Here is a 72,089-nt window from a genome sequence, read left to right on the forward strand (position 1 = left end):
ACAGACTCTAAGGTGTAAAATTTCGATTGCCCATATCTCGGAAACTATAAGAGATAATGCAATTTGGCAATGGGCAACGTAATTAGCATGCCGAATATTACTTGGAATGTGAATTGGAGCGATATCGCTAATTCATAAGACCATTTTACAATTTTGACCCCAGTTAGAAACAGACTCTAAGGTGTAAAATTTCGATTGCCCATATCTCGGAAACTATAAGAGATAATGCAATTTGGCAATCGGCAACGTAATTAGCAAGCCGAATATTACTTGGAATGTGAATTGGAGCGAAATCGCTAATTCATAAGACCATTTTACAATTCTGGCCCAAGTTAGAAGCAGAGCCAATATTGTAAGATGTCGATAGTCTATATCTCGGAATCTATAAGAGATATTGCAATTTGGCAATCGGCAACGTAATTAGCATGCTGAATATTACTTGGAATGTGAATTGGAACGAAATCGCTAATTCATAAGACCATTTTACAATTTTGGCCCAACTTAGAAGCAGAGCCAATATTGTAAGATGTCGATAGTCCATATCTCGGAAACTATAAGAGATAATGCAATTTGGCAATCGGCAACGTAAATAGCATGCTGAATATTACTTGGAATGTGAATTGGAGCGAAATCGCTAATTCATAAGAACATTTTACAATTCTGGACCAAGTTAGGAGCCGAGCCAATATTGTAAGATGTCGATAGTCCATATCTCGGAAACTATAAGAGATAATGCAATTTGGCAATCGGCAACGTAATTAGCATGCCGAATATTACTTGGAATGTGAATTGGAGCGAAATCGCTAATTCATAAGACCATTTTACAATTTTGACCCCTGTTAGAAACAGACTCTAAGGTGTAAAATTTCGATTGCCCATATCTCCGAAACTATAAGAGATAATGCAATTTGGCAATCGGCAATGTAATTAGCAAGCCAAATATTACTTGGTATGTGAATTGGAGCGAAATCGCTAATTCATAAGACCGTTTTACAATTTTGACCCCAGTTAGAAACAGACCCTAAGGTGTAAAATTTCGATTGACCGTATCTCGGAAACTGTAAGAGATAATGCTATTTGGCAATCGGCAACGTAATTAGCATGCTGAATATTACTTGGAATGTGAATTGGAGCGAAATCGCTAATTCATAAGACCATTTTACAATTTTGGGCCAAGTTAGAAGCAGAGCCAATATTGTAAGATGTCGATAGTCTATATCTCGGAATCTATAAGAGATATTGCAATTTGGCAATCGGCAACGTAATTAGCATGCTGAATATTACATGGAATGTGAATTGGAACGAAATCGCTAATTCATAAGACCATTTTACAATTTTGGCCCAACTTAGAAGCAGAGCCAATATTGTAAGATGTCGATAGTCCATATCTCGGAAACTATAAGAGATAATGCAATTTGGCAATCGGCAACGTAAATAGCATGCTGAATATTACTTGGAATGTAAATTGGAGCGAAATCGCTAATTCATAAGACCATTTTACAATTTTGGCCCAAGTTAGAAGCAGAGCCAAAATTGTAAAATTTCGATAGTCCATATCTCGGAAACTATAAAAGACAATGCAATTTGGTAATCGACAGAGTAATTAGCATGCCGAATATTACTTGGAATGTGAATTGGAACGAAATCGCTAATTCATAAGACCATTTTACAATTTTGACCCATGTTAGAAGCAGAGATAAAATTGCAAAATTTCGATAGTGCATATCTCGGAAACTATAAGAGATAATACAATTTGGCAATCGACAACGTTATTAGCATTCCAAATATTACTTGGAGTGTGAATTGGAACAAAATTGCTAATTCATAAGACCATTTTACAATTTTGGCCCAAGTTATAAATAGAGCCAAAATTATAAAATTTCGATAGCCCATATCTAGGAAACTATAAGAGATAATGCAATTTGGTAATCGACATCGTAATTAGCATGCCGAATATTACTTGGAATGTGATTTAGAACGAAATCGCTAATTCATAAGACCATTTTACAATTTTGACCCAAGTTATAAATAGAGCTAAAATTATAAAATTTCGATTGTCTATATCTCGGAAACTATAAGAGATAATTCAATTTGGTAATCGACAACGTAATTAGCATGCCGAATATTACTTGGAATGTGAATTGGAACGAAATCGCTAATTCATAAGACCATTTTACAATTTTGGCCCAAGTTATAAATAGAGCCAAATTTATAAAATTTCGATTGCCCATATCTAGGAAACTATAAGAGATAATGCAATTTGACAATCGGCAACGTAATTAGCATGCCGAATATTACTTGGAATGTGAATTGGAACGAAATCGCTAATTCATAAGACCATTTTACAATTTTGGCCCAAGTTATAAATAGAGCCAAAATTATAAAATTTCGATTGCCCATATATAGGAAACTATAAGAGATAATGCAATTTGCTAATCGACATCATAATTAGCATGCCGAATATTACTTGGAATGTGATTTAGAACGAAATCGCTAATTCATAAGACCATTTTACAATTTTGACCCAAGTTATAAATAGAGCCAAATTTATAAAATTTCGATTGTCCATATCTCGGAAACTATAAGAGATAATGCAATTTGGCAATCGGCAACGTAATTAGCATGCCGAATATTACTTGGAATATGAATTGGAACGAAATCGCTAATTCATAAGACCATTTTACAATTTTGGCCCAAGTTAGAAACAGAGCCTAAGGTGTAAAATTTCGATTGTCCATATCTAGGAAATTATAAGAGATAATGCAATTTGGCAATCGGCAATGTAATTAGCATGCCGAATATTACTTGGAATGTGAATTGGAACGAAATCGCTAATTCATAAGACCATTTTACAATTTTGACTCAAGTTAGAAGCAGAGCCAAAATTGTAAAATGTCGATAGCCCATATCTCGGAAACTATAAGAGATAAAGCAATTTGGCAATCGGCAACGTAATTAGCATGCCGAATATTACTTGGAAAGTGAATTGGAACGAAATCGCTAATTCATAAGACCATTTTACAATTTTGGCCTAAGTTAGAAACAGAGACTGAGGTGTAAAATTTCGATTACCCATATCTCGGAAACTATAAGAGATAAAGCAATTTGGCAATCGGCAACGTAATTAGCATGCCGAATATTACTTGGAATGTGAATTGGAACGAAATCGCTAATTCATAAGACCATTTTACAAATTTGGCTCAAGTTAGAAGCAGAGCCAATATTGTAAAATTTCGATAGTCCATATCTCGGAAACTATAAGAGATAAAGCAATTTGGCAATCGGTAACGAAATTAGCATGCCGAATATTACTTGGAATATGAATTGGAACGAAATCGCTAATTCATAAGACCATTTTACAATTTTGGCCCAAGTTAGAAACAGAGTCTAAGGTGTAAAATTTCGATTGCCCATATCTCGGAAACTATAAGAGATAATGCAATTTGGCAATCGGCAACGTAATTAGCATGCCGAATATTACTTGGAATGTGAATTAGAACGAAATCGCTAATTCATAAGACCATTTTACAATTTTGACCCAAGTTAGAAACAGAGACAAAATTGTAAAATTTCGAAAGTCCATATCTCGGAAACTATAAGAGATAATGTAATTAGCATGCCGAATATTACTTGGAATGTGAATTGGAACGAAATCGATAATTCATAAGACCATTTTACAATTTTGACCCATGTTAGAAACAGAGCTAAGGTGTAAATTATCGATAGTCCATATCTCGGAAACTATAAGAGATAATGCAATTTGGTAATTGACATCGTAATTAGCATGCCGAATATTACTTGGAATGTGAATTGGAACGAAATCGCTAATTCATAAGACCATTTTACAATTTTGATCCAAGTTATAAGCAGAGCCAAAATTATAAAATTTCGAAAGTTCATATCTTGGAAACTATAAGAGATAATGCAATTTGGTAATCGACAGCGTAATTAGCATGCCGAATATTACTTGGAATATGAATTGGAACGAAATCGCTAATTCATAAGACCATTTTACAATTTTGACCCATGTTAGAAGCAGAGATAAAATTGTAAAATTTCGATAGTCTGTATCTCGGACACTATACGAGATAATACAATTTGGCAATCGACAACTTTATTAGCATGCCGAATATTACTTGGAGTGTGAATTGGAATGAAATTGCTAATTCATAAGACCATTTTACAATTTTGGCCCAACTTAGAAACAGAGCCTAAGGTGTAAAATTTCGATTGCCCATATCTAGGAAACTATAAGAGATAATGCAATTTGCTAATCGACAGCGTAATTAGCATGCCGAATATTACTTGGAATGTGATTTAGAACGAAGTCGCTAATTCATAAGACCATTTTACAATTTTGACCCAAGTTATAACTAGAGCCAAAATTATAAAATTTCGAAAGTTCATATCTCGGAAACTATAAGAGATAATGCAATTTGGCAATCGGCAACGTAATTAGCAAGCCGAATATTACTTGGATTGTGAATTGGAGCGAAATCGCTAATTTATAAGACCATTTTACAATTTTGACCCAAGTTAGAAACAGACTCTAAGGTGTAAAATTTCGATTGCCCATATCTCGGAAACTATAAGAGATAATGCAATTTGGCAATGGGCAACGTAATTAGCATGCCGAATATTACTTGGAATGTGAATTGGAGCGAAATCGCTAATTCATAAGACCATTTTACAATTTTGACCCAAGTTAGAAGCAGACTCTAAGTTGTAAAATTTCGATTGTCCATATCTCGGAAACTATAAGAGATAATGCAATTTGGCAATCGGCAACGTAATTAGCAAGCCGAATATTACTTGGAATGTGAATTGGAGCGAAATCGCTAATTCATAAGACCATTTTACAATTCTGGCCCAAGTTAGAAGCAGAGTCAATATTGTAAAATTTCTATTGCCCATATCTCGGAAACTATAAGAGATAATGCAATTTGGCAATCGGCAACGTAATTAGCATGCCGAATATTACTTGGAATGTGAATTGGAGCGAAATCGCTAATTCATAAGACCATTTTACAATTTTGGCCCAAGTTAGAAACAGACTCTAAGGTGTAAAATTTCGATTGCCCATATCTCGGAAACTATAAGAGATAATGCAATTTGGCAATGGGCAACGTAATTAGCATGCCGAATATTACTTGGAATGTGAATTGGAGCGAAATCGCTAATTCATAAGACCATTTTACAATTTTGACCCCAGTTAGAAACAGACTCTAAGGTGTAAAATTTCGATTGCCCATATCTCGGAAACTATAAGAGATAATGCAATTTGGCAATCGGCAACGTAATTAGCAAGCCGAATATTACTTGGAATGTGAATTGGAGCGAAATCGCTAACACATAAGACCATTTTACAATTTTGGCCCAAGTTAGAAACAGAACCTAAGGTGTAAAATTTCGGTAATCCATATCTCGGAAATTATAAGAGATAATGCAATTTGGTAATCGACAGCGTAATTAGCATGCCGAATATCACTTATAATGTGAATTAGAACGAAATCGATAATTCATTAGACCATTTTACAATTTTGGCCCAGGTTAGAAACAGAGTCTAAGGTGTAAAATTACGATTGCCCATATCTAGGAAACTATAAGAGATAATGCAATTTGGTAATCGGCAACGTAATTAGCATGGCGATTATTACTTGGAATGTGATTTAGAACGAATTCGCTAATTCATAAGACCATTTTACAATTTTGACCCAAGTTATAAACAGAGCCAAAATTATAAAATTTCGAAAGTTCATATCTCGGAAACTATAAGAGATATTACAATTTGGCAATCGACGATGTAATTAGCATGCCGTGTATTACTTGGAATGTGAATTGGAACGAAACCGGTAATTCATAAGACCATTTTACAATTTTGACCCATGTCAGAAGCAGAGATAAGATTGTAAAATTTCGATAATCCATATCTCGAAAACTATAAGAGATAATGCAATTTGGTAATTGACAGCGTAATTAGCATGCCGAATATTACTTGGAATGTGAATTGGAACGAAATCGCTAATTCATAAGACCATTTTACAATTTCGATCCAAGTTGTAAATAGAGCCAAAATTATAAAATTTCGAAAGTTCATATCTTGGAAACTATAGGAGATAATGCAATTTGGCAATCGACAACGTAATTAGCATGCCGAATATTACTTGGAATGTGAATTGGAGCGAAATCGCTAATTTATAAGACCATTTTACAATTTTGACCCCAGTTAGAAACAGACTCTAAGGTGTAAAATTTCGATTGCCCATATCTCGGAAACTATAAGAGATAATGCAATTTGGCAATGGGCAACGTAATTAGCATGCCGAATATTACTTGGAATGTGAATTGGAGCGATATCGCTAATTCATAAGACCATTTTACAATTTTGACCCCAGTTAGAAACAGACTCTAAGGTGTAAAATTTCGATTGCCCATATCTCGGAAACTATAAGAGATAATGCAATTTGGCAATCGGCAACGTAATTAGCAAGCCGAATATTACTTGGAATGTGAATTGGAGCGAAATCGCTAATTCATAAGACCATTTTACAATTCTGGCCCAAGTTAGAAGCAGAGCCAATATTGTAAGATGTCGATAGTCTATATCTCGGAATCTATAAGAGATATTGCAATTTGGCAATCGGCAACGTAATTAGCATGCTGAATATTACTTGGAATGTGAATTGGAACGAAATCGCTAATTCATAAGACCATTTTACAATTTTGGCCCAACTTAGAAGCAGAGCCAATATTGTAAGATGTCGATAGTCCATATCTCGGAAACTATAAGAGATAATGCAATTTGGCAATCGGCAACGTAAATAGCATGCTGAATATTACTTGGAATGTGAATTGGAGCGAAATCGCTAATTCATAAGAACATTTTACAATTCTGGACCAAGTTAGGAGCCGAGCCAATATTGTAAGATGTCGATAGTCCATATCTCGGAAACTATAAGAGATAATGCAATTTGGCAATCGGCAACGTAATTAGCATGCCGAATATTACTTGGAATGTGAATTGGAGCGAAATCGCTAATTCATAAGACCATTTTACAATTTTGACCCCTGTTAGAAACAGACTCTAAGGTGTAAAATTTCGATTGCCCATATCTCGGAAACTATAAGAGATAATGCAATTTGGCAATCGGCAATGTAATTAGCAAGCCAAATATTACTTGGTATGTGAATTGGAGCGAAATCGCTAATTCATAAGACCGTTTTACAATTTTGACCCCAGTTAGAAACAGACCCTAAGGTGTAAAATTTCGATTGACCGTATCTCGGAAACTGTAAGAGATAATGCTATTTGGCAATCGGCAACGTAATTAGCATGCTGAATATTACTTGGAATGTGAATTGGAGCGAAATCGCTAATTCATAAGACCATTTTACAATTTTGGGCCAAGTTAGAAGCAGAGCCAATATTGTAAGATGTCGATAGTCTATATCTCGGAATCTATAAGAGATATTGCAATTTGGCAATCGGCAACGTAATTAGCATGCTGAATATTACTTGGAATGTGAATTGGAACGAAATCGCTAATTCATAAGACCATTTTACAATTTTGGCCCAACTTAGAAGCAGAGCCAATATTGTAAGATGTCGATAGTCCATATCTCGGAAACTATAAGAGATAATGCAATTTGGCAATCGGCAACGTAAATAGCATGCTGAATATTACTTGGAATGTGAATTGGAGCGAAATCGCTAATTCATAAGAACATTTTACAATTTTGGCCCAAGTTAGAATCAGAGCCAAAATTGTAAAATTTCGATAGTCCATATCTCGGAAACTATAAGGGATAATGCAATTTGGTAATCGACAACGTAATTAGCATGCCAAATATTACTTGGAGTGTGAATTGGAACGAAATCGCTAATTCATAAGACCATTTTACAATTTTGACCCATGTTAGAAGCAGAGATAAAATTGTAAAATTTCGATTGTCTATATCCCGGAAACTATAAGAGATAATACAATTTGGCAATCGACAACGTTATTAGCATTCCAAATATTACTTGGAGTGTGAATTGGAACAAAATTGCTAATTCATAAGACCATTTTACAATTTTGGCCCAAGTTATAAATAGAGCCAAAATTATAAAATTTCGATTGTCCATATCTTGGAAACTATAAGAGATAATTCAATTTGCTAATCGACATTGTAATTAGCATGCCGAATATTACTTGGAATGTGATTTAGAACGAAATCGCTAATTCATAAGACCATTTTACAATTTTGGCCCAAGTTATAAATAGAGCCAAAATTATAAAATTTCGATTGCCCATATCTAGGAAACTATAAGAGATAATTCAATTTGCTAATCGACATTGTAATTAGCATGCCGAATATTACTTGGAATGTGATTTAGAACGAAATCGCTAATTCATAAGACCATTTTACAATTTTGGCCCAAGTTATAAATAGAGCCAAATTTATAAAATTTCGATTGCCCATATCTAGGAAACTATAAGAGATAATGAAATTTTACAATCGGCAACGTAATTAGCATGCCGAATATCACTTGGAATATGAATTGGGACGAAATCGCTAATTCATAAGACCATTTTACAATTTTGGCCCAAGTTATAAATAGAGCCAAAATTATAAAGTTTCGATTGCCCATATATAGGAAACTATAAGAGATAATGCAATTTGCTAATCGACATCATAATTAGCATGCCGAATATTACTTGGAATGTGATTTAGAACGAAATCGCTAATTCATAAGACCATTTTACAATTTTGACCCAAGTTATAAATAGAGCCAAAATTATAAAATTTCGAAAGTTCATATCTCGGAAACTATAAGAGATAATGCAATTTGGTAATCGACAGCGTAATTAGCATGCCGAATATCACTTGGAATATGAATTGGAACGAAATCGCTAATTCATAAGACCATTTTACAATTTTGGCCTAAGTTAGAAACAGAGCCTAAGGTGTAAAATTTCTGTAATCCATATCTTGGAAATTATAAGAGATAATGCAATTTGGCAATCGGCAATGTAATTAGCATTCCGAATATTACTCGGAATGTGAATTGGAACGAAATCGCTAATTCATAAGACCATTTTAGAATTTTGACTCAAGTTAGAAGCTGAGCCAAAATTGTAAAATGTCAATAGTCCATATCTCCGAAATTACAAGAGATAATGCAATTTGGCAATCGGCGATGTAATTAGCATGCCGAATATTATTTGGAATGTGAATTGGAACGAATTCGCTAATTCATAAGATCATTTTACAAATTTGGCCTAAGTTAGAAACAGAGTCTAAGGTGTAAAATTTCGATTACCCATATCCCGGAAACTAATAGTGATAATGCAATTTAACAATCGGCAATGTAATTAACATGCCGAATATTACTTGGAGTGTGAATTGGAACTAAATCGGTAATTCATGAGACCATTTTACAAATTTGGCTCAAGTTAGAAGCAGAGCCAATATTGTAAAATTTCGATAGTCCATATCTCGGAAACAATAAGAGATAATGCAATTTGGTAATCGACAGCGTAATTAGCATGCCGAATATCACTTATAATGTGAATTAGAACGAAATTGATAATTCATAAGACCATTTTACAATTTTGGCCCAGGTTAGAAACAGAGTCTAAGGTGTAAAATTACGATTGCCCATATCTAGGAAACTATAAGAGATAATGCAATTTGGTAATCGGCATCGTAATTAGCATGGCGATTATTACTTGGAATGTGATTTAGAACGAATTCGCTAATTCATAAGACCATTTTACAATTTTGACCCAAGTTATAAACAGAGAAAAAATTATAAAATTTCGAAAGTTCATATCTCGGAAACTATAAGAGATATTACAATTTGGCAATCGACAATGTAATTAGCATGCCGTGTATTACTTGGAATGTGAATTGGAACGAAACCGGTAATTCATAAGACCATTTTACAATTTTGACCCATGTCAGAAGCAGAGATAAGATTGTAAAATTTCGATAGTCCATATCTCGAAAACTATAAGAGATAATGTTAGCATGCCGAATATTACTTGGAATATGAATTGGAACGAAATCGCTAATTCATAAGACCATTTTACAATTTCGATCCAAGTTGTAAGTAGAGCCAAAATTATAAAATTTCGAAAGTTCATATCTTGGAAACTATAAGAGATAATGCAATTTGGTAATCGACAGCGTAATTAGCATGCCGAATATTACTTGGAATGTGAATTGGAACGAAATCGCTAATTCATAAGACCATTTTACAATTTTGACCCATGTTAGAACCAGAGATAAAATTGTAAAATTTCGATAGTCTGTATCTCGGACACTATACGAGATAATACAATTTGGCAATCGACAACTTTATTAGCATGCCGAATATTACTTGGAGTGTGAATTGGAATAAAATTGCTAATTCATAAGACCATTTTACAATTTTGGCCCAACTTAGAAACAGAGCCTAAGGTGTAAAATTTCGATTGCCCATATCTAGGAAACTATAAGAGATAATGCAATTTGCTAATCGACATCGTAATTAGCATGCCGAATATTACTTGGAATGTGATTTAGAACGAAGTCGCTAATTCATAAGACCATTTTACAATTTTGACCCAAGTTATAAATAGAGCCAAAATTATAAAATTTCGAAAGTTCATATCTCGGAAACTATAAGAGATAATGCAATTTGGCAATCGGCAACGTAATTAGCATGCCGAATATTACTTGGAATGTGAATTGGAGCGAAATCGCTAATTTATAAGACCATTTTACAATTTTGACCCCAGTTAGAAACAGACTCTAAGGTGTAAAATTTCGATTGCCCATATCTCGGAAACTATAAGAGATAATGCAATTTGGCAATGGGCAACGTAATTAGCATGCCGAATATTACTTGGAATGTGAATTGGAGCGATATCGCTAATTCATAAGACAATTTTACAATTTTGACCCCAGTTAGAAACAGACTCTAAGGTGTAAAATTTCGATTGCCCATATCTCGGAAACTATAAGAGATAATGCAATTTGGCAATCGGCAACGTAATTAGCAAGCCGAATATTACTTGGAATGTGAATTGGAGCGAAATCGCTAATTCATAAGACCATTTTACAATTCTGGCCCAAGTTAGAAGCAGAGCCAATATTGTAAGATGTCGATAGTCCATATCTCGGAAACTATAAGAGATAATGCAATTTGGCAATCGGCAACGTAATTAGCATGCCGAATATTACTTGGAATGTGAATTGGAGCGAAATCGCTAATTCATAAGACCATTTTACAATTTTGACCCCTGTTAGAAACAGACTCTAAGGTGTAAAATTTCGATTGCCCATATCTCCGAAACTATAAGAGATAATGCAATTTGGCAATCGGCAACGTAATTAGCAAGCCGAATATTACTTGGAATGTGAATTGGAGCGAAATCGCTAATTCATAAGACCATTTTACAATTCTGGCCCAAGTTAGAAGCAGAGCCAATATTGTAAGATGTCGATAGTCCATATCTCGGAAACTATAAGAGATAATGCAATTTGGCAATCGGCAACGTAATTAGCAAGCCGAATATTACTTGGTATGTGAATTGGAGCGAAATCGCTAATTCATAAGACCGTTTTACAATTTTGACCCCAGTTAGAAACAGACTCTAAGGTGTAAAATTTCGATTGACCGTTTCTCGGAAACTGTAAGAGATAATGCTATTTGGCAATCGGCAACGTAATTAGCATGCTGAATATTACTTGGAATGTGAATTGGAGCGAAATCGCTAATTCATAAGACCATTTTACAATTTTGGGCCAAGTTAGAAGCAGAGCCAATATTGTAAGATGTCGATAGTCTATATCTCGGAATCTATAAGAGATATTGCAATTTGGCAATCGGCAACGTAATTAGCATGCTGAATATTACTTGTAATGTGAATTGGAACGAAATCGCTAATTCATAAGACCATTTTACAATTTTGGCCCAACTTAGAAGCAGAGCCAATATTGTAAGATGTCGATACTCCATATCTCGGAAACTATAAGAGATAATGCAATTTGGCAATCGGCAACGTAAATAGCATGCTGAATATTACTTGGAATGTGAATTGGAGCGAAATCGCTAATTCATAAGAACATTTTACAATTCTGGCCCAAGTTAGAAGCCGAGCCAATATTGTAAGATGTCGATAGTCCATATCTCGGAAACTATAAGAGATAATGCAATTTGGCAATCGACAGCGTAATTAGCATGCCGAATATTACTTGGAATGTGAATTGGAACGAAATCGCTAATTCATAAGACCATTTTACAATTTTGACCCATGTTAGAACCAGAGATAAAATTGTAAAATTTCGATAGTCTGTATCTCGGACACTATACGAGATAATACAATTTGGCAATCGACAACTTTATTAGCATGCCGAATATTACTTGGAGTGTGAATTGGAATAAAATTGCTAATTCATAAGACCATTTTACAATTTTGGCCCAACGTAGAAACAGAGCCTAAGGTGTAAAATTTCGATTGCCCATATCTAGGAAACTATAAGAGATAATGCAATTTGCTAATCGACATCGTAATTAGCATGCCGAATATTACTTGGAATGTGATTTAGAACGAAGTCGCTAATTCATAAGACCATTTTACAATTTTGACCCAAGTTATAAATAGAGCCAAAATTATAAAATTTCGAAAGTTCATATCTCGGAAACTATAAGAGATAATGCAATTTGGCAATCGGCAACGTAATTAGCATGCCGAATATTACTTGGAATGTGAATTGGAGCGAAATCGCTAATTCATAAGAACATTTTACAATTCTGACCCCAGTTAGAAACAGACTCTAAGGTGTAAAATTTCGATTGCCCATATCTCGGAAACTATAAGAGATAATGCAATTTGGCAATCGGCAACGTAATTAGCAAGCCGAATATTACTTGGAATGTGAATTGGAGCGAAATCGCTAATTCATAAGACCATTTTACAATTCTGGTCCAAGTTAGAAGCAGAGCCAATATTGTAAGATGTCGATAGTCCATATCTCGAAAACTATAGGAGATAATGCAATTTGGCAATCGGCAACGTAATTAGCATGCCGAATATTACTTGGAATGTGAATTGGAGCGAAATCGCTAATTTATAAGACCATTTTACAATTTTGACCCCAGTTAGAAACAGACTCTAAGGTGTAAAATTTCGATTGCCCATATCTCGGAAACTATAAGAGATAATGCAATTTGGCAATGGGCAACGTAATTAGCATGCCGAATATTACTTGGAATGTGAATTGGAGCGATATCGCTAATTCATAAGACAATTTTACAATTTTGACCCCAGTTAGAAACAGACTCTAAGGTGTAAAATTTCGATTGCCCATATCTCGGAAACTATAAGAGATAATGCAATTTGGCAATGGGCAACGTAATTAGCAAGCCGAATATTACTTGGAATGTGAATTGGAGCGAAATCGCTAATTCATAAGACCATTTTACAATTCTGGCCCAAGTTAGAAGCAGAGCCAATATTGTAAGATGTCGATAGTCCATATCTCGGAAACTATAAGAGATAATGCAATTTGGCAATCGGCAACGTAATTAGCATGCCGAATATTACTTGGAATGTGAATTGGAGCGAAATCGCTAATTCATAAGACCATTTTACAATTTTGACCCCTGTTAGAAACAGACTCTAAGGTGTAAAATTTCGATTGCCCATATCTCCGAAACTATAAGAGATAATGCAATTTGGCAATCGGCAACGTAATTAGCAAGCCGAATATTACTTGGAATGTGAATTGGAGCGAAATCGCTAATTCATAAGACCATTTTACAATTCTGGCCCAAGTTAGAAGCAGAGCCAATATTGTAAGATGTCGATAGTCCATATCTCGGAAACTATAAGAGATAATGCAATTTGGCAATCGGCAACGTAATTAGCAAGCCGAATATTACTTGGTATGTGAATTGGAGCGAAATCGCTAATTCATAAGACCGTTTTACAATTTTGACCCCAGTTAGAAACAGACTCTAAGGTGTAAAATTTCGATTGACCGTTTCTCGGAAACTGTAAGAGATAATGCTATTTGGTAATCGGCAACGTAATTAGCATGCTGAATATTACTTGGAATGTGAATTGGAGCGAAATCGCTAATTCATAAGACCATTTTACAATTTTGGGCCAAGTTAGAAGCAGAACCAATATTGTAAGATGTCGATAGTCTATATCTCGGAATCTATAAGAGATATTGCAATTTGGCAATCGGCAACGTAATTAGCATGCTGAATATTACTTGGAATGTGAATTGGAACGAATTCGCTAATTCATAAGACCATTTTACAATTTTGACCCAAGTTATAAACAGAGAAAAAATTATAAAATTTCGAAAGTTCATATCTCGGAAACTATAAGAGATATTACAATTTGGCAATCGACAATGTAATTAGCATGCCGTGTATTACTTGGAATGTGAATTGGAACGAAACCGGTAATTCATAAGACCATTTTACAATTTTGACCCATGTCAGAAGCAGAGATAAGATTGTAAAATTTCGATAGTCCATATCTCGAAAACTATAAGAGATAATGCAATTTGGTAATTGACAGCGTAATTAGCATGCCGAATATTACTTGGAATGTGAATTGGAACGAAATCGCTAATTCATAAGACCATTTTACAATTTCGATCCAAGTTGTAAATAGAGATAAAATTATAAAATTTCGAAAGTTCATATCTTGGAAACTATAAGAGATAATGCAATTTGGTAATCGACAGCGTAATTAGCATGCCGAATATTACTTGGAATGTGAATTGGAACGAAATCGCTAATTCATAAGGCCATTTTACAATTTTGACCCATGTTAGGACCAGAGATAAAATTGTAAAATTTCGATAGTCTGTATCTCGGACACTATACGAGATAATACAATTTGGCAATCGACAACTTTATTAGCATGCCGAATATTACTTGGAGTGTGAATTGGAATAAAATTGCTAATTCATAAGACCATTTTACAATTTTGGCCCAACTTAGAAACAGAGCCTAAGGTGTAAAATTTCGATTGCCCATATCTAGGAAACTATAAGAGATAATGCAATTTGCTAATCGACATCGTAATTAGCATGCCGAATATTACTTGGAATGTGATTTAGAACGAAGTCGCTAATTCATAAGACCATTTTACAATTTTGACTGAAGTTATAAATAGAGCCAAAATTATAAAATTTCGAAAGTTCATATCTCGGAAACTATAAGAGATAATGCAATTTGGCAATCGGCAACGTAATTAGCATGCCGAATATTACTTGGAATGTGAATTGGAGCGAAATCGCTAATTCATAAGAACATTTTACAATTCTGACCCCAGTTAGAAACAGACTCTAAGGTGTAAAATTTCGATTGCCCATATCTCGGAAACTATAAGAGATAATGCAATTTGGCAATCGGCAACGTAACTAGCAAGCCGAATATTACTTGGAATGTGAATTGGAGCGAAATCGCTAATTCATAAGACCATTTTACAATTCTGGTCCAAGTTAGAAGCAGAGCCAATATTGTAAGATGTCGATAGTCCATATCTCGAAAACTATAGGAGATAATGCAATTTGGCAATCGGCAACGTAATTAGCATGCCGAATATTACTTGGAATGTGAATTGGAGCGAAATCGCTAATTTATAAGACCATTTTACAATTTTGACCCCAGTTAGAAACAGACTCTAAGGCGTAAAATTTCGATTGCCCATATCTCGGAAACTATAAGAGATAATGCAATTTGGCAATGGGCAACGTAATTAGAATGCCGAATATTACTTGGAATGTGAATTGGAGCGATATCGCTAATTCATAAGACCATTTTACAATTTTGACCCCAGTTAGAAACAGACTCTAAGGTGTAAAATTTCGATTGCCCATATCTCGGAAACTATAGGAGATAATGCAATTTGGCAATCGGCAACGTAATTAGCAAGCCGAATATTACTTGAAATGTGAATTGGAGCGAAATCGCTAATTCATAAGACCATTTTACAATTCTGGCCCAAGTTAGAAGCAGAGCCAATATTGTAAGATGTCGATAGTCCATATCTCGGAAACTATAAGAGATAATGCAATTTGGCAATCGGCAACGTAATTAGCATGCCGAATATTACTTGGAATGTGAATTGGAGCGAAATCGCTAATTTATAAGACCATTTTACAATTTTGACCCCAGTTAGAAACAGACTCTAAGGCGTAAAATTTCGATTGCCCATTTCTCGGAAACTATAAGAGATAATGCAATTTGGCAATGGGCAACGTAATTAGAATGCCGAATATTACTTGGAATGTGAATTGGAGCGATATCGCTAATTCATAAGACCATTTTACAATTTTGACCCCAGTTAGAAACAGACTCTAAGGTGTAAAATTTCGATTGCCCATATCTCGGAAACTATAGGAGATAATGCAATTTGGCAATCGGCAACGTAATTAGCAAGCCGAATATTACTTGGAATGTGAATTGGAGCGAAATCGCTAATTCATAAGACCATTTTACAATTCTGGTCCAAGTTAGAAGCAGAGCCAATATTGCAAGATGTCGATAGTCCATATCTCGAAAACTATAGGAGATAATGCAATTTGGCAATCGGCAACGTAATTAGCATGCCGAATATTACTTGGAATGTGAATTGGAGCGAAATCGCTAATTTATAAGACCATTTTACAATTTTGACCCCAGTTAGAAACAGACTCTAAGGCGTAAAATTTCGATTGCCCATATCTCGGAAACTATAAGAGATAATGCAATTTGGCAATGGGCAACGTAATTAGAATGCCGAATATTACTTGGAATGTGAATTGGAGCGATATCGCTAATTCATAAGACCATTTTACAATTTTGACCCCAGTTAGAAACAGACTCTAAGGTGTAAAATTTCGATTGGCCATATCTCGGAAACTATAGGAGATAATGCAATTTGGCAATCGGCAACGTAATTAGCAAGCCGAATATTACTTGGAATGTGAATTGGAGCGAAATCGCTAATTCATAAGAACATTTTACAATTCTGGCCCAAGTTAGAAGCAGAGCCAATATTGTAAGATGTCGATAGTCCATATCTCGGAAACTATAAGAGATAATGCAATTTGGCAATCGGCAACGTAATTAGCATGCCGAATATTACTTGGAATGTGAATTGGAGCGAAATCGCTAATTCATAAGAACATTTTACAATTCTGACCCCAGTTAGAAACAGACTCTAAGGTGTAAAATTTCGATTGCCCATATCTCGGAAACTATAAGAGATAATGCAATTTGGCAATCGGCAACGTAATTAGCAAGCCGAATATTACTTGGAATGTGAATTGGAGCGAAATCGCTAATTCATAAGACCATTTTACAATTCTGGTCCAAGTTAGAAGCAGAGCCAATATTGTAAGATGTCGATAGTCCATATCTCGAAAACTATAGGAGATAATGCAATTTGGCAATCGGCAACTTAATTAGCATGCCGAATATTACTTGGAATGTGAATTGGAGCGATATCGCTAATTCATAAGACCATTTTACAATTTTGACCCCAGTTAGAAACAGACTCTAAGGTGTAAAATTTCGATTGCCCATATCTCGGAAACTATAGGAGATAATGCAATTTGGCAATCGGCAACGTAATTAGCATGCTGAATATTACTTGGAATGTGAATTGGAACGAATTCGCTAATTCATAAGACCATTTTACAATTTTGACCCAAGTTATAAACAGAGAAAAAATTATAAAATTTCGAAAGTTCATATCTCGGAAACTATAAGAGATATTACAATTTGGCAATCGACAATGTAATTAGCATGCCGTGTATTACTTGGAATGTGAATTGGAACGAAACCGGTAATTCATAAGACCATTTTACAATTTTGACCCATGTCAGAAGCAGAGATAAGATTGTAAAATTTCGATAGTCCATATCTCGAAAACTATAAGAGATAATGCAATTTGGTAATTGACAGCGTAATTAGCATGCCGAATATTACTTGGAATGTGAATTGGAACGAAATCGCTAATTCATAAGACCATTTTACAATTTCGATCCAAGTTGTAAATAGAGATAAAATTATAAAATTTCGAAAGTTCATATCTTGGAAACTATAAGAGATAATGCAATTTGGTAATCGACAGCGTAATTAGCATGCCGAATATTACTTGGAATGTGAATTGGAACGAAATCGCTAATTCATAAGGCCATTTTACAATTTTGACCCATGTTAGGACCAGAGATAAAATTGTAAAATTTCGATAGTCTGTATCTCGGACACTATACGAGATAATACAATTTGGCAATCGACAACTTTATTAGCATGCCGAATATTACTTGGAGTGTGAATTGGAATAAAATTGCTAATTCATAAGACCATTTTACAATTTTGGCCCAACTTAGAAACAGAGCCTAAGGTGTAAAATTTCGATTGCCCATATCTAGGAAACTATAAGAGATAATGCAATTTGCTAATCGACATCGTAATTAGCATGCCGAATATTACTTGGAATGTGATTTAGAACGAAGTCGCTAATTCATAAGACCATCTTACAATTTTGACCCAAGTTATAAAGAGAGCCAAAATTATAAAATTTCGAAAGTTCATATCTCGGAAACTATAAGAGATAATGCAATTTGGCAATCGGCAACGTAATTAGCATGCCGAATATTACTTGGATTGTGAATTGGAGCGAAATCGCTAATTTATAAGACCATTTTACAATTTTGACCCCAGTTAGAAACAGACTCTAAGGTGTAAAATTTCGATTGCCCATATCTCGGAAACTATAAGAGATAATGCAATTTGGCAATGGGCAACGTAATTAGCATGCCGAATATTACTTGGAATGTGAATTGGAGCGATATCGCTAATTCATAAGACCATTTTACAATTTTGACCCCAGTTAGAAACAGACTCTAAGGTGTAAAATTTCGATTGCCCATATCTCGGAAACTATAAGAGATAATGCAATTTGGCAATCGGCAACGTAATTAGCAAGCCGAATATTACTTGGAATGTGAATTGGAGCGAAATCGCTAATTCATAAGACCATTTTACAATTCTGGCCCAAGTTAGAAGCAGAGCCAATATTGTAAGATGTCGATAGTCCATATCTCGGAAACTATAAGAGATAATGCAATTTGGCAATCGGCAACGTAATTAGCATGCCGAATATTACTTGGAATGTGAATTGGAGCGAAATCGCTAATTCATAAGACCATTTTACAATTTTGACCCCTGTTAGAAACAGACTCTAAGGTGTAAAATTTCGATTGCCCATATCTCCGAAACTATAAGAGATAATGCAATTTGGCAATCGGCAACGTAATTAGCAAGCCGAATATTACTTGTAATGTGAATTGGAGCGAAATCGCTAATTCATAAGACAATTTTACAATTCTGGCCCAAGTTAGAAGCAGAGCCAATATTGTAAGATGTCGATAGTCCATATCTCGGAAACTATAAGAGATAATGCAATTTGGCAATCGGCAACGTAATTAGCAAGCCGAATATTACTTGGTATGTGAATTGGAGCGAAATCGCTAATTCATAAGACCGTTTTACAATTTTGATCCCAGTTAGAAACAGACTCTAAGGTGTAAAATTTCGATTGACCGTTTCTCGGAAACTGTAAGAGATAATGCTATTTGGCAATCGGCAACGTAATTAGCATGCTGAATATTACTTGGAATGTGAATTGGAGCGAAATCGCTAATTCATAAGACCATTTTACAATTTTGGGCCAAGTTAGAAGCAGAGCCAATATTGTAAGATGTCGATAGTCTATATCTCGGAATCTATAAGAGATATTGCAATTTGGCAATCGGCAACGTAATTAGCATGCTGAATATTACTTGGAATGTGAATTGGAACGAAATCGCTAATTCATAAGACCATTTTACAATTTTGGCCCAACTTAGAAGCAGAGCCAATATTGTAAGATGTCGAGAGTCCATATCTCGGAAACTATAAGAGATAATGCAATTTGGCAATCGGCAACGTAAATAGCATGCTGAATATTACTTGGAATGTGAATTGGAGCGAAATCGCTAATTCATAAGAACATTTTACAATTCTGGCCCAAGTTAGAAGCCGAGCCAATATTGTAAGATGTCGATAGTCCATATCTCGGAAACTATAAGAGATAATGCAATTTGGCAATCGACAGCGTAATTAGCATGCCGAATATTACTTGGAATGTGAATTGGAACGAAATCGCTAATTCATAAGACCATTTTACAATTTTGACCCATGTTAGAACCAGAGATAAAATTGTAAAATTTCGATAGTCTGTATCTCGGACACTATACGAGATAATACAATTTGGCAATCGACAACTTTATTAGCATGCCGAATATTACTTGGAGTGTGAATTGGAATAAAATTGCTAATTCATAAGACCATTTTACAATTTTGGCCCAACTTAGAAACAGAGCCTAAGGTGTAAAATTTCGATTGCCCATATCTAGGAAACTATAAGAGATAATGCAATTTGCTAATCGACATCGTAATTAGCATGCCGAATATTACTTGGAATGTGATTTAGAACGAAGTCGCTAATTCATAAGACCATTTTACAATTTTGACTGAAGTTATAAATAGAGCCAAAATTATAAAATTTCGAAAGTTCATATCTCGGAAACTATAAGAGATAATGCAATTTGGCAATCGGCAACGTAATTAGCATGCCGAATATTACTTGGAATGTGAATTGGAGCGAAATCGCTAATTCATAAGAACATTTTACAATTCTGACCCCAGTTAGAAACAGACTCTAAGGTGTAAAATTTCGATTGCCCATATCTCGGAAACTATAAGAGATAATGCAATTTGGCAATCGGCAACGTAATTAGCAAGCCGAATATTACTTGGAATGTGAATTGGAGCGAAATCGCTAATTCATAAGACCATTTTACAATTCTGGTCCAAGTTAGAAGCAGAGCCAATATTGTAAGATGTCGATAGTCCATATCTCGAAAACTATAGGAGATAATGCAATTTGGCAATCGGCAACGTAATTAGCATGCCGAATATTACTTGGAATGTGAATTGGAGCGAAATCGCTAATTTATAAGACCATTTTACAATTTTGACCCCAGTTAGAAACAGACTCTAAGGCGTAAAATTTCGATTGCCCATATCTCGGAAACTATAAGAGATAATGCAATTTGGCAATGGGCAACGTAATTAGAATGCCGAATATTACTTGGAATGTGAATTGGAGCGATATCGCTAATTCATAAGACCATTTTACAATTTTGACCCCAGTTAGAAACAGACTCTAAGGTGTAAAATTTCGATTGCCCATATCTCGGAAACTATAGGAGATAATGCAATTTGGCAATCGGCAACGTAATTAGCAAGCCGAATATTACTTGGAATGTGAATTGGAGCGAAATCGCTAATTCATAAGACCATTTTACAATTCTGGCCCAAGTTAGAAGCAGAGCCAATATTGTAAGATGTCGATAGTCCATATCTCGGAAACTATAAGAGATAATGCAATTTGGCAATCGGCAACGTAATTAGCATGCCGAATATTACTTGGAATGTGAATTGGAGCGAAATCGCTAATTCATAAGACCATTTTACAATTTTGACCCCTGTTAGAAACAGACTCTAAGGTGTAAAATTTCGATTGCCCATATCTCCGAAACTATAAGAGATAATGCAATTTGGCAATCGGCAACGTAATTAGCAAGCCGAATATTACTTGGAATGTGAATTGGAGCGAAATCGCTAATTCATAAGACCATTTTACAATTCTGGCCCAAGCTAGAAGCAGAGCCAATATTGTAAGATGTCGATAGTCCATATCTCGGAAACTATAAGAGATAATGCAATTTGGCAATCGGCAACGTAATTAGCAAGCCGAATATTACTTGGTATGTGAATTGGAGCGAAATCGCTAATTCATAAGACCGTTTTACAATTTTGACCCCAGTTAGAAACAGACTCTAAGGTGTAAAATTTCGATTGACCGTTTCTCGGAAACTGTAAGAGATAATGCTATTTGGTAATCGGCAACGTAATTAGCATGCTGAATATTACTTGGAATGTGAATTGGAGCGAAATCGCTAATTCATAAGACCATTTTACAATTTTGGGCCAAGTTAGAAGCAGAGCCAATATTGTAAGATGTCGATAGTCTATATCTCGGAATCTATAAGAGATATTGCAATTTGGCAATCGGCAACGTAATTAGCATGCTGAATATTACTTGGAATGTGAATTGGAACGAAATCGCTAATTCATAAGACCATTTTACAATTTTGGCCCAACTTAGAAGCAAAGCCAATATTGTAAGATGTCGATAGTCCATATCTCGGAAACTATAAGAGATAATGCAATTTGGCAATCGGCAACGTAATTAGCATGCCGAATACTACTTGGAATGTGAATTGGAACGAAATCGCTAACACATAAGACCATTTTACAATTTTGGCCCAAGTTAGAAACAGAACCTAAGGTGTAAAATTTCGGTAATCCATATCTTGGAAATTATAAGAGATAATGCAATTTGGTAATGGACAACGTAATTAGCATGCCGAATATTACTTGGAGTGTGAATTGGAAGGAAATCGCTAATTCATAAGACCATTTTAGAATTTTGACCCAAGTTAGAAGCTGAGCCAAAATTGTAAAATGTCAATAGTATATATCTCCGAAATTACAAGAGATAATGCAATTTGGCAATCGGCAATGTAATTAGCATGCCGAATATTATTTGGAATGTGAATTGGAACGAATTCGCTAATTCATAAGACCATTTTACAATTTTGACCCAAGTTATAAACAGAGCCAAAATTATAAAATTTCGAAAGTTCATATCTCGGAAACTATAAGAGATATTACAATTTGGCAATCGACAATGTAATTAGCATGCCGTGTATTACTTGGAATGTGAATTGGAACGAAACCGGTAATTCATAAGACCATTTTACAATTTTGACCCATGTCAGAAGCAGAGATAAGATTGTAAAATTTCGATAGTCCATATCTCGAAAACTATAAGAGATAATGCAATTTGGTAATTGACAGCGTAATTAGCATGCCGAATATTACTTGGAATGTGAATTGGAACGAAATCGCTAATTCATAAGACCGTTTTACAATTTTGACCCATGTTAGAACCAGAGATAAAATTGTAAAATTTCGATAGTCTGTATCTCGGACACTATAAGAGATAATACAATTTGGCAATCGAGAACGTTATTAGCATGCCGAATATTACTTGGAGTGTGAATTGGAATAAAATTTCGATTGCCCATGTCTAGGAAACTATAAGAGATAATGCAATTTGGTAATCGACAGCGTAATTAGCATGCCGAATATCACTTATAATGTGATTTAGAACGAAGTCGCTAATTCATAAGACCATTTTACAATTTTGACCCAAGTTATAAATAGAGCCAAAATTATAAAATTTCGAAAGTTCATATCTCGGAATCTATAAGAGATAATGCAATTTGGTAATCGACAGCGTAATTAGCATGCCGAATATCACTTTTAATATGAAGTGGAACGAAATTGCTAATTCATAAGACCATTTTACAATTTTGGCCCAAGTTATAAATAGAGCCCAAATTATAAAATTTCGATTGCCCATGTCTAGGAAACTATAAGAGATAATGCAATTTGCTAATCGACATCATAATTAGCATGCCGAATATTACTTGGAATGTATTTAGAACGAAATTGCTAATTCATAAGACCATTTTACAATTTTGGCCCATGTCAGAAGCAGAGATAAGATTGTAAAATTTCGATAGTCCATATCTCGAAAACTATAAGAGATAATGCAATTTGGTAATGGACAGCGTAATTAGCATGCCGAATATCACTTGGAATGTGAATTAGAACGAAATCGGTAATTTATAAGATCAATTTACAATTTTGACCCAAGTTAGAATCAGAGCCAAAATTGTAAAATTTCGATAGTCCATATCTCGGAAACTATAAGAGATAATGCAATTTGGTAATCGACAACGTAATTAGCATGCCGAATATTACTTTTAGTGTGAATTGGAACGAAATCGCTAATTCATAAGACCATTTTACAATTTTGACCCATGTTAGAAGCAGAGATAAAATTGTAAAATTTCGATTGTCTATATCCCGGAAACTATAAGAGATAATACACTTTGGCAATCGACAACCTTATTAGCATTCCAAATATTACTTGGAGTGTGAATTGGAACAAAATTGCTAATTCATAAGACCATTTTACAATTTTGGCCCAAGTTATAAATAGAGCCAAAATTATAAAATTTCGATTGCCCATATCTAGGAAACTATAAGAGATAATTCAATTTGCTAATCGACATTGTAATTAGCATGCCGAATATTACTTGGAATGTGATTTAGAACGAAATCGCTAATTCATAAGACCATTTTACAATTTTGGCCCAAGTTATAAATAGAGCCAAAATTATAAAATTTCGATTGCCCATATCTAGGAAACTATAAGAGATAATTCAATTTGCTAATCGACATTGTAATTAGCATGCCGAATATTACTTGGAATGTGATTTAGAACGAAATCGCTAATTCATAAGACCATTTTACAATTTTGGCCCAAGTTATAAATAGAGCCAAATTTATAAAATTTCGATTGCCCATATCTAGGAAACTATAAGAGATAATGCAATTTGGTAATCGACAGCGTAATTAGCATGCCGAATATCACTTGGAATATGAATTGGAACGAAATCGCTAATTCATAAGACCATTTTACAATTTTGGCCCAAGTTATAAATAGAGCCAAAATTATAAAATTTCGATTGCCCATATCTAGGAAACTATAAGAGATAATGCAATTTGCTAATCGACATCATAATTAGCATGCCGAATATTATTTGGAATGTATTTAGAACGAAATCGCTAATTCATAAGACCATTTTACAATTTTGACCCAAGTTATAAATAGAGCCGAAATTATAAAACTTCGAAAGTTCATATCTCGGAAACTATAAGAGATAATGCAATTTGGTAATCGACAACATAATTAGCGTGCCGAATATTACTTGGAGTGTGAATTGGAACGAAATCGCTAATTCATAAGACCATTTTACAATTTTGACCCATGTTAGAAGCAGAGATAAAATTGTGAAATTTCGATAGTCTATATCTCAGAAACTATAAGAGATAATACAATTTGGCAATCGACAACGTTATTAAAATTCCAAATATTACTTGGAGTGTGAATTGGAACAAAATTGCTAATTCATAAGACCATTTTACAATTTTGGCCCAAGTTATAAATAGAGCCAAAATTATAAAATTTCAATTGCCCATATCTAGGAAACTATAAGAGATAATGCAATTTGCTAATCGACATCGTAATTAGCATGACGAATATTACTTGGAATGTGATTTAGAACGAAATCGCTAATTCATAAGACCATTTTACAATTTTGACCCAAGTTATAAATAGAGCCAAAATTATAAAATTTCGAAAGTTCATATCTCGGAAACTATAAGAGATAATGCAATCTGGTAATCGACAGCGTAATTAGCATGCCGAATATCACTTGGAATGTGAATTGGAACGAAATCGCTAATTCCTAAGACCATTTTACAATTTTGACCCATGTCAGAAGCAGAGATAAAATTGTAAATTTTCGATAGCCCATATCTAGGAAACTATAAGAGATAATGCAATTTGGCAATCGACAATATAATTAGCATGACGAGTATTACTTGGAATGTGAATTGGAACGAAACCGGTAAATCATAAGACCATTTTACAATTTTGACCCAAGTTATAAATAGAGCCAAAATTATAAAATTTCGAAAGTTCATATTTCGGAAACTATAAGAGACAATGCAATTTGGTAATCGACAGCTTAATTAGCATGCCGAATATCACTTGGAATGTGAATTGGAACGAAATCGCTAATTCATAAGACCATTTTTGGCCCAAGTTATAAATAGAGCCAAAATTATAAAATTTCGATATTCCATATCTCGGAAACTATAAGAGATAATGCAATTTGGCAATCGGCAATGTAATTAGCATGCCGAATATTACTTGGAGTGTGAATTGGAACGAAATCGCTAATTCATAAGACCATTTTACAATTTTGGCCCAGGTTAGAAACAGAGTCTAAGGTTTGAAATTTCGATTGCCCATATCTCGGAAAGTATAAGAGATAATGCAATTTGGCAATCGGCAATGTAATTAGCATGCCGAATATTACTTGGAATGTGAATTGGAACGAAATCGCTAGTTCATAAGACCATTTTACAATTTCGGGTCAAGTTAGAAGCAGAGCCAATATTGTAAGATGTCGATAGTCCATATCTCGGAAACCATAAGAGATAATGCAATTTGGCAATCGGTAACGTAATTAGCATGCCGAATATTACTTGGAATGTGAATTGGTGCGAAATCGCTAATTCTTAAGACTATTTTACAATTTTGACCCCAGTTAGAAACAGACTCTAAGGTGTAAAATTTCGATTGCCCATATCTCGGAAACTATAAGAGATAATGCAACTTGGCAATCGGCAACGTAATTAGCATGCCGAATATTACTTGGAATGTGAATTGGAGCGAAATCGCTAATTCATAAGACCATTTTACAATTCTGGCCCAAGTTAGAATCAGAGCCAATATTGTAAGATGTCGATAGTCCATATCTCGGAAACTATAAGAGATAATGCAATTTGGCAATCGGCAACGTAATTAGCAAGCCGAATATTACTTGGAATGTGAATTGGAGCGAAATCGCTAATTTATAAGACCATTTTACAATTTTGACCCCAGTTAGAAACAGACTCTAAGGTGTAAAATTTCGATTGCCCATATCTCGGAAACTATAAGAGATAATGCAATTTGGCAATCGGCAACGTAATTAGCAAGCCGAATATTACTTGGAATGTGAATTGGAGCGAAATCGCTAATTCATAAGACCATTTTACAATTCTGGTCCAAGTTAGAAGCAGAGCCAATATTGTAAGATGTCGATAGTCCATATCTCGAAAACTATAGGAGATAATGCAATTTGGCAATCGGCAACGTAATTAGCATGCCGAATATTACTTGGAATGTGAATTGGAGCGAAATCGCTAATTTATAAGACCATTTTACAATTTTGCCCCAGTTAGAAACAGACTCTAAGGTGTAAAATTTCGATTGCCCATATCTCGGAAACTATAAGAGATAATGCAATTTGGCAATCGGCAACGTAATTAGCAAGCCGAATATTACTTGGTATGTGAATTGGAGCGAAATCGCTAATTCTTAAGACCGTTTTACAATTTTGACCCCAGTTAGAAACAGACTCTAAGGTGTAAAATTTCGATTGACCGTATCTCGGAAACTGTAAGAGATAATGCTATTTGGCAATCGGCAACGTAATTAGCATGCTGAATATTACTTGAAATGTGAATTGGAGCGAAATCGCTAATTCATAAGACCATTTTACAATTTTGGGCCAAGTTAGAAGCAGAGCCAATATTGTAAGATGTCGATAGTCTATATCTCGGAATCTATAAGAGATATTGCAATTTGGCAATCGGCAACGTAATTAGCATGCTGAATATTACTTGGAATGTGAATTGGAACGAAATCGCTAATTCATAAGACCATTTTACAATTTTGGCCTAAGTTAGAAACAGAGTCTAAGGTGTAAAATTTCTGTAATCCATATCTTGGAAATTATAAGAGATAATGCAATTTGGCAATCGGCAATGTAATTAGCATTCCGAATATTACTCGGAATGTGAATTGGAACGAAATCGCTAATTCATAAGACCATTTTAGAATTTTGACCCAAGTTAGAAGCTGAGCCAAAATTGTAAAATGTCAATAGTCCATATCTCCGAAATTACAAGAGATAATGCAATTTGGCAATCGGCAATGTAATTAGCATGCCGAATATTATTTGGAATGTGAATTGGAACGAATTCGCTAATTCATAAGACCATTTTACAAATTTGGCCTTAGTTAGAAACAGAGTCTAAGGTGTAAAATTTCGATTACCCATATCCCGGAAACTAATAGTGATAATGCAATTTGGCAATCGGCAATGTAATTAACATGCCGACTATTACTTGGAGTGTGAATTGGAACTAAATCGGTAATTCATGAGACCATTTTACAAATTTGGCTCAAGTTAGAAGCAGAGCCAATATTGTAAAATTTCGATAGTCCATATATCGGAAACAATAAGAGATAATGCAATTTGGTAATCGACAGCGTAATTAGCATGCCGAATATCACTTATAATGTGAATTAGAACGAAATCGATAATTCATAAGACCATTTTACAATTTTGGCCCAGGTTAGAAACAGAGTCTAAGGTGTAAAATTACGATTGCCCATATCTAGGAAACTATAAGAGATAATGCAATTTGGTAATCGGCATCGTAATTAGCATGGCGATTATTTCTTGGAATGTGATTTAGAACGAATTCGCTAATTCATAAGACCATTTTACAATTTTGACCCAAGTTATAAACAGAGCCAAAATTATAAAATTTCGAAAGTTCATATCTCGGAAACTATAAGAGATATTACAATTTGGCAATCGACGATGTAATTAGCATGCCGTGTATTACTTGGAATGTGAATTGGAACGAAACCGGTAATTCATAAGACCATTTTACAATTTTGACCCATGTCAGAAGCAGAGATAAGATTGTAAAATTTCGATAGTCCATATCTCGAAAACTATAAGAGATAATGCAATTTGGTAATTGACAGCGTAATTAGCATGCCGAATATTACTTGGAATGTGAATTGGAACGAAATCGCTAATTCATAAGACCATTTTACAATTTCGATCCAAGTTGTAAATAGAGCCAAAATTATAAAATTTCGAAAGTTCATATCTTGGAAACTATAGGAGATAATGCAATTTGGCAATCGACAACGTAATTAGCATGCCGAATATTACTTGGAATGTGAATTGGGGCGAAATCGCTAATTTATAAGACCATTTTACAATTTTGACCCCAGTTAGAAACAGACTCTAAGGTGTAAAATTTCGATTGCCCATATCTCGGAAACTATAAGAGATAATGCAATTTGGCAATGGGCAACGTAATTAGCATGCCGAATATTACTTGGAATGTGAATTGGAGCGATATCGCTAATTCATAAGACCATTTTACAATTTTGACCCCAGTTAGAAACAGACTCTAAGGTGTAAAATTTCGATTGCCCATATCTCGGAAACTATAAGAGATAATGCAATTTGGCAATCGGCAACGTAATTAGCAAGCCGAATATTACTTGGAATGTGAATTGGAGCGAAATCGCTAATTCATAAGACCATTTTACAATTCTGGCCCAAGTTAGAAGCAGAGCCAATATTGTAAGATGTCGATAGTCTATATCTCGGAATCTATAAGAGATATTGCAATTTGGCAATCGGCAACGTAATTAGCATGCTGAATATTACTTGGAATGTGAATTGGAACGAAATCGCTAATTCATAAGACCATTTTACAATTTTGGCCCAACTTAGAAGCAGAGCCAATATTGTAAGATGTCGATAGTCCATATCTCGGAAACTATAAGAGATAATGCAATTTGGCAATCGGCAACGTAAATAGCATGCTGAATATTACTTGGAATGTGAATTGGAGCGAAATCGCTAATTCATAAGAACATTTTACAATTCTGGCCCAAGTTAGGAGCCGAGCCAATATTGTAAGATGTCGATAGTCCATATCTCGGAAACTATAAGAGATAATGCAATTTGGCAATCGGCAACGTAATTAGCATGCCGAATATTACTTGGAATGTGAATTGGAGCGAAATCGCTAATTCATAAGACCATTTTACAATTTTGACCCGTGTTAGAAACAGACTCTAAGGTGTAAAATTTCGATTGCCCATATCTCCGAAACTATAAGAGATAATGCAATTTGGCAATCGGCAATGTAATTAGCAAGCCGAATATTACTTGGTATGTGAATTGGAGCGAAATCGCTAATTCATAAGACCGTTTTACAATTTTGACCCCAGTTAGAAACAGACTCTAAGGTGTAAAATTTCGATTGACCGTATCTCGGAAACCGTAAGAGATAATGCTATTTGGCAATCGGCAACGTAATTAGCATGCTGAATATTACTTGGAATGTGAATTGGAGCGAAATCGCTAATTCATAAGACCATTTTACAATTTTGGGCCAAGTTAGAAGCAGAGCCAATATTGTAAGATGTCGATAGTCTATATCTCGGAATCTATAAGAGATATTGCAATTTGGCAATCGGCAACGTAATTAGCATGCTGAATATTACTTGGAATGTGAATTGGAACGAAATCGCTAATTCATAAGACCATTTTACAATTTTGGCCCAACTTAGAAGCAGAGCCAATATTGTAAGATGTCGATAGTCCATATCTCGGAAACTATAAGAGATAATGCAATTTGGCAATCGGCAACGTAATTAGCATGCCGAATACTACTTGGAATGTGAGTTGGAACGAAATCGCTAACACATAAGACCATTTTATAATTTTGGCCCAAGTTAGAAACAGAACCTAAGGTGTAAAATTTCGGTAATCCATATCTTGGAAATTATAAGAGATAATGCAATTTGGTAATGGACAACGTAATTAGCATGCCGAATATTAATTGGAGTGTGAATTGGAAGGAAATCGCTAATTCATAAGACCATTTTACAATTTTGGCCTAAGTTAGAAACAGAGCCTAAGGTGTAAAATTTCTGTAATCCATATCTTGGAAATTATAAGAGATAATGCAATTTGGCAATCGGCAATGTAATTAGCATTCCGAATATTACTCGGAATGTGAATTGGAACGAAATCGCTAATTCATAAGACCATTTTAGAATTTTGACCCAAGTTAGAAGCTGAGCCAAAATTGTAAAATGTCAATAGTCCATATCTCCGAAATTACAAGAGATAATGCAATTTGGCAATCGGCAATGTAATTAGCATGCCGAATATTATTTTGAATGTGAATTGGAACGAATTCGCTAATTCATAAGACCATTTTACAAATTTGGCCTAAGTTATAAACAGAGCCAAAATTATAAAATTTCGAAAGTTCATATCTCGGAAACTATAAGAGATATTACAATTTGGCAATCGACGATGTAATTAGCATGCCGTGTATTACTTGGAATGTGAATTGGAACGAAACCGGTAATTCATAAGACCATTTTACAATTTTGACCCATGTCAGAAGCAGAGATAAGATTGTAAAATTTCGATAGTCCATATCTCGAAAACTATAAGAGATAATGCAATTTGGTAATTGACAGCGTAATTAGCATGCCGAATATTACTTGGAATGTGAATTGGAACGAAATCGCTAATTCATAAGACCATTTTACAATTTCGATCCAAGTTGTAAATAGAGCCAAAATTATAAAATTTCGAAAGTTCATATCTTGGAAACTATAGGAGATAATGCAATTTGGCAATCGACAACGTAATTAGCATGCCGAATATTACTTGGAATGTGAATTGGGGCGAAATCGCTAATTTATAAGACCATTTTACAATTTTGACCCCAGTTAGAAACAGACTCTAAGGTGTAAAATTTCGATTGCCCATATCTCGGAAACTATAAGAGATAATGCAATTTGGCAATGGGCAACGTAATTAGCATGCCGAATATTACTTGGAATGTGAATTGGAGCGATATCGCTAATTCATAAGACCATTTTACAATTTTGACCCCAGTTAGAAACAGACTCTAAGGTGTAAAATTTCGATTGCCCATATCTCGGAAACTATAAGAGATAATGCAATTTGGCAATCGGCAACGTAATTAGCAAGCCGAATATTACTTGGAATGTGAATTGGAGCGAAATCGCTAATTCATAAGACCATTTTACAATTCTGGCCCAAGTTAGAAGCAGAGCCAATATTGTAAGATGTCGATAGTCTATATCTCGGAATCTATAAGAGATATTGCAATTTGGCAATCGGCAACGTAATTAGCATGCTGAATATTACTTGGAATGTGAATTGGAACGAAATCGCTAATTCATAAGACCATTTTACAATTTTGGCCCAACTTAGAAGCAGAGCCAATATTGTAAGATGTCGATAGTCCATATCTCGGAAACTATAAGAGATAATGCAATTTGGCAATCGGCAACGTAAATAGCATGCTGAATATTACTTGGAATGTGAATTGGAGCGAAATCGCTAATTCATAAGAAAATTTTACAATTCTGGCCCAAGTTAGGAGCCGAGCCAATATTGTAAGATGTCGATAGTCCATATCTCGGAAACTATAAGAGATAATGCAATTTGGCAATCGGCAACGTAATTAGCATGCCGAATATTACTTGGAATGTGAATTGGAGCGAAATCGCTAATTCATAAGACCATTTTACAATTTTGACCCGTGTTAGAAACAGACTCTAAGGTGTAAAATTTCGATTGCCCATATCTCCGAAACTATAAGAGATAATGCAATTTGGCAATCGGCAATGTAATTAGCAAGCCGAATATTACTTGGTATGTGAATTGGAGCGAAATCGCTAATTCATAAGACCGTTTTACAATTTTGACCCCAGTTAGAAACAGACTCTAAGGTGTAAAATTTCGATTGACCGTATCTCGGAAACCGTAAGAGATAATGCTATTTGGCAATCGGCAACGTAATTAGCATGCTGAATATTACTTGGAATGTGAATTGGAGCGAAATCGCTAATTCATAAGACCATTTTACAATTTTGGGCCAAGTTAGAAGCAGAGCCAATATTGTAAGATGTCGATAGTCTATATCTCGGAATCTATAAGAGATATTGCAATTTGGCAATCGGCAACGTAATTAGCATGCTGAATATTACTTGGAATGTGAATTGGAACGAAATCGCTAATTCATAAGACCATTTTACAATTTTGGCCCAACTTAGAAGCAGAGCCAATATTGTAAGATGTCGATAGTCCATATCTCGGAAACTATAAGAGATAATGCAATTTGGCAATCGGCAACGTAATTAGCATGCCGAATACTACTTGGAATGTGAGTTGGAACGAAATCGCTAACACATAAGACCATTTTATAATTTTGGCCCAAGTTAGAAACAGAACCTAAGGTGTAAAATTTCGGTAATCCATATCTTGGAAATTATAAGAGATAATGCAATTTGGTAATGGACAACGTAATTAGCATGCCGAATATTAATTGGAGTGTGAATTGGAAGGAAATCGCTAATTCATAAGACCATTTTACAATTTTGGCCTAAGTTAGAAACAGAGCCTAAGGTGTAAAATTTCTGTAATCCATATCTTGGAAATTATAAGAGATAATGCAATTTGGCAATCGGCAATGTAATTAGCATTCCGAATATTACTCGGAATGTGAATTGGAACGAAATCGCTAATTCATAAGACCATTTTAGAATTTTGACCCAAGTTAGAAGCTGAGCCAAAATTGTAAAATGTCAATAGTCCATATCTCCGAAATTACAAGAGATAATGCAATTTGGCAATCGGCAATGTAATTAGCATGCCGAATATTATTTTGAATGTGAATTGGAACGAATTCGCTAATTCATAAGACCATTTTACAAATTTGGCCTAAGTTAGAAACAGAGTCTAAGGTGTAAAATTTCGATTACCCATATCCCGGAAACTATTAGTGATAATGCAATTTGGCAATCGGCAATGTAATTAACATGCCGACTATTACTTGGAGTGTGAATTGGAACTAAATTGGTAATTCATGAGACCATTTTACAAATTTGGCTCAAGTTAGAAGCAGAGCCAATATTGTAAAATTTCGATAGTCCATATCTCGGAAACAATAAGAGATAATGCAATTTGGTAATCGACAGCGTAATTAGCATGCCGAATATCACTTATAATGTGAATTAGAACGAAATCGATAATTCATAAGACCATTTTACAATTTTGGCTCAGGTTAGAAACAGAGTCTAAGGTGTAAAATTACGATTGCCCATATCTAGGAAACTATAAGAGATAATGCAATTTGGTAATCGGCATCGTAATTAGCATGGCGATTATTACTTGGAATGTGATTTAGAACGAATTCGCTTATTCATAAGACCATTTTACAATTTTGACCCAAGTTATAAACAGAGCCAAAATTATAAAATTTCGAAAGTTCATATCTCGGAAACTATAAGAGATATTACAATTTGGCAATCGACAATGTAATTAGCATGCCGTGTATTACTTGGAATGTGAATTGGAACGAAACCGGTAATTCATAAGACCATTTTACAATTTTGACCCATGTCAGAAGCAGAGATAAGATTGTAAAATTTCGATAGTCCATATCTCGAAAACTATAAGAGATAATGCAATTTGGTAATTGACAGCGTAATTAGCATGCTGAATATTACTTGGAATGTGAATTGGAACGAAATCGCTAATTCATAAGACCATTTTACAATTTCGATCCAAGTTGTAAATAGAGCCAAAATTATAAAATTTCGAAAGTTCATATCTTGGAAACTATAAGAGATAATGCAATTTGGTAATCGACAGCGTAATTAGCATGCCGAATATTACTTGGAATGTGAATTGGAACGAAATCGCTAATTCATAAGACCATTTTACAATTTTGACCCATGTTAGAACCAGAGATAAAATTGTAAAATTTCAATAGTCTGTATCTCGGACACTATAAGAGATAATACAATTTGGCAATCGACAACGTTATTAGCATGCCGAATATTACTTGGAGTGTGAATTGGAATAAAATTGCTAATTCATAAGACCATTTTACAATTTTGGCCCAACTCAGAAACAGAGCCTAAGGTGTAAAATTTCGATTGCCCATATCTAGGAAACTATAAGAGATAATGCAATTTGCTAATCGACATCATAATTAGCATGCCGAATATTACTTGGAATGTGATTTAAAACGAAGTCGCTAATTCATAAGACCATTTTACAATTTTGACCCAAGTTATAAATAGAGCCAAAATTATAAAATTTCGAAAGTTCATATCTCGGAAACTATAAGAGATAATGCAATTTGGTAATCGACAGCGTAATTAGCATGCCGAATATCACTTGGAATATGAAGTGGAACGAAATTGCTAATTCATAAGACCATTTTACAATTTTGGCCCAAGTTATAAATAGAGCCCAAATTATAAAATTTCGATTGCCCATGTCTAGGAAACTATAAGAGATAATGCAATTTGCTAATCGACATCATAATTAGCATGCCGAATATTACTTGGAATGTATTTAGAACGAAATCGTTAATTCATAAAACCATTTTACAAATTTGGCCTAAGTTAGAAACAGAGTCTAAGGTGTAAAATTTCGATAATCCATATCCCGGAAACTATTAGTGATAATGCAATTTGGCAATCGACAATGTAATTAACATGCCGACTATTACTTGGAGTGTGAATTGGAACTAAATTGGTAATTCATGAGACCATTTTACAAATTTGGCCCAAGTTAGAAGCAGAGCCAATATTGTAAAATTTCGATAGTCCATATCTCGGAAACTATAAGAGATAATGCAATTTGGTAATCGACAGCGTAATTAGCATGCCGAATATCACTTAGAATGTGAATTAGAACGAAATCGATAATTCATAAGACCATTTTACAATTTTGACTCAGGTTAGAAACAGAGTCTAAGGTGTAAAATTACGATTGCCCATATCTAGGAAACTATAAGAGATAATGCAATTTGGTAATCGACATCGTAATTAGCATGGCGATTATTACTTGGAATGTGAATTAGAACGAAATCGGTAATTTATAAGATCAATTTACAATTTTGACCCAAGTTATAAACAGAGCCAAAATTATAAAATTTCGAAAGTTCATATCTCGGAAACTATAAGAGATATTACAATTTGGCAATCGACAATGTAATTAGCATGCCGTGTATTACTTGGAATGTGAATTGGAACGAAATCGCTAATTCATAAGACCATTTTACAATTTTGACCCATGTCAGAAGCAGAGATAAGATTGTAAAATTTCGATAGTCCATATCTCGAAAACTATAAGAGATAATGCAATTTGGTAATTGACAGCGTAATTAGCATGCTGAATATTACTTGGAATGTGATTTAAAACGAAGTCGCTAATTCATAAGACCATTTTACAATTTTGGCCCAAGTTATAAATAGAGCCAAAATTATAAAATTTCGAAAGTTCATATCTTGGAAACTATAAGAGATAATGCAATTTGGTAATCGACAGCGTAATTAGCATGCCGAATATTACTTGGAATGTGAATTGGAACGAAATCGCTAATTCATAAGACCATTTTACAATTTTGACCCATGTTAGAACCAGAGATAAAATTGTAAAATTTCAATAGTCTGTATCTCGGACACTATAAGAGATAATACAATTTGGCAATCGACAACGTTATTAGCATGCCGAATATTACTTGGAGTGTGAATTGGAATAAAATTGCTAATTCATAAGACCATTTTACAATTTTGGCCCAAGTCAGAAACAGAGCCTAAGGTGTAAAATTTCGATTGCCCATATCTAGGAAACTATAAGAGATAATGCAATTTGCTAATCGACATCATAATTAGCATGCCGAATATTACTTGGAATGTGATTTAAAACGAAGTCGCTAATTCATAAGACCATTTTACAATTTTGACCCAAGTTATAAATAGAGCCAAAATTATAAAATTTCGAAAGTTCATATCTCGGAAACTATAAGAGATAATGCAATTTGGTAATCGACAGCGTAATTAGCATGCCGAATATCACTTGGAATATGAAGTGGAACGAAATTGCTAATTCATAAGACCATTTTACAATTTTGGCCCAAGTTATAAATAGAGCCCAAATTATAAAATTTCGATTGCCCATGTCTAGGAAACTATAAGAGATAATGCAATTTGCTAATCGACATCATAATTAGCATGCCGAATATTACTTGGAATGTATTTAGAACGAAATCGTTAATTCATAAGACCATTTTACAATTTTGGCCCATGTCAGAAGCAGAGATAAGATTGTAAAATTTCGATAGTCCATATCTCGAAAACTATAAGAGATAATGCAATTTGGTAATGGACAGCGTAATTAGCATGCCGAATATCACTTGGAATGTGAATTAGAACGAAATCGGTAATTTATAAGATCAATTTACAATTTTGACCCAAGTTAGAATCAGAGCCAAAATTGTAAAATTTCGATAGTCCATATCTCGGAAACTATAAGAGATAATGCAATTTGGTAATCGACAACGTAATTAGCATGCCGAATATTACTTGGGGTGTGAATTGGAACGAAATCGCTAATTCATAAGACCATTTTACAATTTTGACCCATGTTAGAAGCAGAGATAAAATTGTAAAATTTCGATTGTTTATATCCCGGAAACTATAAGAGATAATACAATTTGGCAATCGACAACGTTATTAGCATTCCAAATATTACTTGGAGTGTGAATTGGAACAAAATTGCTAATTCATAAGACCATTTTACAATTTTGGCCCAAGTTATAAATAGAGCCAAAATTCTAAAATTTCAAAAGTTCATATCTCGCAAACTATAAGAGATAGTGCTATTCGGCAATCGACAACGCAATTAGCTTGCCCAATATTACCTATAATGTGAATTCGAATGAATTCCGAAATTCATAAGACCATTATGCAAATTTGACATAAATTAAAAACAGGGCATAAAGTGTAAAATTTCGATTCCCCTTATCCCGGAATCTATAAAAGATAATGCAGTTTAACAATCGACAACGTAATAGCTTGCCGAATATTATTTGGAATGTGAATTGGAACGAAATCCGTAATTCATAAGACCATTTTACAATTTTAGCCCAAGTCAGAAATAGAGCCAAAATTGTAAAATTTCGATAGTCCATATATCGGAAATTAGAAGAGATAATGCAATTTGGCAACCGACAATTTATTTAGCATGCCGAATATTTCTTATAATGTGAATTGGAACGAAATCGCTAACTCATAAGACCATTTTACAATTTTGGCCCAAGTTAGAAACAGAGCCTAAGGTGTAAAATTTCGGTAATCCATATCTTGGAAATTATAAGAGATAATGCAATTTGGTAATGGACAACGTAATTAGCATGCCGAATATTACTTGGAGTGTGAATTGGAAGGAAATCGCTAATTCATAAGACCATTTTACCATTTTGGCCTAAGTTAGAAACAGAGCCTAAGGTGTAAAATTTCTGTAATCCATATCTTGGAAATTATAAGAGATAATGCAATTTGGCAATCGGCAATGTAATTAGCATTCCGAATATTACTCGGAATGTGAATTGGAACGAAATCGCTAATTCATAAGACCATTTTAGAATTTTGACCCAAGTTAGAAGCTGAGCCAAAATTGTAAAATGTCAATAGTCCATATCTCCGAAATTACAAGAGATAATGCAATTTGGCAATCGGCAATGTAATTAGCATGCCGAATATTATTTTGAATGTGAATTGGAACGAATTCGCTAATTCATAAGACCATTTTACAAATTTGGCCTAAGTTAGAAACAGAGTCTAAGGTGTAAAATTTCGATTACCCATATCCCGGAAACTAATAGTGATAATGCAATTTGGCAATCGGCAATGTAATTAACATGCCGACTATTACTTGGAGTGTGAATTGGAACTAAATCGGTAATTCATGAGACCATTTTACAAATTTGGCTCAAGTTAGAAGCAGAGCCAATATTGTAAAATTTCGATAGTCCATATCTCGGAAACAATAAGAGATAATGCAATTTGGTAATCGACAGCGTAATTAGCATGCCGAATATCACTTATAATGTGAATTAGAACGAAATCGATAATTCATAAGACCATTTTACAATTTTGGCCCAGGTTAGAAACAGAGTCTAAGTTGTAAAATTACGATTGCCCATATCTAGGATACTATAAGAGATAATGCAATTTGGTAATCGGCATCGTAATTAGCATGGCGATTATTACTTGGAATGTGATTTAGAACGAATTCGCTAATTCATAAGACCATTTTACAATTTTGACCCAAGTTATAAACAGAGCCAAAATTATAAAATTTCGAAAGTTCATATCTCGGAAACTATAAGAGATATTACAATTTGGCAATCGACAATGTAATTAGCATGCCGTGTATTACTTGGAATGTGAATTGGAACGAAACCGGTAATTCATAAGACCATTTTACAATTTTGACCCATGTCAGAAGCAGAGATAAGATTGTAAAATTTCGGTAGTCCCTATCTCGAAAACTATAAGAGATAATGCAATTTGGTAATTGACAGCGTAATTAGCATGCCGAATATTACTTGGAATGTGAATTGGAACGAAATCGCTAATTCATAAGACCGTTTTACAATTTTGACCCATGTTAGAACCAGAGATAAAATTGTAAAATTTCGATAGTCTGTATCTCGGACACTATAAGAGATAATACAATTTGGCAATCGACAACGTTATTAGCATGCCGAATATTATTTGGAGTGTGAATTGGAATAAAATTGCTAATTCATAAGACCATTTTACAATTTTGGCCCAACTTAGAAACAGAGCCTAAGGTGTAAAATTTCGATTGCCCATATCTAGGAAACTATAAGAGATAATGCAATTTGCTAATCGACATCGTAATTAGCATGCCGAATATTACTTGGAATGTGATTTAGAACGAAGTCGCTAATTCATAAGACCATTTTACAATTTTGACCCAAGTTATAAAGAGAGCCAAAATTATAAAATTTCGAAAGTTCATATCTCGGAAACTATAAGAGATAATGCAATTTGGTAATCGACAGCGTAATTAGCATGCCGAATATCACTTGGAATATGAAGTGGAACGAAATTGCTAATTCATAAGACCATTTTACAATTTTGGCCCAAGTTATAAATAGAGCCCAAATTATAAAATTTCGATTGCCCATGTCTAGGAAACTATAAGAGATAATGCAATTTGCTAATCGACATCATAATTAGCATGCCGAATATTACTTGGAATGTATTTAGAACGAAATCGCTAATTCATAAGACCATTTTACAAATTTGGCCCATGTCAGAAGCAGAGATAAGATTGTAAAATTTCGATAGTCCATATCTCGAAAACTATAAGAGATAATGCAATTTGGTAATGGACAGCGTAATTAGCATGCCGAATATCACTTGGAATGTGAATTAGAACGAAATCGGTAATTTATAAGATCAATTTACAATTTTGACCCAAGTTAGAATCAGAGCCAAAATTGTAAAATTTCGATAGTCCATATCTCGGAAACTATAAGAGATAATGCAATTTGGTAATCGACAACGTAATTAGTATGCCGAATATTACTTGGAGTGTGAATTGGAACGAAATCGCTAATTCATAAGACCATTTTACAATTTTGACCCATGTTAGAAGCAGAGATAAAATTGTAAAATTTCGATTGTCTATATCCCGGAAACTATAAGAGATAATACACTTTGGCAATCGACAAACTTATTAGCATTCCAAATATTACTTGGAGTGTGAATTGGAACAAAATTGCTAATTCATAAGACCATTTTACAATTTTGGCCCATGTTATAAATAGAGCCAAAATTATAAAATATCGATTGCCCATATCTAGGAAATTATAAGAGATAATTCAATTTGCTAATCGACATTGTAATTAGCATGCCGAATATTACTTGGAATGTGATTTAGAACGAAATCGCTAATTCATAAGACCATTTTACAATTTTGGCCCAAGTTATAAATAGAGCCAAAATTATAAAATTTCGATTGCCCATATCTAGGAAACTATAAGAGATAATTCAATTTGCTAATCGACATTGTAATTAGCATGCCGAATATTACTTGGAATGTGATTTAGAACGAAATCGCTAATTCATAAGACCATTTTACAATTTTGGCCCAAGTTATAAATAGAGCCAAATTTATAAAATTTCGATTGCCCATATCTAGGAAACTATAAGAGATAATGCAATTTGGTAATCGACAGCGTAATTAGCATGCCGAATATCACTTGGAATATGAATTGGGACGAAATCGCTAATTCATAAGACCATTTTACAATTTTGGCCCAAGTTATAAATAGAGCCAAAATTATAAAATTTCGATTGCCCATATCTAGGAAACTATAAGAGATAATGCAATTTGCTAATCGACATCATAATTAGCATGCCGAATATTACCTGGAATGTATTTAGAACGAAATCGCTAATTCATAAGACCATTTTACAATTTTGACCCAAGTTATAAATAGAGCCAAAATTATAAAATTTCGAAAGTTCATATCTCGGAAACTATAAGAGATAATGCAATTTGGTAATCGACAGCGTAATTAGCATGCCGAATATCACTTGGAATATGATTTGGAACGAAATCGCTAATTCATAAGACCATTTTACAATTTTGACCCAAGTTATAAATAGAGCCGAAATTATAAAACTTCGAAAGTTCATATCTCGGAAACTATAAGAGATAATGCAATTTGGTAATCGACAACGTAATTAGCATGCCGAATATTACTGGGAGTGTGAATTGGAACAAAATCGCTAATTCATAAGACCATTTTACAATTTTGACCCATGTTAGAAGCAGAGATAAAATTGTGAAATTTCGATAGTCTATATCTCGGAAACTATAAGAGATAATACAATTTGGCAATCGACAACGTTATTAAAATTCCAAATATTACTTGGAGTGTGAATTGGAACAAAATTGCTAATTCATAAGACCATTTTACAATTTTGGCCCAAGTTATAAATAGAGCCAAAATTCTAAAATTTCAAAAGTTCATATCTCGCAAACTATAAGAGATAGTGCTATTCGGCAATCGACAACGCAATTAGCTTGCCCAATATTACCTATAATGTGAATTCGAATGAATTCCGAAATTCATAAGACCATTATGCAAATTTGACATAAATTAAAAACAGGGCATAAAGTGTAAAATTTCGATTCCCCTTATCCCGGAATCTATAAAAGATAATGCAGTTTAACAATCGACAACGTAATAGCTTGCCGAATATTATTTGGAATGTGAATTGGAACGAAATCCGTAATTCATAAGACCATTTTACAATTTTAGCCCAAGTCAGAAATAGAGCCAAAATTGTAAAATTTCGATAGTCCATATATCGGAAATTAGAAGAGATAATGCAATTTGGCAACCGACAATTTATTTAGCATGCCGAATATTTCTTATAATGTGAATTGGAACGAAATCGCTAACTCATAAGACCATTTTACAATTTTGGCCCAAGTTAGAAACAGAGCCTAAGGTGTAAAATTTCGGTAATCCATATCTTGGAAATTATAAGAGATAATGCAATTTGGTAATGGACAACGTAATTAGCATGCCGAATATTACTTGGAGTGTGAATTGGAAGGAAATCGCTAATTCATAAGACCATTTTACCATTTTGGCCTAAGTTAGAAACAGAGCCTAAGGTGTAAAATTTCTGTAATCCATATCTTGGAAATTATAAGAGATAATGCAATTTGGCAATCGGCAATGTAATTAGCATTCCGAATATTACTCGGAATGTGAATTGGAACGAAATCGCTAATTCATAAGACCATTTTAGAATTTTGACCCAAGTTAGAAGCTGAGCCAAAATTGTAAAATGTCAATAGTCCATATCTCCGAAATTACAAGAGATAATGCAATTTGGCAATCGGCAATGTAATTAGCATGCCGAATATTATTTGGAATGTGAATTGGAACGAATTCGCTAATTCATAAGACCATTTTACAAATTTGGCCTAAGTTAGAAACAGAGTCTAAGGTGTAAAATTTCGATTACCCATATCCCGGAAACTAATAGTGATAATGCAATTTGGCAATCGGCAATGTAATTAACATGCCGACTATTACTTGGAGTGTGAATTGGAACTAAATCGGTAATTCATGAGACCATTTTACAAATTTGGCTCAAGTTAGAAGCAGAGCCAATATTGTAAAATTTCGATAGTCCATATCTCGGAAACAATAAGAGATAATGCAATTTGGTAATCGACAGCGTAATTAGCATGCCGAATATCACTTATAATGTGAATTAGAACGAAATCGATAATTCATAAGACCATTTTACAATTTTGGCCCAGGTTAGAAACAGAGTCTAAGTTGTAAAATTACGATTGCCCATATCTAGGATACTATAAGAGATAATGCAATTTGTTAATCGGCATCGTAATTAGCATGGCGATTATTACTTGGAATGTGATTTAGAACGAATTCGCTAATTCATAAGACCATTTTACAATTTTGGCCCATGTTATAAATAGAGCCAAAATTATAAAATATCGATTGCCCATATCTAGGAAACTATAAGAGATAATTCAATTTGCTAATCGACATTGTAATTAGCATGCCGAATATTACTTGGAATGTGATTTAGAACGAAATCGCTAATTCATAAGACCATTTTACAATTTTGGCCCAAGTTATAAATAGAGCCAAAATTATAAAATTTCGATTGCCCATATCTAGGAAACTATAAGAGATAATTCAATTTGCTAATCGACATTGTAATTAGCATGCCGAATATTACTTGGAATGTGATTTAGAACGAAATCGCTAATTCATAAGACCATTTTACAATTTTGGCCCAAGTTATAAATAGAGCCAAATTTATAAAATTTCGATTGCCCATATCTAGGAAACTATAAGAGATAATGCAATTTGGTAATCGACAGCGTAATTAGCATGCCGAATATCACTTGGAATATGAATTGGGACGAAATCGCTAATTCATAAGACCATTTTACAATTTTGGCCCAAGTTATAAATAGAGCCAAAATTATAAAATTTCGATTGCCCATATCTAGGAAACTATAAGAGATAATGCAATTTGCTAATCGACATCATAATTAGCATGCCGAATATTACCTGGAATGTGATTTAGAACGAAATCGCTAATTCATAAGACCATTTTACAATTTTGACCCAAGTTATAAATAGAGCCAAAATTATAAAATTTCGAAAGTTCATATCTCGGAAACTATAAGAGATAATGCAATTTGGTAATCGACAGCGTAATTAGCATGCCGAATATCACTTGGAATATGATTTGGAACGAAATCGCTAATTCATAAGGCCATTTTACAATTTTGACCCAAGTTATAAATAGAGCCGAAATTATAAAACTTCGAAAGTTCATATCTCGGAAACTATAAGAGATAATGCAATTTGGTAATCGACAACGTAATTAGCATGCCGAATATTACTGGGAGTGTGAATTGGAACGAAATCGCTAATTCATAAGACCATTTTACAATTTTGACCCATGTTAGAAGCAGAGATAAAATTGTGAAATTTCGATAGTCTATATCTCGGAAACTATAAGAGATAATACAATTTGGCAATCGACAACGTTATTAAAATTCCAAATATTACTTGGAGTGTGAATTGGAACAAAATTGCTAATTCATAAGACCATTTTACAATTTTGGCCCAAGTTATAAATAGAGCCAAAATTATAAAATTTCGATTGCCCATATCTAGGAAACTATAAGAGATAATGCAATTTGCTAATCGACATCGTAATTAGCATGACGAATATTACTTGGAATGTGATTTAGAACGAAATCGCTAATTCATAAGACCATTTTACAATTTTGACCCATGTCAGAAGCAGAGATAAAATTGTAAATTTTCGATAGCCCATATCTTGGAAACTATAAGAGATAATGCAATTTGCTAATCGACATTGTAATTAGCATGCCGAATATTACTTGGAATGTGATTTAGAACGAAATCGCTAATTCATAAGACCATTTTACAATTTTGGCCCAAGTTATAAATAGAGCCAAAATTATAAAATTTCGATTGCCCATATCTAGGAAACTATAAGAGATAATTCAATTTGCTAATCGACATTGTAATTAGCATGCCGAATATTACTTGGAATGTGATTTAGAACGAAATCGCTAATTCATAAGACCATTTTACAATTTTGGCCCAAGTTATAAATAGAGCCAAATTTATAAAATTTCGATTGCCCATATCTAGGAAACTATAAGAGATAATGCAATTTGGTAATCGACAGCGTAATTAGCATGCCGAATATCACTTGGAATATGAATTGGGACGAAATCGCTAATTCATAAGACCATTTTACAATTTTGGCCCAAGTTATAAATAGAGCCAAAATTATAAAATTTCGATTGCCCATATCTAGGAAACTATAAGAGATAATGCAATTTGCTAATCGACATCATAATTAGCATGCCGAATATTACCTGGAATGTATTTAGAACGAAATCGCTAATTCATAAGACCATTTTACAATTTTGACCCAAGTTATAAATAGAGCCAAAATTATAAAATTTCGAAAGTTCATATCTTGGAAACTATAAGAGATAATGCAATTTGGTAATCGACAGCGTAATTAGCATGCCGAATATCACTTGGAATATGATTTGGAACGAAATCGCTAATTCATAAGGCCATTTTACAATTTTGACCCAAGTTATAAATAGAGCCGAAATTATAAAACTTCGAAAGTTCATATCTCGGAAACTATAAGAGATAATGCAATTTGGTAATCGACAACGTAATTAGCATGCCGAATATTACTGGGAGTGTGAATTGGAACGAAATCGCTAATTCATAAGACCATTTTACAATTTTGACCCATGTTAGAAGCAGAGATAAAATTGTGAAATTTCGATAGTCTATATCTCGGAAACTATAAGAGATAATACAATTTGGCAATCGACAACGTTATTAAAATTCCAAATATTACTTGGAGTGTGAATTGGAACAAAATTGCTAATTCATAAGACCATTTTACAATTTTGGCCCAAGTTATAAATAGAGCCAAAATTATAAAATTTCGATTGCCCATATCTAGGAAACTATAAGAGATAATGCAATTTGCTAATCGACATCGTAATTAGCATGACGAATATTACTTGGAATGTGATTTAGAACGAAATCGCTAATTCATAAGACCATTTTACAATTTTGACCCATGTCAGAAGCAGAGATAAAATTGTAAATTTTCGATAGCCCATATCTTGGAAACTATAAGAGATAATGCAATTTGGCAATCGACAATATAATTGGCATGACGAGTATTACTTGGAATGTGAATTGGAACGAAACCGGTAAATCATAAGACCATTTTACAATTTTGACCCAAGTTATAAATAGAGCCAAAATTATAAAATTTCGAAAGTTCATATCTCGGAAACTATAAGAGATAACGCAATTTGGTAATCGACAGCTTAATTAGCATGCCGAATATCACTTGGAATGTGAATTGGAACGAAATCGCTAATTCATAAGACCATTTTTGGCCCAAGTTATAAATAGAGCCAAAATTATAAAATTTCGATATTCCATATCTCGGAAACTATAAGAGATAATGCAATATGGCAATCGGCAATGTAATTAGCATGCCGAATATTACTTGGAGTGTGAATTGGAACGAAATCGCTAATTCATAAGACCATTTTACAATTTTGGCCCAGGTTAGAAACAGAGTCTAAGGTTTGAAATTTCGATTGCCCATATCTCGGAAAGTATAAGAGATAATGCAATTTGGCAATCGGCAACGTAATTAGCATGCCGAATATTACTTGGAATGTGAATTGGAGCGAAATCGCTAATTCATAAGACCATTTTACAATTCTGGCCCAAGTTAGAATCAGAGCCAATATTGTAAGATGTCGATAGTCCATATCTCGGAAACTATAAGAGATAATGCAATTTGGCAATCGGCAACGTAATTAGCATGCCGAATATTACTTGGAATGTGAATTGGAGCGAAATCGCTAATTCATAAGAACATTTTACAATTCTGACCCCAGTTAGAAACAGACTCTAAGGTGTAAAATTTCGATTGCCCATATCTCGGAAACTATAAGAGATAATGCAATTTGGCAATCGGCAACGTAATTAGCAAGCTGAATATTACTTGGAATGTGAATTGGAGCGAAATCGCTAATTCATAAGACCATTTTACAATTCTGGCCCAAGTTAGAATCAGAGCCAATATTGTAAGATGTCGATAGTCCATATCTCGGAAACTATAAGAGATAATGCAATTTGGCAATCGGCAACGTAATTAGCATGCCGAATATTACTTGGAATGTGAATTGGAGCGAAATCGCTAATTCATAAGAACATTTTACAATTCTGACCCCAGTTAGAAACAGACTCTAAGGTGTAAAATTTCGATTGCCCATATCTCGGAAACTATAAGAGATAATGCAATTTGGCAATCGGCAACGTAATTAGCAAGCTGAATATTACTTGGAATGTGAATTGGAGCGAAATCGCTAATTCATAAGACCATTTTACAATTCTGGTCCAAGTTAGAAGCAGAGCCAATATTGTAAGATGTCGATAGTCCATATCTCGAAAACTATAGGAGATAATGCAATTTGGCAATCGGCAACGTAATTAGCATGCCGAATATTACTTGGAATGTGAATTGGAGCGAAATCGCTAATTTATAAGACCATTTTACAATTTTGACCCCAGTTAGAAGCAGACTCTAAGGTGTAAAATTTCGATTGCCCATATCTCGGAAACTATAAGAGATAATGCAATTTGGCAATGGGCAACGTAATTAGCATGCCGAATATTACTTGGAATGTGAATTGGAGCGATATCGCTAATTCATAAGACCATTTTACAATTTTGACACCAGTTAGAAACAGACTCTAAGGTGTAAAATTTCGATTGCCCATATCTCGGAAACTATAAGAGATAATGCAATTTGGCAATCGGCAACGTAATTAGCAAGCCGAATATTACTTGGAATGTGAATTGGAGCGAAATCGCTAATTCATAAGACCATTTTACAATTCTGGCCCAAGTTAGAAGCAGAGCCAATATTGTAAGATGTCGATAGTCCATATCTCGGAAACTATAAGAGATAATGCAATTTGGCAATCGGCAACGTAATTAGCATGCCGAATATTACTTGGAATGTGAATTGGAGCGAAATCGCTAATTCATAAGACCATTTTACAATTTTGGCCCCTGTTAGAAACAGACCCTAAGGTGTAAAATTTCGATTGCCCATATCACCGAAACTATAAGAGATAAAGCAATTTGGCAATCGGCAACGTAATTAGCAAGCCGAATATTGCTTGGTATGTGAATTGGAGCGAAATCGCTAATTCATAAGACCGTTGTACAATTTTGACCCCAGTTAGAAACAGACTCTAAGGTGTAAAATTTCGATTGACCGTATCTCGGAAACTGTAAGAGATAATGCTATTTGGCAATCGGCAACGTAATTAGCATGCTGAATATTACTTGGAATGTGAATTGGAGCGAAATCGCTAATTCATAAGACCATTTTACAATTTTGGCCCAAGTTATAAATAGAGCCAAATTTATAAAATTTCGATTGCCCATATCTAGGAAACTATAAGAGATAATGCAATTTGCTAATCGACATCGTAATTAGCATGCCGAATATTACTTGGAATGTGATTTAGAACGAAGTCGCTAATTCATAAGACCATTTAACAATTTTGACCCAAGTTATAAATAGAGCCAAATTTATAAAATTTCGAAAGTTTATATCTCGGAAACTATAAGAGATAATGCAATTTGGTAATCGACAGCGTAATTAGCATGCCGAATATCACTTGGAATATGAATTGGAACGAAATCGCTAATTCATAAGACCATTTTACAATTTTGGCCCAAGTTATAAATAGAGCCAAAATTATAAAATTTCGAAAGTTCATATCTCGGAAACTATAAGAGATAATGCAATCTGGTAATCGACAGCGTAATTAGCATGCCGAATATCACTTGGAATGTGAATTGGAACGAAATCGCTAATTCATAAGACCATTTTACAATTTTGACCCATGTCAGAAGCAGAGATAAATTGTAAAATTTCGATAGCCCATATCTAGGAAACTATAAGAGATAATGCAATTTGGCAATCGACAATATAATTAGCATGCCGAGTATTACTTGGAATGTGAATTGGAACGAAACCGGTAATTCATAAGACCATTTTACAATTTTGGCCCAAGTTATAAATAGAGCCAAAATTCAAAAATTTCAAAAGTTCATATCTCGGAAACTATAAGAGATAGTGCTATTCGGCAATCGACAACGCAATTAGCTTGCCCAATATTACCTATAATGTGAATTCGAATGAATTCCGAAATTCATAAGACCATTATGCAAATTTGACATAAATTAAAAACAGGGCATAAAGTGTAAAATTTCGATTCCCCTTATCCCGGAATCTATAAAAGATAATGCAGTTTAACAATCGACAACGTAATAGCTTGCCGAATATTATTTGGAATGTGAATTGGAACGAAATCCGTAATTCATAAGACCATTTTACAATTTTAGCCCAAGTCAGAAATAGAGCCAAAATTGTAAAATTTCGATAGTCCATATATCGGAAATTAGAAGAGATAATGCAATTTGGCAACCGACAATTTATTTAGCATGCCGAATATTTCTTATAATGTGAATTGGAACGAAATCGCTAACTCATAAGACCATTTTACAATTTTGGCCCAAGTTAGAAACAGAGCCTAAGGTGTAAAATTTCGGTAATCCATATCTTGGAAAATATAGGAGATAATGCAATTTGGTAATGGACAACGTAATTAGCATGCCGAATATTACTTGGAGTGTGAATTGGAAGGAAATCGCTAATTCATAAGACCATTTTACAATTTTGGCCTAAGTTAGAAACAGAGCCTAAGGTGTAAAATTTCTGTAATCCATATCTTGGAAATTATAAGAGATAATGCAATTTGGCAATCGGCAATGTAATTAGCATTCCGAATATTACTCGGAATGTGAATTGGAACGAAATCGCTAATTCATAAGACCATTTTAGAATTTTGACCCAAGTTAGAAGCTGAGCCAAAATTGTAAAATGTCAATAGTCCATATCTCCGAAATTACAAGAGATAATGCAATTTGGCAATCGGCAATGTAATTAGCATGCCGAATATTATTTGGAATGTGAATTGGAACGAATTCGCTAATTCATAAGACCATTTTACAAATTTGGCCTAAGTTAGAAACAGAGTCTAAGGTGTAAAATTTCGATTACCCATATCCCGGAAGCTAATAGTGATAATGCAATTTGGCAATCGGCAATGTAATTAACATGCCGACTATTACTTGGAGTGTGAATTGGAACTAAATCGGTAATTCATGAGACCATTTTACAAATTTGGCTCAAGTTAGAAGCAGAGCCAATATTGTAAAATTTCGATAGTCCATATCTCGGAAACAATAAGAGATAATGCAATTTGGTAATCGACAGCGTAATTAGCATGCCGAATATCACTTATAATGTGAATTAGAACGAAATCGATAATTCATAAGACCATTTTACAATTTTGGCCCAGGTTAGAAACAGAGTCTAAGTTGTAAAATTACGATTGCCCATATCTAGGATACTATAAGAGATAATGCAATTTGGTAATCGGCATCGTAATTAGCATGGCGATTATTACTTGGAATGTGATTTAGAACGAATTCGCTAATTCATAAGACCATTTTACAATTTTGACCCAAGTTATAAACAGAGCCAAAATTATAAAATTTCGAAAGTTCATATCTCGGAAACTATAAGAGATATTACAATTTGGCAATCGACAATGTAATTAGCATGCCGTGTATTACTTGGAATGTGAATTGGAACGAAACCGGTAATTCATAAGACCATTTTACAATTTTGACCCATGTCAGAAGCAGAGATAAGATTGTAAAATTTCGATAGTCCCTATCTCGAAAACTATAAGAGATAATGCAATTTGGTAATTGACAGCGTAATTAGCATGCCGAATATTACTTGGAATGTGAATTGGAACGAAATCGCTAATTCATAAGACCGTTTTACAATTTTGACCCATGTTAGAACCAGAGATAAAATTGTAAAATTTCGATAGTCTGTATCTCGGACACTATAAGAGATAATACAATTTGGCAATCGACAACGTTATTAGCATGCCGAATATTACTTGGAGTGTGAATTGGAATAAAATTGCTAATTCATAAGACCATTTTACAATTTTGGCCCAACTTAGAAACAGAGCCTAAGGTGTAAAATTTCGATTGCCCATATCTAGGAAACTATAAGAGATAATGCAATTTGCTAATCGACATCGTAATTAGCATGCCGAATATTACTTGGAATGTGATTTAGAACGAAGTCGCTAATTCATAAGACCATTTTACAATTTTGACCCAAGTTATAAAGAGAGCCAAAATTATAAAATTTCGAAAGTTCATATCTCGGAAACTATAAGAGATAATGCAATTTGGTAATCGAGAGCGTAATTAGCATGCCGAATATCACTTGGAATATGAAGTGGAACGAAATTGCTAATTCATAAGACCATTTTACAATTTTGGCCCAAGTTATAAATAGAGCCCAAATTATAAAATTTCGATTGCCCATGTCTAGGAAACTATAAGAGATAATGCAATTTGCTAATCGACATCATAATTAGCATGCCGAATATTACTTGGAATGTATTTAGAACGAAATCGCTAATTCATAAGACCATTTTACAATTTTGGCCCATGTCAGAAGCAGAGATAAGATTGTAAAATTTCGATAGTCCATATCTCGAAAACTATAAGAGATAATGCAATTTGGTAATGGACAGCGTAATTAGCATGCCGAATATCACTTGGAATGTGAATTAGAACGAAATCGGTAATTTATAAGATCAATTTACAATTTTGACCCAAGTTAGAATCAGAGCCAAAATTGTAAAATTTCGATAGTCCATATCTCGGAAACTATAAGAGATAATGCAATTTGGTAATCGACAACGTAATTAGTATGCCGAATATTACTTGGAGTGTGAATTGGAACGAAATCGCTAATTCATAAGACCATTTTACAATTTTGACCCATGTTAGAAGCAGAGATAAAATTGTAAAATTTCGATTGTCTATATCCCGGAAACTATAAGAGATAATACACTTTGGCAATCGACAAACTTATTAGCATTCCAAATATTACTTGGAGTGTGAATTGGAACAAAATTGCTAATTCATAAGACCATTTTACAATTTTGGCCCATGTTATAAATAGAGCCAAAATTATAAAATATCGATTGCCCATATCTAGGAAACTATAAGAGATAATTCAATTTGCTAATCGACATTGTAATTAGCATGCCGAATATTACTTGGAATGTGATTTAGAACGAAATCGCTAATTCATAAGACCATTTTACAATTTTGGCCCAAGTTATAAATAGAGCCAAAATTATAAAATTTCGATTGCCCATATCTAGGAAACTATAAGAGATAATTCAATTTGCTAATCGACATTGTAATTAGCATGCCGAATATTACTTGGAATGTGATTTAGAACGAAATCGCTAATTCATAAGACCATTTTACAATTTTGGCCCAAGTTATAAATAGAGCCAAATTTATAAAATTTCGATTGCCCATATCTAGGAAACTATAAGAGATAATGCAATTTGGTAATCGACAGCGTAATTAGCATGCCGAATATCACTTGGAATATGAATTGGGACGAAATCGCTAATTCATAAGACCATTTTACAATTTTGGCCCAAGTTATAAATAGAGCCAAAATTATAAAATTTCGATTGCCCATATCTAGGAAACTATAAGAGATAATGCAATTTGCTAATCGACATCATAATTAGCATGCCGAATATTACTTGGAATGTATTTAGAACGAAATCGCTAATTCATAAGACCATTTTACAATTTTGACCCAAGTTATAAATAGAGCCAAAATTATAAAATTTCGAAAGTTCATATCTCGGAAACTATAAGAGATAATGCAATTTGGTAATCGACAGCGTAATTAGCATGCCGAATATCACTTGGAATATGATTTGGAACGAAATCGCTAATTCATAAGACCATTTTACAATTTTGGCCCAAGTTATAAATAGAGCCAAAATTATAAAATTTCGATTGCCCATATCTAGGAAACTATAAGAGATAATGCAATTTGCTAATCGACATCATAATTAGCATGCCGAATATTACTTGGAATGTATTTAGAACGAAATCGCTAATTCATAATACCATTTTACAATTTTGACCCAAGTTATAAATAGAGCCGAAATTATAAAACTTCGAAAGTTCATATCTCGGAAACTATAAGAGATAATGCAATTTGGTAATCGACAACGTAATTAGCATGCCGAAGATTACTGGGAGTGTGAATTGGAACGAAATCGCTAATTCATAAGACCATTTTACAATTTTGGCCCAAGTTATAAATAGAGCCAAAATTATAAAATTTCGAAAGTTCATATCTCGGAAACTATAAGAGATAATGCAATCTGGTAATCGACAGCGTAATTAGCATGCCGAATATCACTTGGAATGTGAATTGGAACGAAATCGCTAATTCATAAGACCATTTTACAATTTTGACCCATGTCAGAAGCAGAGATAAATTGTAAAATTTCGATAGCCCATATCTAGGAAACTATAAGAGATAATGCAATTTGGCAATCGACAATATAATTAGCATGCCGAGTATTACTTGGAATGTGAATTGGAACGAAACCGGTAATTCATAAGACCATTTTACAATTTTGGCCCAAGTTATAAATAGAGCCAAAATTCAAAAATTTCAAAAGTTCATATCTCGGAAACTATAAGAGATAGTGCTATTCGGCAATCGACAACGCAATTAGCTTGCCCAATATTACCTATAATGTGAATTCGAATGAATTCCGAAATTCATAAGACCATTATGCAAATTTGACATAAATTAAAAACAGGGCATAAAGTGTAAAATTTCGATTCCCCTTATCCCGGAATCTATAAAAGATAATGCAGTTTAACAATCGACAACGTAATAGCTTGCCGAATATTATTTGGAATGTGAATTGGAACGAAATCCGTAATTCATAAGACCATTTTACAATTTTAGCCCAAGTCAGAAATAGAGCCAAAATTGTAAAATTTCGATAGTCCATATATCGGAAATTAGAAGAGATAATGCAATTTGGCAACCGACAATTTATTTAGCATGCCGAATATTTCTTATAATGTGAATTGGAACGAAATCGCTAACTCATAAGACCATTTTACAATTTTGGCCCAAGTTAGAAACAGAGCCTAAGGTGTAAAATTTCGGTAATCCATATCTTGGAAATTATAAGAGATAATGCAATTTGGTAATGGACAACGTAATTAGCATGCCGAATATTAATTGGAGTGTGAATTGGAAGGAAATCGCTAATTCATAAGACCATTTTACAATTTTGGCCTAAGTTAGAAACAGAGCCTAAGGTGTAAAATTTCTGTAATCCATATCTTGGAAATTATAAGAGATAATGCAATTTGGCAATCGGCAATGTAATTAGCATTCCGAATATTACTCGGAATGTGAATTGGAACGAAATCGCTAATTCATAAGACCATTTTAGAATTTTGACCCAAGTTAGAAGCTGAGCCAAAATTGTAAAATGTCAATAGTCCATATCTCCGAAATTACAAGAGATAATGCAATTTGGCAATCGGCAATGTAATTAGCATGCCGAATATTATTTGGAATGTGAATTGGAACGAATTCGCTAATTCATAAGACCATTTTACAAATTTGGCCTAAGTTAGAAACAGAGTCTAAGGTGTAAAATTTCGATTACCCATATCCCGGAAGCTAATAGTGATAATGCAATTTGGCAATCGGCAATGTAATTAACATGCCGACTATTACTTGGAGTGTGAATTGGAACTAAATCGGTAATTCATGAGACCATTTTACAAATTTGGCTCAAGTTAGAAGCAGAGCCAATATTGTAAAATTTCGATAGTCCATATCTCGGAAACAATAAGAGATAATGCAATTTGGTAATCGACAGCGTAATTAGCATGCCGAATATCACTTATAATGTGAATTAGAACGAAATCGATAATTCATAAGACCATTTTACAATTTTGGCCCAGGTTAGAAACAGAGTCTAAGTTGTAAAATTACGATTGCCCATATCTAGGATACTATAAGAGATAATGCAATTTGGTAATCGGCATCGTAATTAGCATGGCGATTATTACTTGGAATGTGATTTAGAACGAATTCGCTAATTCATAAGACCATTTTACAATTTTGACCCAAGTTATAAACAGAGCCAAAATTATAAAATTTCGAAAGTTCATATCTCGGAAACTATAAGAGATATTACAATTTGGCAATCGACAATGTAATTAGCATGCCGTGTATTACTTGGAATGTGAATTGGAACGAAACCGGTAATTCATAAGACCATTTTACAATTTTGACCCATGTCAGAAGCAGAGATAAGATTGTAAAATTTCGATAGTCCCTATCTCGAAAACTATAAGAGATAATGCAATTTGGTAATTGACAGCGTAATTAGCATGCCGAATATTACTTGGAATGTGAATTGGAACGAAATCGCTAATTCATAAGACCGTTTTACAATTTTGACCCATGTTAGAACCAGAGATAAAATTGTAAAATTTCGATAGTCTGTATCTCGGACACTATAAGAGATAATACAATTTGGCAATCGACAACGTTATTAGCATGCCGAATATTACTTGGAGTGTGAATTGGAATAAAATTGCTAATTCATAAGACCATTTTACAATTTTGGCCCAACTTAGAAACAGAGCCTAAGGTGTAAAATTTCGATTGCCCATATCTAGGAAACTATAAGAGATAATGCAATTTGCTAATCGACATCGTAATTAGCATGCCGAATATTACTTGGAATGTGATTTAGAACGAAGTCGCTAATTCATAAGACCATTTTACAATTTTGACCCAAGTTATAAAGAGAGCCAAAATTATAAAATTTCGAAAGTTCATATCTCGGAAACTATAAGAGATAATGCAATTTGGTAATCGAGAGCGTAATTAGCATGCCGAATATCACTTGGAATATGAAGTGGAACGAAATTGCTAATTCATAAGACCATTTTACAATTTTGGCCCAAGTTATAAATAGAGCCCAAATTATAAAATTTCGATTGCCCATGTCTAGGAAACTATAAGAGATAATGCAATTTGCTAATCGACATCATAATTAGCATGCCGAATATTACTTGGAATGTATTTAGAACGAAATCGCTAATTCATAAGACCATTTTACAATTTTGGCCCATGTCAGAAGCAGAGATAAGATTGTAAAATTTCGATAGTCCATATCTCGAAAACTATAAGAGATAATGCAATTTGGTAATGGACAGCGTAATTAGCATGCCGAATATCACTTGGAATGTGAATTAGAACGAAATCGGTAATTTATAAGATCAATTTACAATTTTGACCCAAGTTAGAATCAGAGCCAAAATTGTAAAATTTCGATAGTCCATATCTCGGAAACTATAAGAGATAATGCAATTTGGTAATCGACAACGTAATTAGTATGCCGAATATTACTTGGAGTGTGAATTGGAACGAAATCGCTAATTCATAAGACCATTTTACAATTTTGACCCATGTTAGAAGCAGAGATAAAATTGTAAAATTTCGATTGTCTATATCCCGGAAACTATAAGAGATAATACACTTTGGCAATCGACAAACTTATTAGCATTCCAAATATTACTTGGAGTGTGAATTGGAACAAAATTGCTAATTCATAAGACCATTTTACAATTTTGGCCCATGTTATAAATAGAGCCAAAATTATAAAATATCGATTGCCCATATCTAGGAAACTATAAGAGATAATTCAATTTGCTAATCGACATTGTAATTAGCATGCCGAATATTACTTGGAATGTGATTTAGAACGAAATCGCTAATTCATAAGACCATTTTACAATTTTGGCCCAAGTTATAAATAGAGCCAAAATTATAAAATTTCGATTGCCCATATCTAGGAAACTATAAGAGATAATTCAATTTGCTAATCGACATTGTAATTAGCATGCCGAATATTACTTGGAATGTGATTTAGAACGAAATCGCTAATTCATAAGACCATTTTACAATTTTGGCCCAAGTTATAAATAGAGCCAAATTTATAAAATTTCGATTGCCCATATCTAGGAAACTATAAGAGATAATGCAATTTGGTAATCGACAGCGTAATTAGCATGCCGAATATCACTTGGAATATGAATTGGGACGAAATCGCTAATTCATAAGACCATTTTACAATTTTGGCCCAAGTTATAAATAGAGCCAAAATTATAAAATTTCGATTGCCCATATCTAGGAAACTATAAGAGATAATGCAATTTGCTAATCGACATCATAATTAGCATGCCGAATATTACTTGGAATGTATTTAGAACGAAATCGCTAATTCATAAGACCATTTTACAATTTTGACCCAAGTTATAAATAGAGCCAAAATTATAAAATTTCGAAAGTTCATATCTCGGAAACTATAAGAGATAATGCAATTTGGTAATCGACAGCGTAATTAGCATGCCGAATATCACTTGGAATATGATTTGGAACGAAATCGCTAATTCATAAGACCATTTTACAATTTTGGCCCAAGTTATAAATAGAGCCAAAATTATAAAATTTCGATTGCCCATATCTAGGAAACTATAAGAGATAATGCAATTTGCTAATCGACATCATAATTAGCATGCCGAATATTACTTGGAATGTATTTAGAACGAAATCGCTAATTCATAAGACCATTTTACAATTTTGACCCAAGTTATAAATAGAGCCGAAATTATAAAACTTCGAAAGTTCATATCTCGGAAACTATAAGAGATAATGCAATTTGGTAATCGACAACGTAATTAGCATGCCGAAGATTACTGGGAGTGTGAATTGGAACGAAATCGCTAATTCATAAGACCATTTTACAATTTTGACCCATGTTAGAAGCAGAGATAAAATTGTGAAATTTCGATAGTCTATATCTCGGAAACTATAAGAGATAATACAATTTGGCAATCGACAACGTTATTAAAATTCCAAATATTACTTGGAGTGTGAATTGGAACAAAATTGCTAATTCATAAGACCATTTTACAATTTTGGCCCAAGTTATAAATAGAGCCAAAATTATAAAATTTCGATTGCCCATATCTAGGAAACTATAAGAGATAATGCAATTTGCTAATCGACATCGTAATTAGCATGACGAATATTACTTGGAATGTGATTTAGAACGAAATCGCTAATTCATAAGACCATTTTACAATTTTGACCCATGTCAGAAGCAGAGATAAAATTGTAAATTTTCGATAGCCCATATCTTGGAAACTATAAGAGATAATGCAATTTGGCAATCGACAATATAATTAGCATGACGAGTATTACTTGGAATGTGAATTGGAACGAAACCGGTAAATCATAAGACCATTTTACAATTTTGACCCAAGTTATAAATAGAGCCAAAATTATAAAATTTCGAAAGTTCATATCTCGGAAACTATAAGAGATAATGCAATTTGGTAATCGACAGCTTAATTAGCATGCCGAATATCACTTGGAATGTGAATTGGAACGAAATCGCTAATTCATAAGACCATTTTTGGCCCAAGTTATAAATAGAGCCAAAATTATAAAATTTCGATATTCCATATCTCGGAAACTATAAGAGATAATGCAATATGGCAATCGGCAATGTAATTAGCATGCCGAATATTACTTGGAGTGTGAATTGGAACGAAATCGCTAATTCATAAGACCATTTTACAATTTTGGCCCAGGTTAGAAACAGAGTCTAAGGTTTGAAATTTCGATTGCCCATATCTCGGAAAGTATAAGAGATAATGCAATTTGGCAATCGGCAATGTAATTAGCATGCCGAATATTACTTGGAATGTGAATTGGAACGAAATCGCTAGTTCATAAGACCATTTTACAATTTCGGGTCAAGTTAGAAGCAGAGCCAATATTGTAAGATGTCGATAGTCCATATCTCGGAAACTATAAGAGATAATGCAATTTGGCAATCGGTAACGTAATTAGCATGCCGAATATTACTTGGAATGTGAATTGGAGCGAAATCGCTAATTCTTAAGACTATTTTACAATTTTGACCCCAGTTAGAAACAGACTCTAAGGTGTAAAATTTCGATTGCCCATATCTCGGAAACTATAAGAGATAATGCAATTTGGCAATCGGCAACGTAATTAGCATGCCGAATATTGCTTGGAATGTGAATTGGAGCGAAATCGCTAATTCATAAGACCATTTTACAATTCTGGCCCAAGTTAGAATCAGAGCCAATATTGTAAGATGTCGATAGTCCATAGCTCGGAAACTATAAGAGATAATACAATTTGGCAATCGGCAACGTAATTAGCATGCCGAATATTACTTGGAATGTGAATTGGAGCGAAATCGCTAATTCATAAGAACATTTTACAATTCTGACCCCAGTTAGAAACAGACTCTAAGGTGTAAAATTTCGATTGCCCATATCTCGGAAACTATAAGAGATAATGCAATTTGGCAATCGGCAACGTAATTAGCAAGCTGAATATTACTTGGAATTTGAATTGGAGCGAAATCGCTAATTCATAAGACCATTTTACAATTCTGGTCCAAGTTAGAAGCAGAGCCAATATTGTAAGATGTCGATAGTCCATATCTCGAAAACTATAGGAGATAATGCAATTTGGCAATCGGCAACGTAATTAGCATGCCGAATATTACTTGGAATGTGAATTGGAGCGAAATCGCTAATTTATAAGACCATTTTACAATTTTGACCCCAGTTAGAAGCAGACTCTAAGGTGTAAAATTTCGATTGCCCATATCTCGGAAACTATAAGAGATAATGCAATTTGGCAATGGGCAACGTAATTAGCATGCCGAATATTACTTGGAATGTGAATTGGAGCGATATCGCTAATTCATAAGACCATTTTACAATTTTGACACCAGTTAGAAACAGACTCTAAGGTGTAAAATTTCGATTGCCCATATCTCGGAAACTATAAGAGATAATGCAATTTGGCAATCGGCAACGTAATTAGCAAGCCGAATATTACTTGGAATGTGAATTGGAGCGAAATCGCTAATTCATAAGACCATTTTACAATTCTGGCCCAAGTTAGAAGCAGAGCCAATATTGTAAGATGTCGATTGCCCATATCTCGGAAACTATAAGAGATAATGCAATTTGGCAATGGGCAACGTAATTAGCATGCCGAATATTACTTGGAATGTGAATTGGAGCGATATCGCTAATTCATAAGACCATTTTACAATTTTGACACCAGTTAGAAACAGACTCTAAGGTGTAAAATTTCGATTGCCCATATCTCGGAAACTATAAGAGATAATGCAATTTGGCAATGGGCAACGTAATTAGCATGCCGAATATTACTTGGAATGTGAATTGGAGCGATATCGCTAATTCATAAGACCATTTTACAATTTTGACACCAGTTAGAAACAGACTCTAAGGTGTAAAATTTCGATTGCCCATATCTCGGAAACTATAAGAGATAATGCAATTTGGCAATCGGCAACGTAATTAGCATGCCGAATATTACTTGGAATGTGAATTGGAGCGAAATCGCTAATTCATAAGACCATTTTACAATTTTGGCCCCTGTTAGAAACAGACTCTAAGGTGTAAAATTTCGATTGCCCATATCACCGAAACTATAAGAGATAAAGCAATTTGGCAATCGGCAACGTAATTAGCAAGCCGAATATTACTTGGTATGTGAATTGGAGCGAAATCGCTAATTCATAAGACCGTTTTACAATTTTGACCCCAGTTAGAAACAGACTCTAAGGTGTAAAATTTCGATTGACCGTATCTCGGAAACTGTAAGAGATAATGCTATTTGGCAATCGGCAACGTAATTAGCATGCTGAATATTACTTGGAATGTGAATTGGAGCGAAATCGCTAATTCATAAGACCATTTTACAATTTTGGGCCAAGTTAGAAGCAGAGCCAATATTGTAAGATGTCGATAGTCTATATCTCGGAATCTATAAGAGTTATTGCAATTTGGCAATCGGCAACGTAATTAGCATGCTGAATATTACTTGGAATGTGAATTGGAACGAAATCGCTAATTCATAAGACCATTTTACAATTTTGGCCCAACTTAGAAGCAGAGCCAATATTGTAAGATATCGATAGTCCATATCTCGGAAACTATAAGAGATAATGCAATTTGGCAATCGGCAACGTAAATAGCATGCTGAATATTACTTGGAATGTGAATTGGAGCGAAATCGCTAATTCATAAGAACATTTTACAATTCTGGCCCAAGTTAGAAGCCGAGCCAATATTGTAAGATGTCGATAGTCCATATCTCGGAAACTATAAGAGATAATGCAATTTGGCAATCGGCAACGTAATTAGCATGCCGAATACTACTTGGAATGTGAATTGGAACGAAATCGCTAACACATAAGACCATTTTACAATTTTGGCCCAAGTTAGAAACAGAACCTAAGGTGTAAAATTTCGGTAATCCATATCTTGGAAATTATAAGAGATAATCCAATTTGGTAATGGACAACGTAATTAGCATGCCGAATATTAATTGGAGTGTGAATTGGAAGGAAATCGCTAATTCATAAGACCATTTTACAATTTTGGCCTAAGTTAGAAACAGAGCCTAAGGTGTAAAATTTCTGTAATCCATATCTTGGAAATTATAAGAGATAATGCAATTTGGCAATCGGCAATGTAATTAGCATTCCGAATATTACTCGGAATGTGAATTGGAACGAAATCGCTAATTCATAAGACCATTTTAGAATTTTGACCCAAGTTAGAAGCTGAGCCAAAATTGTAAAATGTCAATAGTCCATATCTCCGAAATTACAAGAGATAATGCAATTTGGCAATCGGCAATGTAATTAGCATGCCGAATATTATTTGGAATGTGAATTGGAACGAATTCGCTAATTCATAAGACCATTTTACAAATTTGGCCTAAGTTAGAAACAGAGTCTAAGGTGTAAAATTTCGATTACCCATATCCCGGACACTATTAGTGATAATGCAATTTGGCAATCGGCAATGTAATTAACATGCCGACTATTACTTGGAGTGTGAATTGGAACTAAATCGGTAATTCATGAGACCATTTTACAAATTTGGCTCAAGTTAGAAGCAGAGCCAATATTGTAAAATTTCGATAGTCCATATCTCGGAAACAATAAGAGATAATGCAATTTGGTAATCGACAGCGTAATTAGCATGCCGAATATCACTTATAATGTGAATTAGAACGAAATCGATAATTCATAAGACCATTTTACAATTTTGGCCCAGGTTAGAAACAGAGTCTAAGGTGTAAAATTACGATTGCCCATATCTAGGAAACTATAAGAGATAATGCAATTTGGTAATCGGCATCGTAATTAGCATGGCGATTATTACTTGGAATGTGATTTAGAACGAATTCGCTAATTCATAAGACCATTTTACAATTTTGACCCAAGTTATAAACAGAGCCAAAATTATAAAATTTCGAAAGTTCATATCTCGGAAACTATAAGAGATATTACAATTTGGCAATCGACAATGTAATTAGCATGCCGTGTATTACTTGGAATGTGAATTGGAACGAAACCGGTAATTCATAAGACCATTTTACAATTTTGACCCATGTCAGAAGCAGAGATAAGATTGTAAAATTTCGATAGTCCATATCTCGAAAACTATAAGAGATAATGCAATTTGGTAATTGACAGCGTAATTAGCATGCCGAATATTACTTGGAATGTGAATTGGAACGAAATCGCTAATTCATAAGACCATTTTACAATTTTGGCCCAAGTTATAAATAGAGCCAAATTTATAAAATTTCGATTGCCCATATCTAGGAAACTATAAGAGATAATGCAATTTGCTAATCGACATCATAATTAGCATGCCGAATATTACTTGGAATGTATTTAGAACGAAATCGCTAATTCATAAGACCATTTTACAATTTTGACCCAAGTTATAAATAGAGCCGAAATTATAAAACTTCGAAAGTTCATATCTCGGAAACTATAAGAGATAATGCAATTTGGTAATCGACAACGTAATTAGCATGCCGAATATTACTTGGAGTGTGAATTGGAACGAAATCGCTAATTCATAAGACCATTTTACAATTTTGACCCATGTTAGAAGCAGAGATAAAATTGTGAAATTTCGATAGTCTATATCTCGGAAACTATAAGAGATAATACAATTTAGCAATCGACAACGTTATTAAAATTCCAAATATTACTTGGAGTGTGAATTGGAACAAAATTGCTAATTCATAAGACCATTTTACAATTTTGGCCCAAGTTATAAATAGAGCCAAAATTATAAAATTTCGATTGCCCATATCTAGGAAACTATAAGAGATAATGCAATTTGCTAATCGACATCGTAATTAGCATGACGAATATTACTTGGAATGTGATTTAGAACGAAATCGCTAATTCATAAGACCATTTTACAATTTTGACCCAAGTTATAATTAGAGCCAAAATTATAAAATTTCGAAAGTTCATATCTCGGAAACTATAAGAGATAATGCAATCTGGTAATCGACAGCGTAATTAGCATGCCGAATATCACTTGGAATGTGAATTGGATCGAAATCGCTAATTCATAAGACCATTTTACAATTTTGACCCATGTCAGAAGCAGAGATAAAATTGTAAATTTTCGATAGCCCATATCTAGGAAACTATAAGAGATAATGCAATTTGGCAATCGACAATATAATTAGCATGACGAGTATTACTTGGAATGTGAATTGGAACGAAACCGGTAAATCATAAGACCATTTTACAATTTTGACCCAAGTTATAAATAGAGCCAAAATTATAAAATTTCGAAAGTTCATATCTCGGAAACTATAAGAGATAATGCAATTTGGTAATCGACAGCTTAATTAGCATGCCGAATATCACTAGGAATGTGAATTGGAACGAAATCGCTAATTCATAAGACCATTTTTGGCCCAAGTTAAAATAGAGCCAAAATTATAAAATTTCGATATTCCATATCTCGGAAACTATAAGAGATAATGCAATTTGGTAATCGACAGCGTAATTAGCATGCCGAATATCACTTATAATGTGAATTAGAACGAAATCGCTAATTCATAAGACCATTTTACAATTTTAGCCCAGGTTAGAAACAGAGTCTAAGGTGTAAAATTACGATTGCCCATATCTAGGAAACTATAAGAGATAATGCAATTTGCTAATCGGCATCGTGATTAGCATGGCGAATATTACTTGGAATGTGATTTAGAACGAATTCGCTAATTCATAAGACCATTTTAAAATTTTGACCCAAGTTATAAACAGAGCCAAAATTATAAAATTTCGAAAGTTCATATCTCGGAAACTATAAGAGATATTACAATTTGGCAATCGACAATGTAATTAGCATGCCGTGTATTACTTGGAATGTGAATTGGAACGAAACCGGTATTTCATAAGACCATTTTACAATTTTGACCCATGTCAGAAGCAGAGATAAGATTGTAAAATTTCGATAGTCCATATCTCGAAAACTATAAGAGATAATGCAATTTGGTAATTGACAGCGTAATTAGCATGCCGAATATCACTTGGATTGTGAATTGGAACGAAACCGCTTATTCATAAGGCCATTTTACAATTTTGACCCATGTTAGAACCAGAGATAAAATTGTAAAATTTCGATAGTCTGTATCTCGGACACTATAAGAGATAATACAATTTGGCAATCGACAACGTTATTAGCTTGCCGAATATTACTTGGAGTGTGAATTGGAATAAAATTGCTAATTCATAAGACCATTTTACAATTTTGGCCCAACTTAGAAACAGAGCCTAAGGTGTAAAATTTCGATTGCCCATATCTCGGAAACTATAAGAGATAATGCAATTTGGTAATCGACAGCGTAATTAGCATGCCGAATATCACTTGGAATATGAAGGGGAACGAAATCGCTAATTCATAAGACCATTTTACAATTTTGGCCCAAGTTATAAATAGAGCCCAAATTATAAAATTTCGATTGCCCGTATCTAGGAAACTATAAGAGATAATGCAATTTGCTAATCGACATCATAATTAGCATGCCGAATATTACTTGGAATGTATTTAGAACGAAATCGCTAATTTATAAGACCATTTTACAATTTTGGCCCATGTCAGAAGCAGAGATTAGATTGTAAAATTTCGATAGTCCATCTCTCGAAAACTATAAGAGATAATGCAATTTGGTAATGGACAGCGTAATTAGCATGCCGAATATCACTTGGAATGTGAATTAGAACGAAATCGGTAATTTATAAGATCAATTTACAATTTTGACCCAAGTTAGAATCAGAGCCAAAATTGTAAAATTTCGATAGTCCATATCTCGGAAACTATAAGAGGTAATGCAATTTGGTAATCGACAACGTAATTAGCATGCCGAATATTACTTGGAGTGTGAATTGCAACGAAATCGCTAATTCATAAGACCATTTTACAATTTTGACCCATGTTAGAAGCAGAGATAAAATTGTAAAATTTCGATTGTCTATATCCCGGAAACTATAAGAGATAATACAATTTGGCAATCGACAACGTTATTAGCATTCCAAATATTACTTGGTGTGTGAATTGGAACAAAATTGCTAATTCATAAGACCATTTTACAATTTTGGCCCAAGTTATAAATTGAGCCAAAATTATAAAATTTCGATTGCCCATATCTAGAAAACTATAAGAGATAATTCAATTTGCTAATCGACATTGTTATTAGCATGCCGAATATTACTTGGAATGTGATTTAGAACGAAATCGCTAATTCATAAGACCATTTTACAATTTTGGCCCAAGTTATAAATAGAGCCAAAATTATAAAATTTCGATTGCCCATATCTAGGAAACTATAAGAGATAATTCAATTTGCTAATCGACATTGTAATTAGCATGCCGAATATTACTTGGAATGTGATTTAGAACGAAATCGCTAATTCATAAGACCATTTTACAATTTTGGCCCAAGTTATAAATAGAGCCAAAATTATAAAATTTCGATTGCCCATATCTAGGAAACTATAAGAGATAATGCAATTTGGTAATCGACAGCGTAATTAGCATGCCGAATATCACTTGGAATATGAATTGGAAAGAAATCGCTAATTCATAAGACCATTTTACAATTTTGGCCCAAGTTATAAATAGAGCCAAAATTATAAAATTTCGATTGCCCATATCTAGGAAACTATAAGAGATAATGCAATTTGCTAATCGACATCATAATTAGCATGCCGAATATTACTTGGAGTGTATTTAGAACGAAATCGCTAATTCATAAGACCATTTTACAATTTTGACCCAAGTTATAAATAGAGCCAAAATTATAAAATTTCGAAAGTTCATATCTCGGAAACTATAAGAGATAATGCAATTTGGTAATCGACAGCGTAATTAGCATGCCGAATATCACTTGGAATATGAATTGGAACGAAATCGCTAATTCATAAGACCATTTTACAATTTTGACCCAAGTTATAAATAGAGCCAAAATTATAAAATTTCGAAAGTTCATATCTCGGAAACTATAAGAGATAATGCAATTTGGCAATCGACAACGTAATTAGCATGCCGAATATTACTTGGAGTGTGAATTGGAACGAAATCGCTAATTCATAAGACCATTTTACAATTTTGACCCATGTTAGAAGCAGAGATAAAATTGTAAAATTTCGATAGTCTATATCTCGGAAACTATAAGAGATAATACAATTTGCTAATCGACATCGTAATTAGCATGCCGAATATTACTTGGAATGTGATTTAGAACGAAATCGCTAATTCATAAGACCATTTTACAATTTTGACCCAAGTTATAAATAGAGCCAAAATTATAAAATTTCGAAAGTTCATATCTCGGAAACTATAAGAGATAATGCAATCTGGTAATCGACAGCGTAATTAGCATGCCGAATATCACTTGGAATGCGAATAGGAACGAAATCGCTAATTCATAAGACCATTTTACAATTTTGACCCATGTCAGAAGCAGAGATAAAATTGTAAATTTTCGATAGCCCATATTTAGGAAACTATAAGAGATAATGCAATTTGGCAATCGACAATATAATTAGCATGACGAGTATTACTTGGAATGTGAATTGGAACGAAACCGGTCAATCATAAGACCATTTTACAATTTTGACCCAAGTTAGAAGCAGAGCCAAAATTGTAAAATGTCAATAGTCCATAACTCCGAAATTATAAGAGATAATGCAATTTGGCAATCGGCAATGTAATTAGCATGCCGAATATCACTTGGAATATGAATTGGAACGAAATCGCTAATTCATAAGACCATTTTACAATTTTGACCCAAGTTATAAATAGAGCCAAAATTATAAAATTTCGAAAGTTCATATCTCGGAAACTATAAGAGATAATGCAATTTGGCAATCGACAACGTAATTAGCATGCCGAATATTACTTGGAGTGTGAATTGGAACGAAATCGCTAATTCATAAGGCCATTTTACAATTTTGGCCCAAGTTATAAATAGAGCCAAAATTATAAAATTTCGATTGCCCATATCTAGGAAACTATAAGAGATAATTCAATTTGCTAATCGACATTGTAATTAGCATGCCGAATATTACTTGGAATGTGATTTAGAACGAAATCGCTAATTCATAAGACCATTTTACAATTTTGGCCCAAGTTATAAATAGAGCCAAAATTATTAAATTTCGATTGCCCATATCTAGGAAACTATAAGAGATAATGCAATTTGGTAATCGACAGCGTAATTAGCATGCCGAATATCACTTGGAATAGGAATTGGAAAGAAATCGCTAATTCATAAGACCATTTTACAATTTTGGCCCAAGTTATAAATAGAGCCAAAATTATAAAATTTCGATTGCCCATATCTAGGAAACTATAAGAGATAATGCAAATTGCTAATCGACATCATAATTAGCATGCCGAATATTACTTGGAGTGTATTTAGAACGAAATCGCTAATTCATAAGACCATTTTACATTTTTGACCCAAGTTATAAATAGAGCCAAAATTATAAAATTTCGAAAGTTCATATCTCGGAAACTATAAGAGATAATGCAATTTGGTAATCGACAGCGTAATTAGCATGCCGAATATCACTTGGAATATGAATTGGAACGAAATCGCTAATTCATAAGACCATTTTACAATTTTGACCCAAGTTATAAATAGAGCCAAAATTATAAAATTTCGAAAGTTCATATCTCGGAAACTATAAGAGATAATGCAATTTGGCAATCGACAACGTAATTAGCATGCCGAATATTACTTGGAGTGTGAATTGGAACGAAATCGCTAATTCATAAGACCATTTTACAATTTTGACCCATGTTAGAAGCAGAGATAAAATTGTAAAATTTCGATAGTCTATATCTCGGAAACTATAAGAGATAATACAATTTGCTAATCGACATCGTAATTAGCATGCCGAATATTACTTGGAATGTGATTTAGAACGAAATCGCTAATTCATAAGACCATTTTACAATTTTGACCCAAGTTATAAATAGAGCCAAAATTATAAAATTTCGAAAGTTCATATCTCGGAAACTATAAGAGATAATGCAATCTGGTAATCGACAGCGTAATTAGCATGCCGAATATCACTTGGAATGCGAATAGGAACGAAATCGCTAATTCATAAGACCATTTTACAATTTTGACCCATGTCAGAAGCAGAGATAAAATTGTAAATTTTCGATAGCCCATATCTAGGAAACTATAAGAGATAATGCAATTTGGCAATCGACAATATAATTAGCATGACGAGTATTACTTGGAATGTGAATTGGAACGAAACCGGTAAATCATAAGACCATTTTACAATTTTGACCCAAGTTAGAAGCAGAGCCAAAATTGTAAAATGTCAATAGTCCATAACTCCGAAATTATAAGAGATAATGCAATTTGGCAATCGGCAATGTAATTAGCATGCCGAATATCACTTGGAATATGAATTGGAACGAAATCGCTAATTCATAAGACCATTTTACAATTTTGACCCAAGTTATAAATAGAGCCAAAATTATAAAATTTCGAAAGTTCATATCTCGGAAACTATAAGAGATAATGCAATTTGGCAATCGACAACGTAATTAGCATGCCGAATATTACTTGGAGTGTGAATTGGAACGAAATCGCTAATTCATAAGACCATTTTACAATTTTGACCCATGTTAGAAGCAGAGATAAAATTGTAAAATTTCGATAGTCTATATCTCGGAAACTATAAGAGATAATACAATTTGCTAATCGACGTCGTAATTAGCATGCCGAATATTACTTGGAATGTGATTTAGAACGAAATCGCTAATTCATAAGACCATTTTACAATTTTGACCCAAGTTATAAATAGAGCCAAAATTATAAAATTTCGAAAGTTCATATCTCGGAAACTATAAGAGATAATGCAATTTGGTAATCGACAGCGTAATTAGCATGCCGAATATCACTTGGAATATGAATTGGAACGAAATCGCTAATTCATAGGACCATTTTACAATTTTGACCCAAGTTATAAATAGAGCCAAAATTATAAAATTTCGAAAGTTAATATCTCGGAAACTATAAGAGATAATGCAATTTGGCAATCGACAACGTAATTAGCATGCCGAATATTACTTGGAGTGTGAATTGGAACGAAATCGCTAATTCATAAGACCATTTTACAATTTTGACCCATGTTAGAAGCAGAGATAAAATTGTAAAATTTCGATAGTCTATATCTCGGAAACTATAAGAGATAATACAATTTGCTAATCGACATCGTAATTAGCATGCCGAATATTACTTGGAATGTGATTTAGAACGAAATCGCTAATTCATAAGACCATTTTACAATTTTGACCCAAGTTATAAATAGAGCCAAAATTATAAAATTTCGAAAGTTCATATCTCGGAAACTATAAGAGATAATGCAATCTGGTAATCGACAGCGTAATTAGCATGCCGAATATCACTTGGAATGTGAATAGGAACGAAATCGCTAATTCATAAGACCATTTTACAATTTTGACCCATGTCAGAAGCAGAGATAAAATTGTATGTAAATTTTCGATAGCCCATATCTAGGAAACTATAAGAGATAATGCAATTTGGCAATCGACAATAAAATTAGCATGACGAGTATTACTTGGAATGTGAATTGGAACGAAACCGGTAAATCATAAGACCATTTTACAATTTTGACCCAAGTTAGAAGCAGAGCCAAAATTGTAAAATGTCAATAGTCCATAACTCCGAAATTATAAGAGATAATGCAATTTGGCAATCGGCAATGTAATTAGCATGCCGAATATTACTTGGAGTGTGAATTGGAACGAAATCGCTAATTCATAAGACCAATTTACAATTTTGGCCCAGGTTAGAAACAGAGTCTAAGGTTTGAAATTTCGATTGCCCATATCTCGGAAAGTATAAGAGATAATGCAATTTGGCAATCGGCAATGTAATTAGTATGCCGAATATTACTTGGAATGTGAATTGGAACGAAATCGCTAGTTCATAAGACCATTTTACAATTTCGGGTCAAGTTAGAAGCAGAGCCAATATTGTAAGATGTCGATAGTCCATATCTCGGAAACCATAAGAGATAATGCAATTTGGCAATCGGTAACGTAATTAGCATGCCGAATATTACTTGGAATGTGAATTGGAGCGAAATCGCTAATTCTTAAGACTCTTTTACAATTTTGACCCTAGTTAGAAACAGACTCTAAGGTGTAAAATTTCGATTGCCCATATCTCGGAAACTATAAGAGATAATGCAATTTGGCAATCGGCAACGTAATTAGCATGCCGAATATTACTTGGAATGTGAATTGGAGCGAAATCGCTAATTCTTAAGAACATTTTACAATTCTGACCCCAATTAGAAACAGACTCTAAGGTGTAAAATTTCGATTGCCCATATCTCGGAAACTATAAGAGATAATGCAATTTGGCAATCGGCAACGTAATTAGCAAGCCGAATATTACTTGGAATGTGAATTGGAGCGAAATCGCTAATTCATAAGACCATTTTACAATTCTGGCCCAAGTTAGAAGCAGAGCCAATATTGTAAGATGTCTATAGTCCATATCTCGAAAACTATAAGAGATAATGCAATTTAGCAATCGGCAACGTAATTAGCATGCCGAATATTACTTGGAATGTGAATTGGAGCGAAATCGCTAATTCATAAGGCCATTTTACAATTCTGGCCCAAGTTAGAAGCAGAGCAAATATTGTAAGATGTCGATAGTCCATATCTCGGAAACTATAAGAGATAATGCAATTTGGCAATCGGCAACGTAATTAGCATGCCGAATATTACTTGGAATGTGAATTGGAGCGAAATCGCTAATTCATAAGACCATTTTACAATTTTGACCCCAGTTAGAAACAGACTAAGGTGTAAAATTTCGATTGCCCATATCTCCGAAACTATAAGAGATAATGAAATTTGGCAATCGGCAACGTAATTAGCAAGCCGAATATTACTTGGTATGTGAATTGGAGCGAAATCGCTAATTCATAAGACCATTTTACAATTTTGGGCCAACTTAGAAGCAGAGCAAATATTGTAAGATGTCGATAGTCCATATCTCGGAAACTATAAGAGATAATGCAATTTGGCAATCGGCAACGTAATTAGCATGCCGAATACTACTTGGAATGTGAATTGGAGCGAAATCGCTAATTCATAAGACCATTTTACAATTTTGACCCCAGTTAGAAACAGACTCTAAGGTGTAAAATTTCGATTGACCATATCTCGGAAACTATAAGAGGTAATGAAATTTGGCAATCGGCAATGTAATTAGCATGCCGAATATTACTTGGAATGTGAATTTGAACGAAATCGCTAATTTATAAGACCGTTTTACAATTTTGGCCCAAGTTAGAAGCAGAGCCAATATTGTAAAATGTCGATAGTCCATATCTCGGAAACTATAAGAGATAATGCAATTTGGCAATCGGCAACGTAATTAACATGCCGAATATTACTTGGAATGTGAATTGGAGCGAAATCGCTATTTCATAAGACCATTTTACAATTTTGACCCCAGTTAGAAACAGACTCTAAGTTGTATAATTTCGATTGCCCATATCTCGGAAACTATAAGAGATAATGCAATTTGGCAATCGGCAACGTAATTAGCATGCCGAATATTACTTGGAATATGAATTGATACGAAATCGCTAATTTATAGGACCATTTTACAATTTTGACCCCAGTTAGAAACAGACTCTAAGGTGTAAAATTTCGATTGCCCATATCTCGGAAACTATAAGAAATAATGCAATTTGGCAATCGGCAACGTAATTAG

Source organism: Rhynchophorus ferrugineus, unplaced genomic scaffold (assembly GCF_030347505.1).
Source record: "Rhynchophorus ferrugineus isolate W39M unplaced genomic scaffold, kcgeb_rfMv2 rfM1, whole genome shotgun sequence".
Taxonomy (NCBI): domain Eukaryota; kingdom Metazoa; phylum Arthropoda; class Insecta; order Coleoptera; family Curculionidae; genus Rhynchophorus; species Rhynchophorus ferrugineus.